Here is a 68878-nt window from a genome sequence, read left to right as displayed (position 1 = left end):
GCACATCGCGCATACCTTCCTTATAAGGCGACTTCCACCTCTCGTGCCACCACCACAATGGCCTCTACCTCGTCACATGCCTATGGACTCCGATGCTACAAGTCCAAGCAACAAGGCCACCCTCCACGGGAATGCCCCAATCTCCTATGTGAGGTGTGCAAGGCCAAGGGTCACGTGGCATGGCAATGCACAACGCCAAGTGCCAAGACGCTCTACTTCGACAAGCTACAAGCACAAGTCCCCAAGATGCCTATTGCGCCAACACTTCAAGATGAAGATCGCCAAGGTGAACTCAAGGGTGACATTGAGCCGAGCCTAGCTCTCATCAACACTACGGCGCCACCGCTTGAGGATGACTTGGGAGGCAATGGAGTTGAGCATGGTGAGCATGGGATTCTCCCTTCACCTATGGAGGCGCATGGAGTTGAGATGGTTGAGCATGGGAACTTCCCTTCAACCAAGGAGGCGCATGGAGATGAGAAAGTCGAGCCTACTCCTATATGCTTGATCGATGAGTTGGTACCAATCCCATGTGAGCATGAGAGCCACTTAGCCCACTTGAGTGAGAGTGATAGTGAGTTGAGTGACTTCCACCCCATATGTGAGTTTGAGTGCTTCCATTTGGAGGACATGAGTGATACACAAAGTGAGTTGAGAGAGGTAGATGATAGGTCCATGGAGGACATCGCATTTGCTAACACATTAACCTCTCCCTCGTTTGTGTCTTCTTTTGTTGCACTAGGTTCCACGGAGGACGAGTTCCCGCTCATGGAGACGATGTACATGGTGCATGAAGATGATGATATCTCACCATGCTTGCTTCAAGACGGACATGTCGACCACATGGATCCTCCTACCTCCAGAACACCTACCTCAAATGAGTCGCCCTACAAAGGTAACAACATAGGTGTTGATGATGCCATGATCCCACTAGTGGACATGATGACTTATGAGTGCATGCATGATCTTGATGATACATTTGCTACGTCACATGCTACTTTCATTTTCCCATGCGATACTTTGCTTGATAATATTGTTGATCATGTGGAAGTGAATGCTTGTGATACCATGACCATGCCATGCTATGAGAGTTTCAATTTTTCTACCATTGCTTGCAATATGTCGACCACTTGCTCTTTCCCATATATTGCTTGCAATGATAATGACAAGGATGACATTAGCTTCCGCATGCTTTGCCCAAAATGCTTACACCATTCCATGATCCTTGCATCCAAGATTGTGAACAATTTCTCTTTCTTATGCTTGGTATGCAAGAATGCTTATTTCATTGTTCACGAGATGGCCCCCATAGCCTTCTCACCTTTTGATGATCATGAGTTACCACATGCCATGAATGCACCTTCTTGCCATATGCACCATCGCCATGCATTTCATACTATCTTGATTGACACTAATGGTGATGTGCACAAGACATGGAACATCATGATGGATGATGTGTTCCTCTACCATGCACACACGCTTTTTGTTTTCTCTTTTGTGTGTATAGGTACCCGAATGACAACTTCCACCGCCACGGAGCATGAGCTCACGAAACGCGCAATTGAGAGCTACCCCAACAAGGACCTAAACCGCGGGAATCACACCAAAGGGTATGTTCCCACAAGCCTTCACCCTCATGTGTTTCCGACTTGCCTTGTCGAGTTTCCGGTTTGGTCCAATTCCTCGTCACCTCTTTTGCTTCTTATGCAACATATCTTGACACATCTTGTTGGCACAATGGTTGTTCTTTGTCTTGATGCTTTCATCATACACTCCGAGAATCTCAAGGACCATGTCATACATGTGAGAGACACCTTATGCATCTTGTGCCACATGTCACTCATAAAGTTGCTCTTCTTTGGATTACTCACTTCATCTTTGGCAATTGAAATGGATGCTTTGACACTTGAGGATACCCATACTTGGCTCACGCCAACCATACTTTCCCAAGCTAGAAGTTTCTATCTCTTTGCCATTGCACATAACAATTTTGCCCAAAATTTTGCCGCCAATACTTGCCTTTTGATTGTTCCATTTGTGTGGGACAATGCTACACATCACATTTTTGACACTTTACAAACCAAACTTTTACATGCACAAACTTTTGCCCCAACAAATTTTGGATACATCGACACTCTTTTGGTTTCCATTTTTGCCAAATGCCTCTTGGAGAAACGACTTGATGCTACGTATTTGCTTGAGAGCCTCTTGTTCGCCGACCACCAAATTGGCATCCACAAGCTTTCCATTTGCAAGTTTTTTATCCCCAAGCTCTTCTTCCACCGCGACCTTTTCCCTCCACAACTTCATGGGAGAACCGTCATGGACTACAACAAGGACGCCCGCACCACGACGAACATCCCTACGGATACAAGGGCAACTATCATTTGGGACCTCTCGCCACATCATGGAGATGAGGAGGAACAAGAGTCGAGGACGACTCTTCCCCAAGGGGGGGGAGATGATGCGGGGTGGCTTTCGGACACCACCGCCTCAAGACCGTCAAGTGCAGCCCCGCCTATCGTCGACGCTACACCATGGTCAAGGAGTCCCACAAGTGGACCAACAACACAAACCCCCGCCATATATGTCAAGGTGAACTCCTTCCTCTCGACACTCGACCTCGTTAATACCTTGGATGGAATGCTACCTCATGTCAGTGTGTTACATGTCATTAGGTACAAGAGTCATCGAGGAACCGGAGGGAAGGAACTCCCATGGCGCAAGGAAGAAGGAAGAAGAGAAGGAGGAAGAGGGAGGAGGAGGCCCAGCCGGCCCAGAGGCCGGTCCGACCGGGCCCCAGACCGACCTGCCCGGTTGGCGGCCGGTCGACAGGCCCCACAACCGGACCGTCCGGTCCCAGGTCCGGTCTGACCGGACCCAGACCGGATCCGACGGGAATTACCCACCAAACTGCCTAAGTTACCCCCTTATGTACCTTTTCGCCATGTGTCGTCTTGGATGCCTATATATAGACCCAAGACACCCCCTTACCTCTTTAGACAAGATTTAGGCTTAGAGATGACTTTGAGCTTTGTCTCCCTAGGGTTTCATCCCCTTTGTATCCAAGGCAACCCTTGATGGATGTATGGATTTGTGAGTGTGAGATTCTAGTGCTACCCACTCTCTCTCCCACTCCTTGATTCATCTCCCTCACCGATCTCTCACTCCGGGATTCTACCCCGCGTCTCTCCCGGGTTGATTCTATTGGCGTGGTCCATCGAGCCACGAGGGTAAGTATCGATTGTATCGGGTTGGTGTGCGTGCGTGAGTTCCTCGTGTTCTTCGTGTTCATCGTGTTCTTCGCGCTCTCCCTCTCTTTCCCTTTGGATTTCGGGTCAACCGCAAGATCGGGCCACACACGGGGTCTTAGACCTCATCACTTTCAGTGCATTATTATTTATGATCTTTTGTTTGAGTTACTTCTCATGTTATAACATAGTTTCTAAGTTCTATTGAATTATATCTATGATGTCTATGTTTAGAGTACTTTTATCCCAGCTCACAATGCTTTTACAATAACTTGATCAAGATTTTGTTAGCCTCATGTCACCTCAAAAATTATCTTTGTTATCACTTACCTACTCGAGGACGAGCAGGAGTTAAGCTTGGGGATGCTGATACATTGCAAATGTATCTATAATTTTTGATGTTCCATGTTTGTTTTACACCAATTTATATATGTTTTGTTTACACTTCGTGGCACTTTTATGCGTTTCCCAGCACTAACCTATTAACAAGATGCCACAGTGCCAGTTCCCTGTTTTCTGCTGTTTTGTATTTCAAAAAAATTGTACAGGAAATATTCTCGAAATTGAACGAAACAAAAGCCCTCACAATTATGTTGTAATTATGCTTAATGCGATATTCTATTGCTTGCAATTTAATACTGGAAGGGGTTCGGATGATAACCTGAAGGTGGATTATTAGTCATAGACGCAGTTGGATTACGGTCTATGTATTATGTTGTAATGCCCAATTAAATACTATAGTAACCTTTATCTTATCATAGCATGCATTGTCATGCCCTCACAATTATCAGTTGCCCAACTGTAATTTGTTCACCCAACACAGGTTATTTGGAGAGTTACCACTAGTGTAGATAGCTGGAAACACCAATCCTTGTGTCATCATGATTTCTCTACAGTCAACTATGCACTGTAATATTTTTTGGTGCCATCTCCTCTGTGCTACTGCTACTATTGCCATTGCTCTCATATTACTGCTGCTTTCACATCACCCCTGTTACTAGTGCTTTTCTAGGTGCAGCTGAATTGACAACTCCGCTGTTAAGATTTATAAGTATTCTTTGTCTTCCATTGTGTTGAATCAATAAATTTGAGTTTTACTTCACTCGAAGACTGTTGCGATCCCCTATACGTGTGGGTTATCAGGCAACACGCTAACTAACCCCTTACTCCTAGGTCGCAAATTTGATCAAATTTGCATTAGTTATATGTTATAAAAATTATATCATTAGAAAGTTTAGATGTTCTATTTTCTAACGATATAATTTTTGCATTATATAATTTAAATTATATAGGTCAAATTGGTGACCTAGGGATACGGGGACGACTAGTAAACTGAGACGGAGGGAGTTCTTATTATGGGTAATGATTCCTCTTATAAACCATCATTTTGGTAGGAATTAGTTAAGGTTTGCAATGAATAGCTTTGATAGTGAATCAAAGAAACACAAATCTTAATATAGGACAATTAATGCAACAAATATTATAAATCCAATTTCTAGCACTACAATAAAAGTTCTGATACTCAATGTCCAATTTTCATCGGGTATGGCCCCTTTTTCGTCACCTATGGGCCTAACCCGACGATATGGGTTCTGTGGTCCAAACTGCGTCAGGCAAAGGCCTACTACGATTTTTTCGGTGTGTCGCGTTTGGGCGCCCTTCGGCCACGGAAAATCGGACCGTTGCAGAAGTGTTTCCGGGAGGCCATTGACTACTGACGTCAATGCAAACTGACATGTGGTAGGCGCCGTTAACTGTCAGTTAACGTCATTAACCGGTTGAAACCCCGTGGTAGATGGTAGTCCCACACAAGACCTGCCACGCCTTAAGTGGGCCGGCCCATTTAGTTTGCGGGCCGAGCCAGCTGACTTAGTTTGACCGGTCAACTATATAACTGGGCTGGTCTATTAGGTACGTGGGCCGAGCCTAACCTCTGAGGTTAACTGGTCAAAACTTAAATGGGCCGACCCACAAAGCACGTGGGCCGGGCCGAATGCCTTTGTTTGATAGGTCAAAGGGTAGCTGAACGGGCCCACTAAAAAGGTGGATCGGGCCGAATATCTTCGATTGACTGGTCAACATGATAAATGACTATCTCACGACGTTCTGAACCCAGCTCACGTACCGCATTAATGGGCGAACAACCCAACCCTTGGAACCACCTACAGCAGGCATCTTATAGTGCGAAGGAGAGGTCGAAGGGGTGGCCGAGGTGGCCAGAGCACCCCTTGGCGCGGCCAAGGCCTGGCCCGCGCCAAAGGTGGGTGTGGGCCCCTCGTGGCCCCCCTCTGTCTCATCTTCTGGCTCCGGGAGTCTTCAGGTGAAATATTGGTTTTTCTATATTTTCCGGAAATTTCCCCGAAAGTTGGATTTATGCACAAAAACAAGACACCAGAGCAATTCTGCTGAAAACAGCGTTAGTCCGTGTTAGTTGTATTCAAAACACGCAAGATAGAGGGAAAACAACAGCAAAGGTGTTCGGGAAAGTAAATACGTTTTGGACGTATAAACTCCCCCAAGTTTAGCTTGTTGCTTGTCCTCAAGAAATTCAGTGACAACTGAGTGCAATAAAAGAAACTTTCATGAACCTATTTGCTTCATATGATGTATATATTCTCACTACATGATCAAATGCTCAGGCAATTCATAATAAGAAGCATGCAACTAAGGATACTCAATAGTTATGCAAGTCATGAAAGGATACCAACACAATAATAAGCAACATGAAACATAAGTATTTGCAAGATTTTAATGTTCATAATATGATATGATAAAGTGGTATCTCGCTTGTCCTATTTTTGGAGCAAAACATAAATGTCAGGGCGCCTCTTAAGTTCAAGAGAAGACTAGAAGTAAAACTATCGAAAGATTCAAGCATAACAGTTATACCACAATTAATCTTATTCCGGGACAAGCACATTAAACTAAGAATGACAGCTATGCTTTCAAGAAAATGCTTTAAGAATGGATGGTGACTCAACATAAAAGTATAAGATTGGCCCTGCACAGAGGGAAGTAAGACTGCTCATGTGCTAGAGCTTTTTATTTTGAATGCAATAGGAATGTTAAAAATATATTTTTTGAGAAATGCAACTCATGTCGATGGTAGTGATGAATAATATGGCTCATGCATAACACTTCCTATAAGTTGCTCGCCTCATGCATAATATACTAATAGTGCTCACACCTTGCCTAATTAGCTTGGATTTCCATGGATTTTCATCGCATACATATGTTTCAACCAAGTGTCATAAAGGGGTACCTCCTTGTCTCCTGTACAAAGGTCCTAGGACATGAATCTCATTTGCTTTCTCAATTTTGATAAATCTCAACTTTTTGGACATCCATACCCAGAAGACAAGGACAACAGATATTTGGACTTTTGTCCAGCTGAAACTTCCACCATGTGAACATGGCTTTAGTTGGCGGCCCATTGTTCCTCTCTAACAATATGCATACTCCAATGTTTGCAACTCATGGTAAATCTCCCTTACTTCAAACAAGATGAGCATGCATAGCAATTCACACGATATTCAACAAAGGCAAGTTGATGGTGTTCCCCATGATAGCATGGTTAGCACGCAACAAGCAATTTATAAGAACTAAAATGCGTGAGACATAATACTCACCACAATAGTTTTTAGACTACTTTCCCATGAGCTATAAATTACACAAAACAAGTGATAATAATTTTGAAGGTTTAAAAGTAGCACATAAGCAATTCACTTTGGAGTGGCAGCAAAATACCACATATAGGTATGTATGGTGGACACAATTGGCTCTTTGGTTTTATGCACGAGTAGAGCTCATACTCGGTACAAGTGAAGGCTGGGAAGCGACAATCAAGAAAGCAGTAGCTGTCATAATCGTGCTTGCGACGGATAAAATTAACGGAAGCATAAAAGTGATAAAAGAACTCCGAGTCAAGATAAATCATCGAGGCTTAAATGACTTTTGTTTTAGTCTTATGCATGCTTGAGCATGTTTCAAGTCGTTTCAAATGAAACATTCAGAGGAGGATACCACAATGACATACCGTCATATGAATAGAGAAATGCAAACGAACATCTATATGACATGTTACCTACTATTAGTAAATTGGAACTAATCATGAGAGAGCATAAACTACTGAGAATCATCAAGTAGCATACACCTTACACAAACAAACTAAGCATGTTCACATAAATGAGTATATGTACAAAAATGAAAACAAACAGAGTTCATACCAGCCTCTCATCACAACTCGAATTGTCATGACCACCATTATTGCTCTTCACTTGTGTGGACTGAATAATATAAAATGATAAGCAAGATCCAATGAATGGAAGAACGTTGAACCCTGCAGCAACTTTATAAAACCAAAGAAGAACAACAAATATTTTTGGGTTTTCGATTTTTAATCAACACACAAAGCAAAATCATTTTGGATTTTCGCATAGCAACCCATAATGAGAATATGATTCAAACTAAGAAGAAAATGGAGAGAAACAACAGAAATATTTTTGGCCTTTTCGTGTTTTGGAAAGTAGAAACAAAATCAAGAACAACAAAAAGAGAGAAAACTAAAATAAACACGCAAATGCGACAAGTGGCAGAAATCTGCCAACCCAGAACAGCAGGCAAAGATCGATTTTTATGAAAATGTTATGTATCTCATATTGAAAGGTTCTCAACTAATGAAAGTTATATAAAAACCTGGGGCATATTCTCAAAAGTTGGCAGCTCAAAATTTCATTCTGGCTATTTATACGAATTTTTATGGTGACAACACAGAATCTGTTTTTAGACAGAAACTCCCCAAATTCTTACCTCCTTCCGATTAGAGGCTATCCTTGGTATAAATCGAAACAAATAATCTAAGGAGAGATTATTACATTACTAACAACTCCCAAGATTCAAATAAAGAGAAATTACTGAAACGAAACTAACAAGAACAAAAGGAAAGCGAAACATGGATATTCAAAGTTCCGACAGAATATGATATGTAGATGAGTGAGATGTCGGTATACCTCCCCCCAAGCTTAAGCTTTTGTCCTAAGTGGAGATCAACCCCATGGTGACCAAGCATCAACAGAAATGTTCCTTCCGTAATACGACGAAGAGGCACCTTCGTCCTGGTATGAACTCGAGGACGGTTCGGTGTAGTGCGCGGTGTAGTCCTCAGGGGCCACCTCCTTCTCCTGCTGCTGCTGATGCCCAATGAATCCAAGAAGTCAAAGCTACTCGTCCAACTCCTCCTTTGAGCGCAACCACGGCTACCTATGAATACTAAACAAAACAGATTGTGATAGGGGGTGTATTTTTCGGGAGAGAGAGTCTAATGGCAGAGGAGGGAGCAAGTGGAGGGATAGGGGGCCCCACACCTGCCCTTGGCGCGGCCAGGGGCCAGCCATGCCACCACATGGTGTGGTTGGCTGATGGGTCCCCTTGGGCTGCCCTAGGTGCCTCTCTGCTCCTTTTCATGCGTAAAAATTTTCTATACATTTTCTGGAATTTTTCGAGAAACATTATTTTTGGGCAATTTTCAGAATTTGAATTATGATTCTATCGCAGGAAAACAATTATGGAATGATGAAAAACAAAATCAAAACTAAACTTACAGCAACTCTAAGACCTTCTAATACAAAGTCAATCAATAGTACATCAGTGAAAACATAGTTTCATTCATTCGAAATTATTTTGCTAACAAGGTTGATCAAGTCTTGTTATCAAAACAATTTTATATGAAGCAAAACCTTGTATTTCACACAATGATTATGTTACCTCAACCTCGACGGGAATAGTTCCAATCATGACAATATTATTCTTCTCCTTTGGCTTGGGCAAAGGCAAATTAAATTTCCCAATTTGGATGGTATCAACATTAATAATAGAGTTTAGACCATAATTCACATCAATCTTCTAGGGAAAATAAACCGTATGTCAATTGTCATCGACATTGAAAGTTACTTTTCCTTGATTGCAATCAATAACAGCCCCTGCAGTGTTAAGAAAAGGTCTCCCAAGAAAAATAGACATATTATCATCCTCCGACATTTCCAACACAACAAAGTCAGTTAATATCATACAATGATGAGAAACTTGAATAGGAACATCCTCACATATACCAACAGGAGTAGTAGTAGACTTATCAGCCATTTGCAAAGATATATCAGTTGGTATTAACTTTTCTAGATCAAGTCTTCTATAGAGAGAAAAGGGCATAACACTAACTCCTGCTCCCAAATCACATAAAGAAGATCTAACATAATTATTTTTGATGGAGCATGGAATGGTGGGTATACCTGGATCGCCAAGCTTCTTTGGAACCTTACCATTAAAAGAGTAATTAGCGAGCATAGTGTAAATTTTCTCATTTGGAATCTTCCTCTTATTAGAGACAATATCTTTCATGCACTTTGAATAAGGAGGAAATTTAATAGCATCAGTCAAAGGAATTTGCAAAAACAAAGGTTTCATCCATTCACAGAACTTATTATAATGTTCTTCCTCCTTTGATTTATGTTTCTTATCAGGAAAAATGCATTGGTTTTTGCACCCAAGGTTCTCTTTCACTACCATGTTTAGTAGCAATGAAATCTTCCTTAGTGTATTTTGTATTCTTAGTATGCTTTTCAGGTTCTTCAATTTCTTCTTTATCAGAAGCATCATTTTTATCATTACCACTTTCAGTTTCAGCATCAGAGATAGATAGACTATTAGGATCTTTAGCAGGTTCAGAGGATTCTACAACAGTTTTATGTTTCTTCTTCTTTTTCTTAGACTTAGTCCTAGTATCATTAGCTTCTTGAGAATCTTGTTCAATTCTCTTTGGATGTCCTTCAGGATATAGATGATCCTGAGTAGAAACACCACTTCTAGTTCTTATTTTATAAGCATGTTTTCCTTGGAAGCATTAACTAGCAAATATTTTTGCACCTTAATGAGCTGATAAATTTGAGTTTGAACCGTATGGAAATGTTTAACAAGCAATTTAACATCATTAGAGGTTCTTTCCACAATATCATGCAAATTATTGATAGCTCTAGAATTTTTCATTAGGTGATGTTCCACTCTCTTATTAAAATTATCTTGCTTAAAAATATAATTATCAAATTCATCTAAGCATTGATCAGGAGGTTTAGAGTAGGGAATATCTCTATTATCAAAGCGTTGGAGAGAGTGTACCTCAATAGTGGAAGAACGAGGGATTGGCTTACATAATTCTTCTATAGGTGGTAGATTCTTCACATCTTCAGATTTAATACCCTTCTCCTTAAGAGATTTCTTGGCTTCCCTCATCACTTCATCATTTAATTCAATCATTCCCCTTTTATTTGGTGTTGGTGTCGGCTCCGGTGTAGTCCAATCATCATAATTTTTGCTTATTTTAGACAATAATCCCTCAGCTTTAGCAGGGGTTCTTTTCCTGAAAAACACAACCAGCACAACTATCCAGGTATGTCCTAGATTCAATGGTTAGTCCATTATAAAACATATCAAAGAGTTTATTTTTAGCTAATGGATGTTTCGGTAGTGCTCTGATTAAAGAACAAAATCGTGCCCAAGATTCAGGCAATTTCTCTCCTTCTACCTGCACAAAGTCAAAAAAAATTCTGCAAAGCAGCATGTTGAGCACTAGCAGGGAAATATTTCTGAAAAAGGCATTAACCAAACCAATAGGACTATCAATAGATCCTGGAGACAAATTATCATACCAAATTTTAGTTGCTCCTTTCAGAGAGAAAGGGAAAATTTTAGTGACAAAGTACGTGCGTATCTTAATATCATCGGAGAATAAATTGCTCAAAGTAGAGAGTTCATTCATATGTTTCATAGCACTTTCATTTTCAGTACCACAGAAAGGTTTTTTCTCAACAATAGATGTGTAAGATAAATCCAGAGAGAAATCATAATCCTTATCTCTAATATTTATAGGAGATGTGGCAAATTTAGCATCAAGAGACAACTTATATCTAACAACTCGTCTTGCAAGAAGACTTCTCATAGCACTTGCATCTCTAGTAGCATGACATTCTTCAATGAAGTCGTCATCAAGTTCTATATAAGTTTCATCAAGATCATCGCTAGGATTCCCCCTAGCTTGAGGTGAACTAACATGTGTAATAGTATTTCTAACATTTTCAATTGGTTTAGCTCTAGAAATTGTAGGAAAGGACCTAACGAACCACTCTTATCAAGCACAGTAGAATCATCATCAAAATCATCAGGAGATTATCAGATTCAGCAGAAGTAGTAGTAACATGTGGTGGAATAAGAAGCTTACTCATAACAGATGGTGAATCAAGAGCGACAGAGGTGTTAAGAGTTGTACCTCTTCTTGTAGTCGATGGCAATATAGGGAACTTTGATTCAGGAGCTTTTCCCATAATAAATAAATTGCAACGAACAATATCACCTTCAAGTGGGCTTGTAAATAAAGCTATGGTCCCCGGCAACGGCGCCAGAAAATAGTCTTGATGACCCACAAGTATAGGGGATCGCAACAGTCTTCGAGGGAAGTAAAACCCAAATTTATTAATTCGACACAAGGGGAGCCAAAGAATATTTATAAGCTCAAGAAGTGAGTTTTCAATTCACATGCACCTGAAAATAGACTTGCTCGCAACAGTTTATTAGTAGTAACAGTTTTATGGCAGTAGGAGTAGTGAAGTAACATCAGTAGCAAAATAAAAACAGCAATAGTGATGATTGCAGTAGACAACATGATTAAAATATTGTAGGCACAAGGATGGATGAACGGGCGTTGCATGAATGAGAGAGTCCATGTAATAGAAATACATAGGCATTGGAAGTAATAATGATAAAAGCATCCCAGCATAATATATCCATAGGCGTGTGTTCCTATTTAGTCGTGCGTGCTCGCATTGAGAAACTTGCATGACATCTTTTGTCCTACCAGCCCGTTGCAGCGGGGCCTCTAGGGAAACTACTGGTTAATTAAGGTACTCCTTTTAATAGAGTATCGGAGAAAAGCATTAACACTCCGTGAACACACGTGATCCTAACATCATAGCCATCCCCTCCGGTTATCCCAATTCTTGGTCACTTTGGGGCCTCGGGTTCCGGACAACAATATGTGTATACAACTTGCAGATATGATCAAAAACAATAATTATCCTCATTAATCAATAACATGTTCAGATCTGAGATCATGGCACTCGGGCCCAAAGTGACAAGCATTAAGCATAGCAAGTTGCAACAATGTCAAAAATACTAACAACGGATACTAGGCACTATGCCCATAACAATCTTATAGCTATTGCATAGCCAATCTCATACAATCCCTACCATCCCCTACTGCCTACATCGGGGAATTACTCACACACTGATGGGGAAATCATGGTTGGTTGATGGAGAGGCGTCGGTGATGGCGATGGCGATGATCTTCTCCAAATCCCCGTCCCGGCAGGGTGCCAGAACGGAGTTTCTGGTCCCCGGATTGGGGTTTCTGGAACTCTTTCTGGAAAAACATCAACCCCCCCCCCCCCCCTCGGTTTTCAGGTCCTGGGGCATCTTATAGTGCGAAGGAGAGGTCGACGGGGTGGCCGAGGCGGCCAGACCACCCCTTCGCGTGGCCAAGGCCTGGCCCGTGCCAAGGGTGGGTGTGGGCCCCTCGTGGCGCCCCTCCGTCTCGTCTTCTGGCTCCAGGAGTCTTCAGGTGAAATATTTGTTTTTCTATATTTTTAAAGAACTTTCCGAAAGTTGGATTTCTGCACAAAAACAAGACACCAGAGCAATTCTGCTGAAAGCAACGTTAGTCCGTGTTAGTTGTATTCAAAATACACAATATAGAGGGCAAACAACAGAAAAAGTGTTCGGGAAAGTAGGTACATTTTGGACGTATCAGCTGACCAGTGGGACCAGGGGTAATTTAGACATTTCACTTCTGAATTAAACCTTTTCATTTTGGAAAATTGCTAATAAATCCAAATGAACTCCAAAAATTCAAAAAAAATGAATAATATATTAAAATATTTCTTAATCAAAATAAAATAAAATAAAATAAACAATATAAATTTTGGTGAAAGAAATTTTAAAATGAATTCTAAGTTGGAATTTAAATTTGAAATATTTCCTTGAACATAAAAATCAAGGAAATTTCAAATTCCTTTAAATATTTGTTAAAACAAATATTTTCAAAAAGATAAATTCTATTATTTCAAGTCTTTCTCTTTTGAGGAAAATCCTTATTGAAATATTAATTAAATCATCATAAATTATTATTTAGATGAATTAATATTCTAATAAAGCTTTAATATTCAAATCTTAAGAAATTATGTTAATACTCCGGGGAAAGGGATTTAACCAAATGGAATCCACCATGCATACATCATTTGAATTTTATAACATTGTCCTTATCAAACAATGATGCTTCTTTTTAGAACCCGAGGTTCAGGTTCCATCCAAACCCTCGAACTGCACTGTCTCGCAGTCTCTAGGCAAGTTCACTCTTGCTCATGCCATATTGATTATTTTCTATCAATTTCTCGGAAAGCAATATACTTATCACTCCTGCATTGAAAATGAAATGTTACTTTTCTAATTATGAATATGACTATGTGGTGGGCAATGGAACCATGGTATGTGTTGATGGTAGAGATTCCATTGCAAGAGTTCTACTCATCTAGGACTAATCACCAATGTCGTCTAGTGATTCTAGCGTCGTACATATCGCGTTAACCATAAGTTCTATAATAGATCTAGGGAAGTCAGTTGTATCTTTTCCCTTCTGCATATCAACAGACTTGATAGATCCTGATTGTGTGTTGCGAGAACACTCAGTAGTTTGGGATGGACTTAATCTCCCCATCCATGTGGATGAAGGGCGCTCTATCATCTATGATGGATTGTCCATGACAAATCGTGGTTAAATTCGTATGCTCGGGTAATGTCTACCGGGGATGTGGGTATGGACAAAAGAGTGGGTATGCAGGGTCACGGAGAAGGCAGTGATTGGTTTGGTTCTTATACTGGGCCTCACACCAAGGAAGTGTGGGCGTGAAAGTACGCCCGGGCAACAAGGATAAGTTCTCTTATGGGAAAAGTAACGCACCTCACAGAGTGTATCAAATTGTGGCTTGTCACTTCCTGTTCCGAGAAGGGAACTACGAACACGACATGAAAGGAACTCCATGAAGTTCTGGTCAACCTATGAAGACTGGCAGACATAGTTTTCATAATAAAATAAATCTTTGAAGAAATGTTTGTGAAACATGCATTGACCTGAGATTTTCTGATCAATGGTCGTAGTTAGTGCATCAAACGCCTTTTCTTTTGAACTTGCTGAGTACCTATGTACTCACTTTATTTCTAAACCCTTGCTAGACTGTGATACCAAAGAGGAGGCCTACACTAGAGCACCAGAAGGAGAATATGAGTTGGTCTACGAGGAGCCTGACTTGTCCGGGGAGTTGAAGGCGTGGACTATGAGATAGTCTATGAAACTGATGACGTGGAGGCGGAGGAATAGAGACATGTCGTAGGCATAGTAGAGCCGAGCACCGTAGTGACTTACCTAAATAAGTTGTTGAGCTCTCATCTTGCCTACTTAGTGGTTCAAGTTGTAATGCTACCTTAAGTAAGTGATGTTCTTAGGGTGTTCTCATCGGACCTTTGAGAATACCAAGTGGTTGAGAACTTTGTTATGTAATAATAATGTGAAGTGCTTATGACCTGCAATGTTTCTGTTGTACCACTCTCAGGGATGTGGTATTTGTGAAGAAGCCCCTTCATCAGTATCATATCAACGACTTGTATACTATAAAATGCAGTGGTATGTTGGGTCACCGCATTCATGGTCGGGCTGGGTGGTGGTGGGAACCCAAGATCTCGATTTGGGGCTCTCCCGTGCCGCCTCCCCGGTCATCTACACTGCGTGGTTGGGCCAGATCCGGTGGGGATCGACCCTGCTCTGCCATCACCATTCTCATTGCTGGTCTAGCCTTTGGGCCACTGGTTGGGTTTGGTGCGGCAGCTTGCGGGTTGCCAGAGGATGCTGTGGGGGTTGCTCGCGTGGTTTGAATAAATGCGGCGGTCATAGGGTTCCTCTCGCGCCAAGACGAAGATCTACTTGATGCTCGTCCTTCTGGATTTAGCTGGAGTGATGAGTTTCGGAAGGCTCCGCCGGCAAATGTAACAGTGCACCTTATGCGTGGAGTTTGCTGGATCGGGTGGTATTCGGTCGTGCGCACCCATGCTTTTATTCCGACCGTTTGGTTTTGGAGGGAGCGGCGCGAAGCTCTGTTCCGTGTTGCCATCAGATGACATTCTGGTCCATGGTGAAATCAGAGGCGAAGAATATCATGAAGGCCAAATTGGAGGACTAGCGATGGAGGTTCGAGTATGTGTGTTGTTGAGGGACTTGCTTGGTATTCTGGGTTTCACGGCAGCAATATGAATGTGGGGGTGACATCATAGGTGAAATTCAGAGTCTCACCTTTCAGGGTGAAAATCTAAAGTCTGGTCTTAATTGGTTGTGTCTGGCAATGGCCTTGTTGAAGGCATTGTTTTGAGAGCGAAGACTATCTTCAGGGTGAAAGGCTAAGATCTTTTGATCGGGCGACGACGGCGTTTGTGCACTGTTTTCTTCTTGAAGGTGTCGCTTTTGGAGAGCCTGGAATTCAGGTGTTGTCTTGGTGGTGGATGTGTTGTTGCTACTACGGTTGAAATACTTTAGCGGGACTTATCTTTTCTTAGTTTTCTTTTTCTTTTTTTGTTGTGTGCATCCGTAGTACCATTAGGGTATTGCGTTTGCAGAGTCTCGGTGTAATTGGTATCTTTCGATATGAACATATTCCTTTTATCGAAAAAAATAGAAGCTAATTAAGAAATTTACCGAAGGTACACATCTTTGAAATGAGCAATTTAATTTGGTTAAGACAAAATGTGCAACCGGAAATCAACTAAACCAAATAATGTTTACTCAACATGTATTACATGCATAAGGCATCACCCAGAAGCCTGACACATAAATAGCCACATTATTATTAGATGCATCTTTCCCCATGATCACACAACTTTCTAAGAGTAAACCACACAAATCAATTAAGCTATACGTTGGAGAGAGAGAGACGTTTTCAAAACCCATTGTTCATACACGTTCCAAATGCAGCAAATGTTCTGGGAGAAGAGAGATCTAGACTAGACGAGAGCAGAGGGACAGGGTGTGCAAAGCTCTCATCGATCAGGGTTGATGAATCGAGATCATGCGGCTGGCAGTGGGCGGCTCACTGTACAGCACCAGCAAAAGCGAGGCGCCCCCCGACTATATATAAACCCCCGTGGCCGATGCCAAAGCACACAAGAAGCAGTTGCATCTCTCGCAGAGCTTAGCCACTGAGCCTTGTGTCACGTAGACAGGGAGTAGGAAAGGGGGTTTTGGCCTAGGCTGAGATCTTCTCTCTCTCTCCCTCCTCTTCCTGCACACCCTCCTCTCTCTAGTTGACATCAGTACCGGAGTCGCCGTCGAGATGACTGGAGGTCTGGCGATCACCCTCGCCGGCGTCGCAGGTAATTAGTGGAGAAATAATGCACAGTTTATGTTTGATTAGCACGCACACACCTTTGGCGTTTCCATGGATAAAGCTCACGCATGCTTGATGATCATATATATACATTGATCACAAGTCATCGCAGCGTCGTGTAGGTAGGTTAACGCATATGCATAGAGCAGGGGAGAAGCTCCAATTCTGGCACGGGCACATCCTTGGTTTCCTACCAATACGCAAACACTTCACACGGACACGGATTTATTGCTAGCGCAACTAACTGGCTAAATCTCCATTAATCCATTCCTAGCTTCTTACCAACAGCTCACCATGATTCACTCTTTCTATCTGTCTATATCTTTCCCTGTCTTGAAATTCCTTTTCTTGAAGTAGCGATTGGTTGGGCGGTGAGGGATGCGTGTTCACCCCCAGCAACTTCCTAGCTTGCCATTAGTTGTACCAGCACTCAAATAAAAATTACATACTACTGCACTCTATTACCGATACAATTAAAGAATGCCACTGACAGATGCTAACGGCGTCGGTTTTCCTCTTTTCCTTTGCAGGCAACATCATCTCCTTCATGGTGTTCCTGGCACCACTGTAAGTCGCCATCTCTTATCGCAGTAATGATCTTTTCACCGAGCAACGGCGCCGCCATTGACCTGACCTGACTGTTTCTCGATTTACTGCAGGGCGACGTTCAGGCAGGTGTTCACGAAGAAGACGACTGGCGGGTTCAGCTCGGTGCCGTACGTGGTGGCGCTCTTCAGCTGCGTGCTGTGGATCTTCTACGCGCTCATCAAGACCAACTCCCGCCTGCTGCTCACCATCAACGCCTTCGGCTGCGGCATCGAGTTCATCTACATCGCCGCCTACCTCGTCTACGCGCCGCGCCGCGCCAGGCTCAGGACGCTCGCCTACTTCTTCCTCCTCGACGTCGCCGCCTTCGGCCTCGTCGTCGCCCTCACGCTCAAGGCCGTCGGGCCGGCGCAGCGCGTCAAGTTCCTCGGCAGCGTCTGCCTCGCATTCTCCATGGCCGTCTTCGTCGCGCCACTCTCCGTCATCGTAAGTAGCGCTCTCTCCCTTCGATCTGCTCTTCGTTCAATTACGTCTTGGGCCACGCATGACATGGCATATATCCATGGATCGGTGGGTGCAGTTCAAGGTGATCAAGACCAAGAGCGTGGAGTTCCTGCCTGTCGGCCTCTCCGGCTGCCTCGTCCTCAGCGCCGTCGCCTGGTTCTGCTACGGCCTCTTCACTCACGACCCATTCGTCATGGTACATAACTTCTACTTACCACCATTGCCACTACTCATAGCTTCGTCAATCTCATCATGAATTTTATGCGCGCGTGCATGCAGTACCCGAACGTGGGAGGCCTATTCTTCAGCTGCGCCCAGATGGGCCTCTACTTCTGGTACCGCAACCCCAGCAACGCCGCAGTGCTGCCCACCACCACCGACGCCGGAGATGGCGGCGCCGCCGTGCACCAGGTGATCGAGCTGCCCGTGCACACCGTCGCCATCCTCTCCGTGGGCCCCGTCCCGGTCGTCGGCGTGCACAAGATCGAGGTCAGGGCGATCGAGCAGCACACCGACGCTGTCAACCCCAAGGCGGCGGAGATCGACAAGCCGGAGGTCATCGAGATCGTCGCCGCCCTGTGAGACGCACGTACTCCGACGACGCCAGTGACATGTTATGACATGCACAGATGGGGAAGAGTGATATGGAGTTTGGTTAATTTATTATCGTACTGCAGGGTGTGCTTGTGTGGCTTCATTAGTTAAGGATTATTAGTAGTATTGTGTGGTCGCTAGTTGATTGTCACGTTCAGGTGTGCTGCTGTCGCTCTTAGTAGTCTGCAGGTTTGGTGGTAATAATAAGACAGAGCTATGATCGATGCACTGACGCCATGTGTACTGCTCACGCTGATTGTAACATGGCAATATTAATTAATCAAGTCATTTAACTAGTTAGTTAGCTTAGATGTCTCTTACTACTTGCTGTGTTACCAGCTCAAACCAAACATCATTTCTTATATATGGTGTCTTTGCAGTACTGCTTTCCAAAATAACCAAAAAGTGCAGTGGTTGATCGAGCAAACACCACAGCTTGCACCATGCATACTACAGTCCGTACAATATTTAGTTCAGAACGCATCCATCAGGAAATCAATGCTTCAAAGTCCTTTACCTAGTTAGCTTAGATGTTCTCTTACTACTTGCTGCATTACCGGCTCAAACCAAACATCGTTTCTTATGGGGTCTTTGTTTGTAGTACTGCTTTCCAAAAGCGTCCAAAAGTGCAGTGGTTGATCGAGCAAACAATGTAATCTAGAACACCACAGCTGGCACGATGCATAGTGCTCCGTACAAGATTTGTCCATCAGGAATCAGCTACTTGTGTTGTCCAATATAGCCTCTACCTTGACGATGAAGAGAGCGTCAGCAGAGACAGGCGCTGCGCCATCAGCCATCATCAGGCCTGCCTCACATCACCATATTCTTCGACGAGCTTCGTCACAAGTACCATAAGTTCGACAAACGCGCTGAAAGATGCTCGCAGAAACCGGGCTTCTACTGCTTCAAAGTGCCTGCGAGTTCACAGATAGGAAGGTAAGGTTTAAATGGTTAGCTACGCCTCGTGGAGCAATGCAGATTAGGCAGTTCTTAGAAGTGTGGGTGTAGATTTACTGACACGAGAAGCTTGCCACCAGACACAGCCATCTCCCTCCTGACCTTATCGGGCTGCAACTGCAATACAAAGATATCAAAAAGAGTTTTTGACAAACATGCCATGAACAAAGAAACATGAGAATTTTATGAAGGGAGAGATCTTGTTGAGAGCTCAAATGCGACTTCTTCTTTACCTCATTGTCAACAGCTAGTGTTTTGTAGACAATGTAGGCATGTTCCTCGGATCCACAATCAACTTCATAATCACTGGCAAACAAAACGTCAAATACTGCAGTGTAAAATTCCTCCAGGAAAAATAAAACAACAGATGCAGACAGGCAGGAGGAGGACATTTGAACCGCAATACCGCAGATTACATTTGAATCACAACAATTATAATTTATCTGTTATATTATGTGCTGATGATACAGTACCGCTCGCATATTGTGTGTCAATTCTCAAAGGAGTAACACTGTGGAGGTAGCAGAGCACATGATCTGACAACGTAATATATATGAAGTTGATTGTCACTATTTCAAGGATTTCTTGGCAAGGTTGTGTTGGTCGAAATAAGCACAACAGAAAATATTAGCATCATCATTCAGGTATCCGTACCACTGCGTACAATTGCTTGTCCATTGTGGAGGGCTATTAGGATTGCAGTGGGTATTCAGACACAAGCTACTGTTGATCATACGTTTGGTAACTGGTCTAGTATGGTCCCTAAAGAGCTTAGATCAGCGGTATTAGTGGGAGCAGATGCTGCTTATAGAGCTATTTGGCTGTCGAGGAATGATGTCACATCCAATCGCAAAGTCATTAAACATCCTAATCAGATTTTATTTCGACACTTATATTGGTTGCAGCAATGGTGGCCCCAGAAATAGGGCCCAAGGGAACTGATGCCTTTTGGGAGCAAGATTCTGGGTAGTGGCTTCTGAATCTTCACGAGTTGGAATCTTCTCAGCATTTGGCTTTCATATATGATATGTCAACTCCCAGGCTCCCAGCTAACAAAACTATCACTGACTCAGGTGATTTAATTGCATAGACCACTGTGACATTTATGCTCAAAGTGCTCAACTTTCTAAAAGCACATGTTGTAAAACTAGGAAAACCAGATCAGGTGTGCGCCTCATGAATGCCTGTCTTTTGGTCAAATGGATCTGGAGGATCTACTCTGGGGAGCAAGGTCTTTGGGCGGATATCCTCAAGAGCAAGTACCTTAGGGATAAGGATCTCATGCTGGACGAGCATCGCCCTGGTTCCCAGTTCTGGAACTCCATTCAGAAACTTAAGCACTTGTTTCGCTTGGGAGCGAAGCATAGGGTGCTTGACGGCAAGACAACGAGTTTCTGGCGTGATTGGTGGCAGGGGTCGGGACCCCTATGCGACCGATTCCCTACGCTCTTCGCCGTTGCCATGGACCAAGATATCTCGGTTGCCGCTGCCCGCACAGGTACCTCGTGGCACCTCCCGCTCCGCCGTGAGCTTGGGCCGGGAGACCGGGGGGCCCTTGCCAATCTCCTTCGGGAGGTTCGGGTGCCACCTCCCTCCCCCTTCCGGATCAGGTTACGTGGGCCCTTGAACCTTCGGGGAGGTTCTCCGTGCGCTCGTTATACCTTAGACTTTGTCAGGGGACCCCCTCGAAGTTCTTTAGCGACCTCTGGAAACTCTCGATCCCCTCAAAGGTCCGGATTTTTCTTTGGCAACTCGCTAGAAAACGCCTCCCTTCTAATGAGAACATCCGGCGGCGTAGGGGGCCGTCCCTGGGTCTTTGTGCCCTTTGTGGGGAAGTTGAAGATAACAATCACATCTTTTTCGACTGTCCCTCGCTCGGTTCATGTGGAGTGCAGTTCGGGAACTGCTCGGCCACACTTGGAACCCGTCTTGTTTCGCGGATATCTTTAGGCTCCTCCATGCTCAGCGGGGTCAACCTAAGCGGGTCCTTGGGATGGCGTGCGCTGCCCTGTTGTGGACGCTTTGGAATATTAGGAACAAATTCTCGATTGACGGGGTCTTTCCCCGCCAACCTGCTGATGCCCTCTACAAAATGTCTATGTACTTGCAGGTGTGGAAGCTAGTGGCTAGGAAGAAGGACCGCGAAGCTGTGGAGTGGGCGGTCACCCGGATCCGCACTCTCCAGTCGACCATCAGGGACCGCGACAGCTAGATCCCTCTTTGGTGGCTTTGTATCTCCGGCGTCAGGCTTCGGTGGTGTTGGGGCACCCTCCGACCTTGTGTGTGTGTGTTTGTGCTTCAGTTTGGGGCGATCCTGCCCGGTTGATGTTTGTGTGTTGTAAGATTCTGTTGTTGTGGGCTATGTACTCTGCCGTTGTGGCTTTATTAATTTAAAGCCGGGCTCTGCTCGAGCCTTCCGTCTAAAAAAAAAGATCAGGTGTGCGTAATCTCAATTTACCGTGCTGTATTTTCTGCATATAACTATAACCAGCTATTATCCGGCAATGCATCAAACACCACGCGCGCAAGGTTAGTAGTAGTAGTAGTAAACTAGTAATATAGCAGCCAGGAGTCAGCAACAGCAAGATACGCAATTTACTGCATAAGAAGCTACGAAGCCCACAGAGCTGACTACGACCGTCTTCGCCACAGGTACGAGCCGACCAGGAGAAGTTCACCACTCACCAGGTGAAGTCCCACCCGGAAGAAGAGGTTATGCCCGCTGCATCAGCCATCGCGGCCGCGAGCTCCGTGCACCGGTCGCTGGTCATGGGTGAGTCTTGCGAGATTGATTAGGAGCCGGAGCCCGGAGGTCTCGGTCGCCGCGCCGGCGGGGTGTCCTGTCGCGACCGCCAAGCCGAAGTGCGGCCGACGGCTCTGTTCGATTTGGTCCTGGAACCGTATGCTGTGCTGTGCTCTGCATTTGGGTTGAAGACGCTGAATTGACGTTTGATCACCCTATGCCGTTGGATCAAACATTGTATGGCTAGGATTGAGGCTGCCGGGAGAAATGTGGGCATTTTCCGTCAAACTAAAAGGGCATCAAATCTCAGCAGAAATGAAAACCAGCAAGGCAATTATAGTGCAAAGCATCGAAAAATACTGTTGTAACTAAAAAAAAAAGGGGAGTTCGAAGTTTTTTTAGCAGTACTTGTGAACCCAAGGGCATTAGAGCATTTCCAGCCGCGCCCCCCAAAGCGGATCCTCAAGTGGCGTTGGATCGAGCATTTGGGAGACGTGTTTGATTCGTGTCGCGTGGGGACGTCGCTCCCCAGCCGCATTCACCTAACGTGCACCCATAAATAAAAGTGCATGAAAATAAAGGTTTTTATTCAAATTTGATTATATTTTACAAGTTTGAATGAAAACCTCTAGATTATCTAACCCTAGCCTACTGGCCGCCCGGTGGTGCGTTCGACGGCCCCGTCCCGTTGTCGCCTCCCCTCTGACGCAGCTCCTATGCCGCGCGCCGCCTCTCCGTACGGAGGGTGACGAGAAGACGTGGTGCTCCATCAGCGCGTCGTCGCCTGCCCTCCCCTGCTGCGCCGTCTGGAGGGAGAGTTCGACGGCGCGCCGAAGTTGCTCGTCTTCGCGGACACGGGCGTCGTCCTGCAGCTTCTTCTGCGGCTCGAACGACTCGACGAGCACTCGTTGCTGATCCACCGCCTCGTCCAGGTGCGGCCCATCATCGTCGAACCAGTTAAAGTCGTCGTCGTTGTCCTCCTCCTCCGCCGCCTCCGCCTCGTCGTCGTCGAGGTCCTCCTCCTCCATTTGCGCCGCCATAGCCGCCGACAACGCATCCGCTCGCGCCCCCAGGCCGCCTTCGCTGCCGCCAGCGCCGCCTCCCGCAGCTGACGCTCCTGCGCCGCCTCCCGCAGCTGACGCTCCTGCGCCTCCCGCTGCCGCTGCTCAATCACCTCCTGCCGCTCACGGTACTGGAGATCCCGCTCCATGTGCAGGCGCTCCCACTCTGCACATGCTACCACTCGTCCATCTCCTCACGCCCGGCGCCGCCGCGCCTCTTCCGTCGTGGTGGCGTCGAACACCGCTATAGTGTCCGCCAGCGCTGCCTCCTCCGACGTCTCGTTCTCCACAGCTTCCCGGTCGATGTCGAACTGCGGTGCTGGAGGTGGTGGAGGTGGTGGTGGAGACGGTGGTGGAGGGAACTGGTCGGCGCCGGCGCGGTTCATCGTTGCGCAGGTGGTGTGTGTGCGACGAGGGATGTGCTTGCGGTGGAGAAAGGGGTGCCGGCGGCTGTGGTGGCTACCATTAAGCGGGGGAGGCTTTTTATAGACGCCGGCGTCGCCAGAAGAGGCGGGAAGATAGCGCGGGAAGAGGCTAGTGTTGGAGATATGCCCAAGAGGCAATAATAAATGGTTATTATATATCTTTGTGTTTATGATAATGTTTATATATCATGCTATAATTGTATTAACCGAAACATTTATACATGTGTGATATATAGACAACAAAGAAGTCCCTAGGATGCCTCTTAAACTAGCTTGTTGATTAATGGATGATTAGTTTCATAATCATGAACATTGGATGTTATTAGTAACAAGGTTATATCATTATATGAATGATGTAATGGACACACCCAATTAAGCGTAGCATAAGATCTCGTCATTAAGTTATTTGCTATAAGCTTTCGATACATAGTTACCTAGTCCTTATGACCATGAGATCATGTAAATCACTTATACCGGAAAGGTACTTTGATTACATCAAACGCCACTTCGTAAATGGGTGGTTAAAAGGTGGGATTAAGTATCCGGAAAGTATGAGTTGAGGCATATGGATCAACAGTGGGATTTGTCCATCCCAATGACGGATAGATATACTCTGGGCCCTCTCGGTGGAATATCGTCTAAATGTCTTGCAAGCATATGAATAAGTTCATAAGAGACCACATACCACGGTACGAGTAAAGAGTACTTGTCAGAGACGAGGTTGAACAAGGTATAGAGTGATACCGAAGATCAAACCTCGGACAAGTAAAATATCGCGTGACAAAGGGAATTGGTATCGTATGTGAATGGTTCATTCGATCACTAAAGTCATCGTTGAATCTGTGGGAGCCATTATGGATCTCCAGTATCCCGCTATTGGTTATTGGTCGGAGTGAGTACTCAACCATGTCCGCATAGTTCACGAACCGTAGGGTGACACACTTAAAGTTGGATGTTGAAATGGTAGAACTTGAATATGGAATGGAGTTCGAATATTTGTTCGGAGTCCCGGATGAGATCCCGGACATCACGAGGAGTTCCGGAATGGTCCGGAGAATAAGATTCATATATAGGAAGTCATATTCCAAGTTTGGAAATGATCCGATGCATTTATGGCAGGTTCTAGAAGGTTCTAGAAAAATCCAGAAGAAATCACCATGGAAAGTAGAGTCCCGGAGGGACTCCACCTTGCATGACCAGCCAACCCTAAAGGGGAGGAGTCCAAGGTGGACTCCCCTAGGTTGGCCGGCCAACCCACCTAAAGGAAAGGTGGGAGTCCCACCTTGGGTAGGACTCCCTCCTTGAGTAGGTTTCCCACATATGGGAGGTTTTAGTGTTGGGGTCTTATTCGAAGACTTGGACTAGAACTCTTGGTGCTTCCACCTATATAATGAGGGGCATAGGAGAGGGGGCTGATCACTTCAAGCCTCAGCCTTGGCCGCACCCCTTAGAGGGCCGGCGCCCAACCCCCTCTCTCCCCAAACCCTAGCGGTCTCTCTCCTCCACCACATCCCGCACGCTTAAGCGAAGCTCCGGCGGATTTCTCCACCACCACCGACACCACGCCGTCGTGCTGTCGAATTCAAGAGGAGCTACTACTTCCGCTGCCCGCTGGAACGGGGAGGTGGACGTCGTCTTCATCAACAACCGAGCGTGTGACCGAGTACGGAGGTGCTGCCCGTTCGTGGCGCCGGAAGCGATCGTGATCAAGATCTTCTACGCGTTTTTGCAAGCGGCAAGTGAACATCTACCGCAGCAACAAGAGCCTCATCTTGTAGGCTTTGGAATCTCTTCAAGGGTAAGACTCGATACCCCCCCCCCCCCTCGTTGCTACCATCTTCTAGATTGCATCTTGGCTTGGATTGCGTGTTCGCGGTAGGAAAATTTTTGTTTTCTATGCAACGTTATCCTACAGTGGTATCGCAGCCGTGTCTATGCATAGATGGTTGCACGAGTAGAACACAATGGTTTTGTGGGCGTTGATGCTCTTGTTATCTTTAGTTTGAGTACTTTGCATCTTTGTGGCATAGTAGGATGAAGCGGCTCGGACTAACTTTACATGACCGCGTTCATGAGACTTGTTCCTCGTTCGACATGCAACTTGTATTGCATAAGAGGCTTTGCGGGTGTCTCGTCTCTCCTACTATAGTGAAGATTCAATTTACTCTTCTATTGACAACACTAGTATCACCGTTGTGGTTCATGTTCGTAGGTAGATTAGATCTTACTCGAAAACCCTAAACCACGTAAAATATGCAAACCAAATTAGAGACGTCTAACTTGTTTTTGCAGGGTTTGGTGATGTGATATGGCCATAATGTGATGATGAATATGTATGAGATGATCATTATTGTATTGTGGCAACCGGCAGGAGCCTTATGGTTGTCTTTAATTTCATGTTGAGTAGTATTTCAAAGTAGTTATAATAGTTGCTACATGAGGTGAACAACCATGAAGACGGCGCCATGAACCTTGACGCTACGCCGACGATGATGGAGATCATGCCCGTTGATGATGGAGATCATGTCCGTGCTTTAGAGATGAAGATCGAAGGCGCAAAGACAAAAGGGCCATATCATATCACATATGAACTGCATGTGATGTTAATCCTTTTATGCATCTTATTTTGCTTAGATCGCGACGGTAGCATTATAAGATGATCCCTCACATTAATATCAAGATAATAAAGTGTTCTCCCCTAGTATGCACCGTTGTACAGTTCAACGTTTCGAAGCATCTCGTGATGATCGGATGTGATAGACTCAACGTTCACATACAACGGGTGTAAGCCATGTTGCACACGCGGAATACTTGGGTTTGCTTGACGAGCCTAGCATGTACAGACATGGCCTCGGGACAACGGAAACCGAAAGGTTGAACACGAGTCATATGGATGATATGATCAACATTTTGATGTTCACTATTGAAGCTACATCATCTCACGTGATGATCGGTTTTGGTGTAGTGGATTTGGATCGTGTACCACTTAACAACTATGAGGGATGTTGTATTAAGTGGGAGTTCATTAGTAATTAGATTAAAACATGAACTAATTATCATAAACATAGTCTCGAGTAGTATTTTGAATTAATTTTGTAGTATTGGCATCCGTTTTCTACCATGCGCTAGTCTTGTAATTGAGATAGAAATACTGTTAAAATCTGACAAGAAACTTTACGGATTGGTACCGTATTGTTAAAGAATCAAGAATTGATTAAGTCCTATTGCAAACTTTTAGTAAACCTCACATTGTTGATTAAAAGAGCTATGGTTTCAATTAGTACCTAAAGTTATCTTGTCTCCGTGAAACTTGAAGTTCAAATCTGTTTGAAAAGTAAGGAGCTGAAAATTTAGTTTTCAGAAATAATCAAGGTATGAGATATATGTGATATCTAAGACCTTATTGCAAGATGATAGAATATAATTTGGTGAGACTACATGAACTCATAAGTTTTATGGGAATGTACGAAGGTTGAAGACGCAAGGCGTCACAATCATCCAACTATTGGGGCACTAACGATATTCGCATATCCATGAAGTGACCATCCTTAATATGCACCGTTGCTAAGACTCGTCGTTTCGAAGCATCACGTGATGATCGGGTGTGATAGATTCTACGTGTGCATACAACGGGTGCAAGCTAGATTTGCACATGCAAATACCAAGGTTAAAACTTTACGAGCCTAGCATGTACGTACATGGTCTCGGAAAGTCGTCATGATATGATGGATTAAATTATGAGTGAAATTGTTCATCATATTACAAGGTTACTAATAGTGAAATCCGGAACACTTGTCATATGATGATCAACTTCAAAATAAGAACCTCAAGGTTATTGGTATCAGACCAATAAACCTAGAAGTTATTAATGTTGAAGTGTTTTTCCGAATAATGAGGAAAGCTAAAAGAGAAACCGCAAAAGATGTTTTGGCGAAAAGAAAGAAAAGACTAGAAAGTCTAGCTCAGTGTATATAAATGATATACATGTTATGATTGTATTCCTAGTTAGGTCACACTATGAAATTCTTGGGTATTAGTACTATATTGGTTGGTATGAAGTGTCATACAAAAACAACGCAATACAAGAATTCAATGGCCTAAGTGACTCGACAAGGAATATGATAGGAATGCACGCTCTGGAACAAAAATAAAGTGTTATTATGTTCATCTTTGGCATTCTATCTAGCCCTTAGAATTTATAATAAAGAACTTAATAATTGTTATTTTGCTCCGGTCAAATGAAAACAATGAGTTGTTTAAATTATGACATTACTCCATGTACGATGGATAAGTTATTATAAATCTTAATGGTGAAACACACATACATAACACTGACGCTAAAATGCCATAAGGCAAATGATTTGAATTCCACTTATTTGTGGAACCTCCATTTAGGTCATGTTGGAAAGGAACGCATGAAGAAACTCCATGCAAATGGATTTTTGGAGTCATTTGATTTTTTGAATCGTTTGGCGCTTGCAAATCTTTTCTAAAAGAGAATGACTAAAATACCGTTCATAGGCCAAGTTTTGAACGGGCAACTAACTTAGTGGAAACATACATGATGATGTATATGGATCACTGGGCATAGTTGTGTGCAGGAGATTCTTATACTTCATGAAAACTTCAAACAATGAATTGAGTATATATATGTGGATATATTCGATAAGGAAGAAGTTTGAAACATTTGAATGGATTCAAATAAATTTCAGCATGAAGTAGAAATCATCGTAATAGAAAAGTCAAATATCTATGATTGGATCATAGTGGAAATATTTGAATTACTAGTTTTAGCGAACATCTAAGAGAGTTATGAAATTGTTCTACAACTCACATTTCTTGGAGTATCATAGTGATGATGAAGTATCCGAGAGATGTATCCAAACCTAGTTGGGTCAATGATGAGATAAAATATTAATGCCATTATATTTTTGTGAATTATGCTTTAGAGACTACCGCTTTACACCGAATAGAGCATCATCATGATCCGTTGAAATGACATCATACGAGTTATTACATGGGTATAAACCCTAATAGTCTTTTCTTAAATTTTGGTATGCATAGCATAAGTAAATAAGTTTACAACCAAAATCGGATGAATGTCTTTGTTGGTTATCTCAGAGAATTGATTGGGAATTCTTCCCACAATGGAGACAAAGACAAAAGTGTTTGTCAATGTTTCTTATTTCCAAGAAATTGTTTCTAGCGAAGTTTTTGAGTGGGAGGACAATAGAACTTGATAAGGTTTATGAACCTGAGCATATTGATCGAGTAGCGCAAGCATCGGAATTGGTTCCGGAAGCGGCCACGACGATCATGGCTCCTATGACTACAAAGTGTTTTAGCCATGGAGATCGAAGTACATATTGAACCTTGTAGGAATGGTTTACTTTGTGATCAAATAAATGATTTGTGGACAAAGAATTGATTTTGAACAATGATAAACCAACTACAAACAAAGAAGTTATGATGGGCCCTGACTCCGTTAAAATGGCTATACGCCATGAAATCCAAGATAGATAAATACTTTTTGAAAGTAAATGGATCTATAGAATTGATGGACTTGGATGAAATATCCTTGAAGAAGCTCGACTTGTCGAAAAGTTGTTTACGACAAAGTTCAAAGAGTTGACTACGATAAGATTAGATCTTTCGTATCAATGCTTATAGTCTATGAGGATTATTCTAGTAATCGCTACATATTTCTTTTATGAGATTTGCTAGTAAGATGGCAAAATACATTACTTAACAGAAGTGTGTAGTAAAGGTGTATACAAGATACAACCAAGAGTTTTGCTGGTCCGTGGAATACTAGATAGGTATACAAACTTCAATTGGATGAAGTGAGTATCACGGAGTTGGAATCTTCACCGGATGAAATAGTCAAAGAGTTTTTGATTTCATCAGAGACGATGAAGAGGCTTGCATTTGCAAGAAATTAAGTGGGAGCGCTGAGATATATTTATAATACTTTATGTAGATGACATATAGTTGGTTATAAATAATGTAATTATATACTTGATTAAAAGGTTTCATTGAGAAATTAACTTCAATGAAAGGATATAGACTAAAACATATCTAGTGTCAAGATCTATGAAGATAGATTGAAACACAAAATAAAGTTTAAGTCAAAGTACATAGAATGGATATTGAAATAGTTCAATATAGAAATATTAAGAAAATATTCTTATCATGTGAAGTTTTAACAAGAATTGAGTGTATCTGACACTCAATGAGTAAAAACACATGAGTGATTATAGATCACGAATAATATGTACACAATCAGATGTCCTGTGCTAGAAAGTGTTATGAGCATATACCAGAATGATTCATATGATGATCATTGGACGACAGTAAGAATATCCTTGAGTACTTAAGAACAACTAAGGATATATATATATAGTTTTGTATGGGGTAATGACAAACAAATCGCTGTAAAGTGTTGCACCGATATTAGTTTGATCACATATAAAAAAATAAAATTTAAATCTCAAATTAGGCTAAGTGTTATTTAAAAGGTAGCACAATGAGATAGAAGTTGTCTATGCTAGATTTAGAAGAATTCTAAATATTGTGACGGATTCTACAAAAGAGGCAGTAGTATGTCATTGTTTTGACAATGACATAGGATGTTAAGTCAAGAGATTCTTTGAGAACTTGGTGTAGTTCCGACAGTAGTCAGAACTTTGAAGCTATATTGTGTGTGACAATATTAGTGACATATTTTAGACCGCGGAATTAAGGTTCCACCGTAAGACCAAACATATTTAATGCCGACTCATTTGGAAATGAGTGATGCGTTGAGATGCAAATGAATTACAAAATACATACGTTTCCGAACATGTCGGATCCGTTGACTAAAAACTTCTCCCGTGAGCAAAACATGATAAAGCACCTGAAGGCCAAGGTGTTATATCTTTACATATGTAAACTAGATTATTGACTCTAGTGCAAGTGGGAGACTGTTGGAGATATGCCCAAGAGGCAATAATAAATGGTTATTATATATATTTGTGTTTATGATAATGTTTATATATCATGCTATAATTGTATTAACCGAAACATTAATACATGTGTGATATATAGACAACAAAGAAGTCCCTAGTATGCCTCTTAAACTAGCTTGTTGATTAATGGATGATTAGTTTCATAATCATGAACATTGGATGTTATTAATAACAAGGTTATATCATTATATGAATGATGTAATGGACACACCCAATTAAGCGTAGCATAAGATCTCGTCATTAAGTTATTTGCTATAAGCTTTCGATACATAGTTACCTAGTCCTTATGACCATGAGATCATGTAAATCACTTATACCGGAAAGGTACTTTGATTACATCAAACGCCACTGCGTAAATGGGTGGTTATAAAGGTGGGATTAAGTATCCGGAAAGTATGAGTTGAGGCATATGGATCAACAGTGGGATTTGTCCATCCCGATGACTGGATAGATATACTCCGGGCCCTCTCGGTGGAATGTCGTCTAAATGTCTTGCAAGCATATGAATAAGTTCATAAGAGACCACATACCACGGTACGAGTAAAGAGTACTTGTCAGGAGACGAGGTTGAACAAGGTATAGAGTGATACCGAAGATCAAACCTCGGACAAGTAAAATATCGCGTGACAAAGGGAATTGGTATCGTATGTGAATGGTTCATTCGATCACTAAAGTCATCGTTGAATATGTGGGAGCCATTATGGATCTCCGAATCCCGCTATTGGTTATTGGTCGGAGTGAGTACTCAACCATGTCCGCATAGTTCACGAACCGTAGGGTGACACACTTAAAGTTGGATGTTGAAATGGTAGAACTTGAATATGGAATGGAGTTCGAATATTTGTTCGGAGTCCCGGATGAGATCCCGGACATCACGAGGAGTTCCGAATGGTCCGAAGAATAAGATTCATATATAGGAAGTCATATTCCAAGTTTGGAAATGATCCGGTGCATTTATGGCAGGTTCTAGAAGGTTCTAGAAAAGTCCGGAAGAAATCACCATGGAAAGTAGAGTCCCGGAGGGACTCCACCTTGCATGACCAGCCAACCCTAAAGGGGAGGAGTCCAAGGTGGACTCCCCTAGGGTGGCCGGCCAACCCACCTCAAGGAAAGGTGGGAGTCCCACCTTGGGTAGGACTCCTCCTTGAGTAGGTTTCCCACATATGGAAGGTTTTAGTGTTGGGGTCTTATTCGAAGACTTGGACTAGAACTCTTGGTGCTTCCACCTATATAATGAGGGGCATAGGAGAGGGGGCTGATCACTTCAAGCCTCAGCCTTGGCCGCACCCCTTAGAGGGCCGGCGCCCAACCCCCTCTCTCCCCAAACCCTAGCGGTCTCTCTCCTCCAGCACATCCCGCACGCTTAAGCGAAGCTCCGCCGGATTTCTCCACCACCACCGACACCACGCCGTCGTGCTGTCGAATTCAAGAGGAGCTACTACTTCTGCTGCCCGCTGGAACGGGGAGGTGGACGTCATCTTCATCAACAACCGAACGTGTGACCGAGTACGGAGGTGCTGCCCGTTCGTGGTGCCGGAAGCGATCGTGATCAAGATCTTCTACGCGCTTTTGCAAGCGGCAAGTGAACGTCTACCGCAGCAACAAGAGCCTCATCTTGTAGGCTTTGGAATCTCTTCAAGGGTAAGACTCGATACCCCCCTCGTTGCTACCATCTTCTAGATTGCATCTTGGCTTGGATTGCGTGTTCGCGGTAGGAAATTTTTTGTTTTCTATGCAACGTTATCCTACAGCTAGAAGCGGCGGGAAGAAAGCGCGGGAAAGCCAGGTGGCGTGCGAACGCCGATGACGCATGGAGGCTGCGCAGTGCCGACGGGACGTCTCGCCTGCCCCTCCATCTCCATTAAGGCAAAGTTGCTTCGTTCGTGTGTCGCTGACGCATCGGTCCCGCCAGTACCCGCCTCGCATTTCTTTGTGTTCGACGTGCCCGGAGCATCCCCTATGGAGCGGGACGGGCTCGGGGCGCTGGACACCATATTAAGTCGCGCCGGGCGGAAAGGGCTTTTGGGGCGCGCGGCTGGGAACAAAATTTTATCCGGCGCATCTCAAATATCTTTAGGGACCGCTTTGGGGGACGCGGCTGGAGATGCTCTTATGTGACCAGCTATTGGGGTATCATTCGAGACACTATCTGACTGGAATTATGGATGGTTCCTATCACATGGAGTAGAAAAAGTACACGATCCATAATAAATGCCGGTATTTTAGTTTAATATAGTTTAAATTTGAACTAAAACCTTGAAACTTATTATAGATTGGAAGGAGTATTGAGATGTGTCAAAGCTAAAACTAATTCAAGTATGAAAAGGCTAGAAGGTTTGTAGCCACTGAATTGGATTTTAAGCACGCGTTGTGTTTCCATAATTTAGATGCACTTAACTGAAATGTAGCTACCAAAAAAGAGGGCCAAATGTACCTTCAGTAATCAGACGGTCAAAAGAAAGGAAGCTCCAACATTGTGCTCTCGGAAATATCAAGTTGTTTACTCTGGTTCTGCATAACGTAGAATGTTTTTTTTTTTGAGAAACACAGTACAAACGCAGGCGCTCACATACACGCGCATACACTCACCCCTATGAACACACACACGCACACCCTACCCCTATGAGCACCTCCAGAAGACTGAGCCGGTAGTTCCGCAAATACTCTAATATTTTATATTTTCATGTGTTCTCACATCTTTCGTACTTTCTTTTACCTGCTCATTAATTTGTGATTTCGTGACTATCATCTATTTGATGCAATAATCTAGTGCCACCAACATGTCAAAGTAGACAGGGCCGATCCCTAGGCCGGGCATAAAGATAACCGCTCTATGCCTTGATAAGAGGAGGGGACCAAGTTATAATAAGTTACGGGAGTGGATAAAAATCATATTTTTAAGTTTCAAAAAAATCTAAAAAAAAACAATTCAACGATGAAATCTACAAACGTGTAAAATCTTAATATGAAATTCATTATATTTTAGGCTACAAAAAAATGACAAATGTGTGGTTCTGAGTATAGTAAATAGTGCATATTTTAAAATTATAAATCTTGTCATATTTTTTATTTTGTGTATCCTATAAAATAAAGAATTTCACAATGAGATTTTACATATTTGTAGCATACATCATTGGCTACATCTAGAGTTTTTTCAGATTTTTTGGAACTTTAAATTATAACTTTTAATTTTTTTAATATAAAGAGCTACATGTAGCTCGGCCTCCAACTGCAGTTTTTTGTTATAATAATCACTATTACTATTATTTGTTACACCTAATAGACCATTCTTGAATGTATTAAAGTAAATAAGACTCTTAACTTTTAGTAGATCAAAGATCAGCACCCTGGATCGTGCACCACGCAAGGGCAAACAAATTAGATCAGTGATGGCATGTTAGTTCATATACTGAAATCTATGCTAACTTGGTTTTCATGTTCAACGTTGCGTGCAAGAATATAAGCAATTGAATTATATGTCTACAAATGTAGTTGAACCCATATGTTCATTGGTGATAACTATAAGAGCTATTAAAATGAAATTGACACTCACGTGTTATCAACTTTTTAATGAGCCAATTGTAATTTAAAAGACACATTATATCCATAAACTAAGAGTAAAGAATCATGCCAATGCTTTAATTTATTCTCTAGAAGTTCCAAGAATATGGTTACCTAGTCATATACTAGACACCACTATTAATATGTTTTGTTAGGTCGTACTCTTTATAGTTTTTTAACACAAATATCTATGTACTACATATTTTATGCAATTGTTGAAACATAATTCAATTAGGAACCTTTGTTATAAATATAATTTAAATTTACCACAAGCAAACTTATTTGAACTTATCCACTATAACTGTATAACAAGGAATATTACCACTTGTTTTACACGCTATAGCAGATAGATGCAATCCTCCAAATTAGCTATATCGCGGCAATTGTAAATGGATTCCATTATATAGCCTGATACTTAGAGCATTGAAGATAACTAAGATTTAGCAACATTTATATATCTTTAACTATTCCGAGTAAATAGTAGAAAAAATATACTTGTTAGAATGTAACACGTAGTTGCTAAAAAAGTATATAAGTTTAGTACAAATTATAAGTATTGTTGTTTCAAAATAAATTGGTGTGTAGTGTATCCTCGGCGGGATTGACGATGTTAGTGAAGTTGGTTTCGAGATCAATAATGTGCACGTCATCCATCTCCCTGAGTAGCTTCTTCAGCTCGTTGTTGTGGTTCTTCGCGTAGTGGTTGCCTCTATGGTTGCACCTTGTGTAGCTGCTCGTCCTGGTCTTCTCCGTGAGCATGTACGCGGGAGCTGCGAGCATCAAACGACACGCAATAATCAAGTAAGCAGCGATTAGGATCTGTACTTCTTAGAGATTGAATGCATCACAGTAGTTGGAGAACTATCTAGACATAAGAATTATGTAGAGGTCCATACAAAACTAGACATAAGAACTTACCGACGAGATCGGATTCAACCATGTAGTTGGAGAACTATCCGGTGGTTTGCGGCATCAATTGGTGAAGGAGTCATAAGGGAAGAATCATTTGCCCGGCTACGAGGGTGTTGTTGTTGTCGCCAAAGTAGTTAGCCGAAGACAAAGGTATGGTTTTAAATTTACGAAGTCATGTGTTCATTATTATGGATTTAGTATACAATATAGAACACTGCTGAAGAAACATTTCAATACCATAAGAGGTTTTGTGTCTTCGATAACAACACTAGCAACTTGTAATGTGCCCTAAGTGTTATAGGGAAGATTTGCTACTAGGCACGAGATCATGTGAGACCCCTAAAAAATGGAAAGGCGAAGATGAAGATCTACATCCCATGGTGGTGAAGCCGTAGGTGCGTTGTTGTCATAGGTTTGTAGGTGGTTGGAGAGAGCTCTCTGAAAATTGCTCGTTGCAATCTTGTTGCTTAGGGCGGAATGTCCGGGGTGTGAGTCTGGAATCTCCGACCCTCGCACTCATAGACATCGGTGGTGTGCCCTGCCGGCGGCGGAGGGAGGGGTGGGGGCGGGCTACAAGGGGAAACCCTAGGTCCCCTTCTCCTCGCCTCTCGGCGGCCGGCAGTGGAGGGCTGGCGTTCGGCTGCGGCGGTGCCCAGGCGTGTGCGGTGTCTCCGGACTACGCGATCTGCTTGGTGTCTCCAGCGGCAACCATGGCCAGCCTGGGATGGTCGCCGGCGTGGGGGACCGACCTGAATAAAGGCGGCGGTCCTAGGGTATCTCTTGGGTGAAGATGAAGACCTGTCGGAGGCCTGGCCTTCATGATCTGGCCGGAGTGTTGAGTTCCGGAAGGCGCCGCCGGCGAGTGTAACAGTGCTTCTATTGCTTGGAGTTTGCTGGATCGGTGGTATTCGGTCGTGCGCACCCATGCTTTTATTCCGACCATTTGGTCTAGAGGGAGCGGCGCAAAGCTCTTTTCTGTATTGACACCAAGTGACAGCTAATCCATGGTGAAGTCAGAAGAAGAGAATGTCATGAAGGCCGGATTGGAGGACTAGCTAATGGAGGTTCAAGTCTTTACGCTGTTGAGGGGCTTGCTTGGTGTTCCGGACTTCGCAGCAGTGGTATGAAAATGGGGCGGCAACACATGTGAAGTTCGGAGTCTTAATTTTCTGGGTGAAAACCCAAGGTCTGGCCTAACTGGTTGTGCCTGGTAATCATTGTTTTGAGAGCGGAGACTATCTTCAGGGTGAAAACCTAAGATCTTTGATCGGGCGACGAAGACGCTGGTGCACTGTTCCCTTCTTGAAAGCGTCGCTTTTGAAAAGTCTGAATTTCAGGTGTTGTCTTGGTGGTGGTTATTACTGTTGCTAGGGCTATGATACTGTAGCGGGACTTTTATTTCTTAGTTTTCTTTTTTCTCTTTTTTGGTTGCGTGCATCCGTAATGTTTTAGGGCATTACGTTGTTGCAGAGGCTGGGTGTAATTGGTATCCTTTGATATTAATATATTCCCTTTATAAAAAAAAATAGACATCCTGGTGCTTGAATGCACTATGTGAAGATTCCAGGACAGAGATTCAGGCGGAGTCTCCGGACAGGCCGAAATCTCCAGTCCACCGGACAGGAATCTCTAGCCCCAACCTTGTCTAAACCGACCTTGTGCTCACCGAAGAAGGTGACGTATTTGTGGCGGTTGATGATCTTCGTGGCACCACACCTCTTCAAATGTAGATGTATTTTTTCTTGAGAACTTACTACGGGAAACAATCGCACGTGTCTCATGTCTTCACCTTGGTTTGGTTGCATCGCTCCCTTCATCCTAGCTCTATGTTTCTTGTTCCCTCGTGGTTATTTTGCTTGTTGTTATGGTACCTTCATAGTTTACCTTGTGCTTGCATCATATAGATTCACCCCTTGGTAAATTGCTCACCTTTAACTTATCGCATCATCCTTTTTTCTTTGACAATCAATACCACATATATTCATAGCAACAAATAGTACATGGTAGAGATACATGAACTGACTCCAACGATTACAAAATAAAGTCTAAAAGATAGTAACAAATCTTCGAGGTCTTCAATTTCTTTCTTCTTCCAGAACACAATCTTGTACTCTTCTGAAGGCAACCAAAGATAGATAACGAACCATAAACCTGTAGATACCGACGAAAGTTCTCCCATAATTTTTTGAGCCGTAATGCCAAGGCTGCGTGCACGCACACAACCATTAAAGCAGTCATACAACATCGGCAAGAGTACCAACACCAGTATATCAGGGAATAATAACCAACTAGCTTTGTCGTCGTCGATGGAGAGCCGAGAGTACGAATCACCATTCTCGAGGACGTAGCAGCTGGGACAAAAACTGCGAGGATAATCCTCCTCGCGACAACAACGACAAAAGATTCAAAATCGATCTAACGAAGCAAGATCCGAAGACCCATACCTAGAAAATTGTGATTGTTCAACACCACCATTGACGCTGGGAAGAAGATCTCGTCGCCGAACGAAAGACCGAAGATCACTTATTGCAGACGATGCCATCTCCATTGAGGGGAAACCAACAAGAAGACAGCTACCAAAATCCTAACATAATGTAATGAAAACAATACTTTTATTCGAAACTCCACGCATAGATTGGGTTCCCCACTCCTCCTGACGCCGACGAAGCCGACCGGAGGAGGGAGAACCAATCTATGGAGGAGGATGAACTGGAGGCGGCTAGGCGGCTAAGAGAAGAGACCACGGGAGGAAAAGAATTTGAACTTATCGCATCATCCTAATATAATTGAAAAAGACTAAAAATTAAGTACTCCTATTCATCCCCCTCTAGTCGCTCTTTTACCCATTCAATTGCGGTCAGCACAAATTGTTCATTTGTCCCCTAAAAGGTATTGCGTGCATAACGAACAAAATTATATACATCTGTTCAAAGTTACTAAAACGACAACTTCTTGATTCACACTTCATCAGAAAACACAGGCTCAAAATTATTCGGTGCCTTTTGAAACTTGACAGTTGGCAACAATACCTAGGTCCACGATGCGCTCAGGAAATTTCCCAGCAGAAAAACTCTCTTTGGCAAACTTGCCATAACGACAGTGAGACCAAGCGATGCTCATTCTGGAAAACAGGTTCATGTTTATGCTCATGTAAGGATTGTTTACAAGATTGTGCCATCTTAACGGCTACAGATGGCACTGTTTTCAGCGGCCACAGCGACATCAGGTGACCCGTATGAGCAGAACCACCATGACAAACATGCAGGTCATCATAAAGATGAGCAACCACTGGAAGCAGGTTGTCTTGGAGGCCAGGGAGTAGACCTCCGAGGCGCGTGCCGTCGCCCGACCAGTGCTCGCCAAGCTATGCTCCACGGCTCTCTCCGTGGAATCAAGGATCTGCATCAGCAGTACCCAGCAAGTGAGCATTCTCAGTACATCCATAATGATAGGAACTGAGGGAACTTCCTCCAGAGAAGAAACAATGCCAAGGCAACAGAAAAATCTACCTTCTCTGTATCTTTCACGGATTGGTTCATTAGCATACTACTTTCCTTCAGCTGCCGTGCTAAGTCGACCATTTCGTCTGTCAGATCTTCTTGCAGCTTCCTGTGCAATAAGGAGATTCAACACAGTAAGAGGACAGCCAGTATATTTATTAGTTTATCATGCACAACCTTTTTACTTTTCATGCTTCAGTCTTATAACATCCAAATAAAGTGGTACTAACCAAACATAGCACTGATGACAGCTTTCAACTTTTCATAACAGCAAAATCAGTGAGACCAGTCAAAGAATTGATTGGTAAACTGAATGCTTATGTGGATACGAATAATGAGAGCATTAAGCCAGAGACTTAGGTCCAAAAGACTTTGGGAGCATACCTATGCTTCTCAATGTGAGCCTGAGCTTCTGCATCCAATTTAATAGGTGCTCCAGTATCTATTTCTTTTCTCTCGTGACTGCTTGGTCCAACCTCTGCATGAGCCCTTTTTAATCGCAACATAGCTCATTAGTTGTAACTTTCAGGTAGAAAAAACAAACAAAAAGGGACCAAATTTAACTTACATTGATCTCCTTCGCAATCCTGATGATAAGGATATTGGACTTCCAACCTTTCCTCTTTCGTAAGAGTTTTCCTCTTCTCTGCTTTCATCAACCGGATTTTCATTTTCTGGCTGCATCAAACAAGACAGCGATTGAAGTGTATCCAGAAGCAAAGATTATAGAGTTACAGTGGTATGCGCCAATCCGAGAAATCAGTTCAAAAGAGTCTGAGGACATCATATGTTGTGGACTTGTGGTCGTGTTGAGTCGACGGTAGAGGAATTCAGCATATCAATATAAAATATAAACATGATAAATACATACCACTGGAGCAGCGAGCTGGACAGCTAGTGCTTCAATCTTTTCTGAATACTCACTGAGCTTGGCTTTTGAAACACTAAATCAAGAAAAAAGTTATGAATGAACATGTTGTTCTGATCATGGGAAAATACGTAAATAACAAAAGGTAACATGCTTTGCTCCACACAATACTATGGCCATTGAATCAGATATAGAGTTGCTGATAAAAAGGAAGGGGGTCAATCAGACATTCTCATCATCAAAATGCAGACCATCAAACGGAAGAAAAACATTAAAAATTATAGTCCAAACCTTCACATCAGATTTCTTTTGACAAGAACGAGAGTATCTTTACAGATAGAATATCCAGATTTTTGTGAACAGCTTACTACTAAATCAAAAGGAAGAGTATTCAGAATTGTGTCCCTTCATTGACTTGAGAATCACGGATCTTTTTTAGTAAAGAAAGGCTATGTATGCTTGGAATTCGTTCAGTGCAAAATCACAAAATTTTCAAATATGCAAGGTAAAAACTATACCGGTATCGGTCATGGATTTTTTTTTGCCCACTCCTCTAGCAAAAGTATGCAAAAGCATTCAGGTAGATCATGCTACCCCAATAAATAAATATTTGAAAATTGAAATGCTCAAACACACGATCAGTCAAAACAGGCTGCTGTATTTCAATAATTAGAGACCATTAATCATTTACCACTTCCAGACTTTACATTGATGCAAAATATAAAAAATTGGATGGTGATACTGATACAGATGCACTAGCATGATTTAAAAAATTGGTACCTTGGAAGGACACACTAAACTAACGAAATAGGAGCCAGATACGAGATTCACGTGTAGTTTGATATTAGGCTACAACTTTGATGGTTGAGATCTTGTAATATACCAGCTGTGTTTCTTTATAAAATTATATATCCACTGCAAACTTTAGCTGCAACACTGGTTGCAGGCTGTGTGCCACCATCAACATATTAATTCCCCAAAAGAACAAATACTATACCATCGAGAACATAGAAACCCACGAGTACCTTGATGTCCCTTCCGGTGTGATTTCTGCTCCAAGCTGCTCCAGCAGCTCCCTCGCTGTGGTTATGTACTGCACATTGGAGGCTATCAGTGCCAGTACATAATCCATACAAAATGCAAAGATTAAAGGGAATATTAGTTGGCAAGCAAGCATAATCCATCGCTGAGTTTTCTTTACATTTGTTTAATAACAACAAAAAGATCCACGCTGAATCTATATCTTCTCCTCCATCTAACTAAGTTACAGAGCAGTATCTGCTCAGACGATAAACAGAAACAGAGCATGAAGTAAATTTAATAAGATGGGTAGAGGTACACATACATGGACAAGCTTAGCCTGATTCTGCTGCCGAGGAGCCGCCTCAAGCAGCCTTCTCAAGTTCACCTCCACCTTGCTGTACACCATGATCAAACCGGCGAACACCTACCCAACCATCCAAAGAGGCACCCTGTGATTGACACCCAAACACAAAACATACAGATTTGAGGTTAAGATTTTTTTGTTTGGTCCCAAAATCAATAATCAGTTCCCACACATGAAGTATCATAACCAAGGTAAGAACAATAGGTGGTGGCGAACGGGTTTTCAGGCATTAATAATCTACGAACATTCCGATCCGGCATGGATTCCTTTGATACTTGCTCTCCCAACTGTCCTCCGCTCACCCATTTCAACATTCACTTGAGCATCGAATACGGTTAAATGGAAAAGGGTCCATTGGCAAAGCCAACGAAGCTGGCTTGGCAAGGGTATTCACATCCAGAGGCAAACGATTTTCCTTGAGTAAGAGAATTGTAGCTAGGGGAGGTTACTTTCAAATCCGTATCATGATTTCAATCCTATTTTCGCAAACATCATCAAGATTTAACCACACATTCTGCAAAATCACCCCCAAAAAAAAAACTAATGGAGCCGATGATACTTACTACGAGAAGAAGCGGAACGGAGGAGGCCGAGGAGGTTGCCGTCACAAGGAGAAGTGGCGGCAGCAGGGGGCGCGCCGGGTCGGGGAGGGGGGGGGGGCGGCAAGGAGCGGGCGGAGCAGGTGCCCCGGGCAGGGGGAGTGGTCGCCGGTGAGCCGGCGTGGAGCCCCGGAGGAATATGGCAGTCGCCAGATGCAAATGGCCCAGTCCTGCTATACACACGACAGGTTGTGTCCGATACTGGTACGATCCTCCTATGAATCTTCTCGTGCGAGGCAAACCAGTTTGGGTTTGGGCTGGGCTGAGACTTTGCTAGGCCCGCCTGCAGAGGAAAGTAAATCCTTTTTGTTCGTTGTTGACCTCGGATGGCAGTTGGTGGAGCGCAAAGGGAAACACATCGCCTTGGCCCAAATCCCAGCCCAACTAACGGGAGACCAAAAACGGAGACGGAAAATGCCACTATCCAGTTCCGTCGCCTCAGAGAAAGCAACCAGCCTGTGCATCGCCGTCAACCGCCGCAGCTCCGCCTCCCTGGCCGCATCCAACGGGTGGCGCATCCGCGTCTCTGCCTCGACGTCCTCCAACGGTTCCGGCGCCGGCGAGTCGAACCTGTCTTGCCACCGCTCTTGCTCATGACGGCCGCGACCTCAAAGAGGATGCCGTTTTCCTATGTTTCTCGTCTCCCGTTAGTTGGGCTAGGCTTTGGCTAAGGCGCTGCGTTTTCCTTGTGCTCGACCAATTAACATCGGATGTCAATCGAACGAACAAAAAAGATTTACTTAGCTCTACAGTTTTCTTCTGTACGTCAGAGGATCTCGTTCTCGTTGCACTGGGCAAGGGGCGTAGGAATTAATTAGTGTTGTGCTTTCGCTGTGGAGGTGTCGTACAGAAATCGGATCTAACTTGTCGCGTGTGAAGCAATTTCGGTACCGAATCTCTGGACCCGGCTACGCGAGGTTTGGCTCGCACTTTTTTTTTTTTGAGGGATTGGCCGCCTTTATTCAGACTTCAGCAGAACTCGGGATACAAACGGCAGCCAGGAGCGCTAACAGGGGTAACAACCAAACATGGCGGCCTTGCTCATTGAGCACACTACTTCTATGAGCTTCTCGGTTGGAGCTCATTGTTGCTGCTGTGACATTTTGACAGCCACTAGCCACCCTTAATTAGCCTCATTGCCAACGCCTCATGGCATGCCAGCGCTTCCAGGGTTTCAGCTCAGTTCTCCCCGAGAGAACCACCGTGGAAGCACCAAGGTAAGCTCCTCTATCATCACGAGAAGCTAACCCTAAACCCTAACCCTAACCGTGGCATCGACATTTGTTTTTAGGACTCCCTGCGGTGGCGGTATCAATGCCGGCGAGCTGCTAGTTGTTTTCACGACGTCAGCTGATTCCGTGAGGTCAGCTACGAACTTCTCCACAAAAATATGAGCATTAGGATTGAATTATGATGCTAATTTGAAAGATAATCCACAGTTACATGGTTCTCTATTATGGGATTTCTTGTACTCCCTTGTATCCAATAATAAATGTCAGAGCTTTAGTTCGATTTAGACACTCTAGGAGGAATTTTTATTTTGCAAATATGAAAAAGCATTGTCTTATGATTTATTAATATAAAAGAAGGTTTATATGCAAGTCCAAGAGGACTAACACCGCGTCATACAATTCGACCCAAAGAAACTAGCCTAGGAAGCGCAATTGAACATAGAAAGGAAAATAAATAAAAAAGGGGGCAGAGATTTGGGCGACAATTTCAGGCTCACATATAACTGCAGCGTTCAACATTGAACATAGAAAGGAAAATTGAAAAAAGGGGCTTCGCATCCAAGAAGCAGTAGATCGAGCTCAATCTCAGGCTCAGAGGGCGGCCCTGGGCCTCGCCTTCGCGGCGGCTTCCTCCTCCTCCTCCCTGTCGAGGGCGGCGAGGAGGTCTTGGGCGTGGCGCAGCCCGGCAGCGATTTCAGGGATGAACATATCCCGGGTGTAGGCGTTGAGCCGTTGGAGGTCCATCCCCTCGGTGAGCTTATTCTCCTCGGCGTGATCCTTGGCCCACTCCTCCAGCTCCGTCCGGAGGTCGATGCCGGCGACGCCCTCCATGGGCGCCACGATGTGCCCGAGGATGTCGGGTGTGAGCTCCATCCGCGCCGCGAACGACTCGAGCTCCGCCGCGCTCAGCGGCGGATACACGCGTAGCTCCTCGTCCATCGATCCCAACCCGCCGCCGCTGCTCAGTGGTCGGCTCGGTTCGATTCAGTTTGATTCAACGCCAATAACTCCGGGACGAGCACGATTTATTATCCGGTGTGGTGCGACGGGTCCGGCTCGGGCTCGGACTATGCAGCTAGCTTTGCGTACTTGCTGATATGGACTTACACAAGCCTGTCGAGCGCTTTAGATTTTTCACATACACAGTATACACACCATATGACCATACGCAGTCTCGGAAACAGCGTTTCAACATGCTGGAACAGGCTTGGAAGTTAGATTATGCATTTGGTTCAGCTAGCTTTTACAATCAGATGCTAGTTCAGTACACCGGCAACAAATGCAGAGCTGAGATACGCAGCCAAGCAAATAAATTGTGCATTTGAAATATTTAGCTGAACACAAACTTCATATGCACCGGTAGCCAAGAATTGGATCAAGTTGATACTCTAAGCAAATGTTGAGTTTGTATTTAAGTCCATGCCTACATAACTGAGCTGAATTCTCTTCTCCATTCTCTGATCCCGTGATTGCTCCACGGCATGTGTCAACATCCGGATTTTTAAGTCCGGATGCCTATTATGTCATACATCGCAATCCCAGGAATATTGTTGTTGCGAGGCATAATAGTTAAGTATCAAAGTCATCATTCATTACAAACCATAGTGTCTTACAATTGGAATCACATGATCCATATTACATGAATAGTTGATCTATTGATCAACGAACAAACACAAGTTCATAGCGGAAGCGTAAGATACAAGGACTCTCTAGTCCACAGGTCAACGCTTGACGTTGAAAGACTCCTAGTTGTCGTAGGCATCCTGCTGGTCATCTCCTTATTCATCTTCATACTCTGGCCATTTGAATAGCCAGGGACAAAGCCGTGAGTACTTCAAGTACTCGCAAACTAATACTAGTGTAAGTGCTAGACATTTCTAGTAATGGTGCTAAGCTCTAGTTTATTTGCATAAAGCCAATTTTAGTTCACAAGTATTTGAGAAAAGCTTATTCATGTGCTAGACTAACTCAAGTGGGAACATTAGTGTCATTCCCACAACATTGTTGTGATTCAAAATCAAGTCACCAATTCACCATTCATTTCAACATCATTTTCAGGAATTTGACATCGAAAACTGTATGGCCTTTCCAACCGTCCGTAACCGTGGACACGGCTATTCGAATAGATTTACACTCTGCAGAGGTTGCACACTTGTGCCACAACATTTGATTTCATCCGTCGGGATTACCCCGAATCATCGTAACACAGTACGCGGATCATCAACCATAACCTTTCACTTACAAATCCTAGTATGAGCACCTCTCCCCATGAGCTTGGCCTCCCAGGTGAAGACCAACTCGTCAACCTGGGAACTGCACAGGGCTTGGCCGTACAATTCACCTCAATTCACATCATTTCACAACAACGGAGGCAGCCGCGACATAACCCCTATGATGTGTGTTCAGAGGGAACCCATACTAAGATGCATAAATTTCCAGTTAAGCCCTACCCATAATCAGGTATTGTGGGGGTACTCAATATTGGAAAGGTATCGCATTCAAACCAATATCAGTTTTATCAAAAATCACCATCTTCTCTTGGTCATATTCACCTTCAAAAATCATTCAATGAAATGATTCATCATTCCAAGGTTTCAAATCCATTTCAAAGTCACATGTTCCCATCTAGAGTAGTCAAGTTTTAGTATTTAGCACTAGCACTAATTATGAGGGGTGCTAATCTTGCTTGGCTAGCTTGAGACTAAAATAACTACTCTAGTAACCTTCTTAACTTTGACCAAAGTTAACTATAAAAGTAACTCTTGAAAATCAACAAGTAAACTTGTATGGTAAAAACTTGGGATAGGCTTATGGTAAGAAAAGGTAAGACTAATGGTGACTTGCCCCAAAGGGCTTTGCACTTTGCAAGAATATTAGCATGCCTTGGTAGTTCTCAAAGTTCTCCTCCTCCTCCTCTTGGTAGCAACCTTCTTCCTCAGGATATTCTCCGGTGCTAGCGTCTAGATTTGAATACGAGGTATAATCACTCAACAAATTTATTGGCTATTCCAAACATCACATATATTCACATAAACTACTCTAAGCACACAATTAATATAATTAGGGTGCATTGATTGTGTTGCTTGAGGGAAAATCATTCCCTCTCATTACATATGTAAATGATAGTTTCCATAGGGTTCTTGAGAAATAATTTCCTCTCATTGAAATCTTCTTAAGATTTAATTTCTCAAACAATCATGCATGAATTTATATTGACCTAAGTCAACCATTCATTATCATCATTTGAGAAAATGATTTAAATGAGGTAGACCACCTCATACCATTTAATAATTCTACAAATGATTTAAATCTCCAAGTATTTCATATAAGAGTGTTTGACCAGGGGTGCAAACATCACATGAATTCACTTGGGACAAGATTTAAATGAAGTAAAATACTTCATATGATTTGCATAATAGTTTTGGACAATATCACTTAAATAAACTAGCCATATTGTCCATAAATTAAACTAGGGCATGATCATGCAAAGTGACCACACCATTTTATTGCAGAAACAATTAGTGTAAGTCAAATGTGAGCTATTGGAGTTGGAATTAACTAAATATCTATTTTGGTTGATTTTTAATAATTATTTGAATAGGAAAAAGTCCCTGCCTTCTTCTTTTTATCATTTTATTTCTACAACAGATCTTGAGGTAGGACCAGTGGCATGTTGTAGAACTTTTCAATAGCTTTCCAACCATATACAATTTGCTAAATTTGGCCAACAGATTCTATGGATTTTCAAAGTTGGAGCCAGTATTGAAATTTGATTTGAATTGATTAAATAGAATTTGAATTTAACGGGCTGGCGGGAAACGAAACTGGGCCGAATCAGTTTGAAAAAGAGAGAAACGGCCCAGCAACGCAGCTCGTGCGAGTGGGCCACCTGATAGAGTGGGGGCCACTCGTCAGTGACTCTTCAAAGCCGAAACGGTATGGATTAACCAGAGGCGTTGGATTAGAGCTGGATCGGACGAACGACAGTCGTCGTCTTCTCCGGCGAGAGGGGATTACTGGCGTGGCGAGCCTAGGGGGTCGGAGGGCTAACCGTAGGTCCTACAAGTGGCGGCGGTGGTCGAGGCGAGGTTGTCGATGAAGGGGAAGATGCTGGTAGCAGTGGCGCCGCTCGAGGAGGCTCCAGTCGACGGCGATTTCACCAGAGCTTCCGCGGCTCCGATCGCTCGATTGGGCTTGCTCCGGCGACGATTTGGTGAATGGAGTGGTGGTGGAGAGTCAGTGATGGGAGGAGAGGAAGGTGTGGTGCTCAGATTGCTCAGGGGAAGCCTCTATTTATAGAGACGCAGGTGTGCTGCGGGGCAGAGTCGAGGGCGACATGCTCGCGGCGATTCCGGCGAGTGTTGGGGCTAGGCGAGGGTGCAGCAGTGTTCTCCTCGTCCAGGCGAAGCTAGAGGTGGCGACAGCTTGGTCGGGCGGCGTCTGGAGAGCTCGCTTTGCTTCCATGTATGGCGGCGGCGTCTACAGGATTTTCTTCGTCGTCTCCGGCGGCGGCGGTCCAGGGTTGGGTCGAGCGCATGTCTGGCGGGTCTGAGGTGTCACGGCGATGCTCAACTTGTTGCTAGCGGGGCCAGAGCGAGAGGGAGATGGTGGGGTGGCGCGTGGCCAGTGCTGCCCGCTGCGTGCACACGCGCGACACGAGCGACATACTGGGAGGGTCTGGGCGCGCGTTCTCCGGCGTTGCTACTGCGTCTACGTCGACATGGCCGTTGCTAGGTGAGGTAGAGGAGCGAGGTGGCGAGCTAGGGCAAGGTGGCCAGGGTGGTGAGTGAAGGGGAGAAGAAGGAGAGGAACATGGCCGGCATGGTGGCGACATGACCATGTCTTGGTCTCCCTAGGGTTGCTCTTAGGGGTGTTGTGCTGCATTGAGTGAGAGAGGGAGCCAGGGGACCAGGTTGAGTGAAATGGGGCAGGTTAGGGTGAGTATATCACTATTTAGAATAGTGTTGCATTTATTCCATATTTGGAATTTGCAAAAAATGTTCAAATTCATTTGAGTTCAAAAGGTTGCAAGATTTGAAAAGTGTGTGTTTGGTTGAGTGGTAAATGACCAGAGAGAATGAGGTGTGGTGGTGGAATTTCCAAAATCAAAGAATTGCAAAATTTTCTAAGTGTTAGATTGTTCCACATAACAAAAAGTTCCAACTTTACATGAGCATAGAATTTTATAGAAAGTGAATTTGGCATGGTGGTCTTTACCAAAGTTGTTCACCTTGATGTGATCTTGGATGAGGTGCAAAGAGTTGAGCAAGTTTAGTTTGAAAATTTTGAATTGCAAGGGCTCAAAGTAGGGATCATACTATAATTGGCAGATTTGACCATTATCATATGTGATCCCATTTTGAGTTTGAATTTCATTTGATTTGTGTTTCTTTGATTCCAAAAGTTGTAATAAGTGTTTAGTAACATTATTCAACTAATGGTGAAGACCAAAATGTTCTAGGGTAAAAATTTATAAAAATGGCATAAGCCATATGTGAGGGTTTTTAGGGTTTTTCTCTTATTTGATTTCTTTCTCCTTTTGATTTATTTGGTTTGTGATCTTCACTTGATCACATTAGGGTTTTAGGGTTTAGCACATACACATAATAACAATCATCATGGCATATCACTCAAATGCACAAGTCCTATGCATGGCACTATATGCAATTTAAAAGTTTTTGTTGGTTTGAACTTTTGCTCTCTCGGAATTCTTCTAACTTTCTTTTTATTGAAATTTGGGATGTTACAAACCCTTCCCCCTTACAAAAGATCTCGTCCCGAGATCTAAAAGAAAGTTAGGTACTAAAGAGATCTGGGTACTCCTTCTTCATGAAGTCTTCTCGTTCCTAGGTGGCTTCATCTTCGGTATGATTGCTCCACTGAATCTTCAGAAACTTGATGCTTCGGGTGCGGGTGGTCCGGTAAGCTTCCTCCAGGATGCGAATCGGCACTTCGCGGTACGTCAGGTCCTTGTTGATATCCACCGATCGGTGATCGATGTTCTTGAACACTCCGGTCTTCTCAGGGACTTCAAGGCACTTCCGGAGAAGTGAGATATGAAACACGTCGTGCACAGCCGACATCTCTTCGGGTAACTCCAGTTGATAAGATACTTCGCCTCGGCGACTCAGAACTTTGAAGGGTACGACATATCGGGGTGCGAGCTTTCCTTTTAGCTGAAATCTCTGCATTCCTTTCAAGGGGGATACCTTGAGATAGACGAAGTCTCCGATCTCGAAGGTCATCTCCCGGCGTCTCTTGTCGGCGTAGCTCTTCTGTCTTGATTGCGCCGTCTTGAGGTACTCGCGGATCTTGTGTACTTTCTCTTCGGCTTCACGAAGAACATCTGGGCCAAAGACTTGGCTTTCTCCGACTTCTGACCAGTTTAGGGGGGTATGGCATTTCCTTCCGTACAAGGCTTCAAAGGGGGCCATCTGTAGGCTGGCTTGATAGCTGTTGTTGTAAGAGAATTCTGCGTAAGGTAAGCAGTCTTCCCACTTGGATCCATACTCCAAGACACATGCTCTCAAGCATGTCCTCCGATATCTCGGTTGACTCTCTCGATCCGTCCATCGGTCTGAGGGTGATAGGCGGTGCTGAAATTCAGACAGGTTCCTAGTCCTTCGTGTACTTTCTGCCAGAATCTTCAGGTGAATTGTGATCGTCTATCTGACACTATCGACTTCGGGGTTCCGTGCAGGGCGACTATTCTGGAGATGTACAGTTCAGCTAACTTTGGGCCTTGGTATGTGGTCTTGACGGCGATGAAATGGGCTACCTTGGTCAGTCTATCGACAACTACCCATATTGAATCATTGCCTTTGCTGGATTTGGGCAAACCTGTGATAAAGTCCATTCCTACGGAGTCCCACTTCCATTCTGGAATCTGTAACGGCTGTAGCAGTCCTGCGGGTCGCTGATGTTCTGCCTTGACTCTCTGACAGATGTCACACTTGGCGATGTAGCTGCAGATTTCTCTCTTCATTCCATGCCACCAGAATTGCTCCTTCAGGTCTTGATACATCTTGGTACCTCCGGGGTGGATTGAATAAAGGGTGTCATGGGCTTCTTGCTGGATGACTTGCTTCAAGTCTGAGTCCGATGGTACACAGAGGCGTTCTTTGTACCAAAGAACTCCGGCTTCATCTATGGTGAATCCAGGGGCTTTTCCTGCGGCTATCTGTTTCTTGATCCCGTCGATGCTAGCGTTTCCCTTCTGGGCTTCCTTGATCTGGCTAACCAAGGTGGGTTGCAGTTCTATGCTGGCTAGGAATCCTTCACTAACAAGTTCTAGGCGAAACTGTTCAAACTCTTGATACAGGCTGGGCTGCTCGATTGCGATCATGGAGTTCAACTGACACGACAGTCGACTCAAAGCATCCGCTACCACATTGGCCTTGCCGGGGTGGTAGTGAATCTCCATGTCGTAATCCTTGATCAATTCGATCCATCGGCGTTGTCTCATGTTCAGCTCCTTCTGGGTGAAGATATATTTCAGGCTCTTGTGGTCGGAGTAGATCTCGCATCGATTACCCATGAGGTAATGACGCCAAAATTTCAAGGCTAGGACAACGGCTGCAAGCTCGAGGTCATGGGTTGGGTAGTTCTGCTCATGTTGCTTCAGCTGTCTATACAGGTAAGATATGACTTTGCCTTCTTGCATAAGCACACATCCAAGACCAATCTTGGAGGCGTCGCAATTAATACGCGTACAGCACGCGTCCGTTGGGAACCCCAAGAGGAAGGTGTGATGCGTACAGCGGCAAGTTTTCCCTCAGTAAGAAACCAAGGTTTATCGAACCAGTAGGAGCCAAGAAGCACGTTGAAGGTTGATGGCGGCGAGATGTAGTGCGGTGCAACACCAGGGATTCCGGCGCCAACGTGGAACCCGCACAACACAACCAAAGTACTTTGCCCCAACGAAACAGGTGAGGTTGTCAATCTCACCGGCTTGTCTGTAACAAAGGATTAGATGTATAGTGTGGATGATGATTGTTTGCGAGAGAACAGTAGAACAAGTATTGCAAGTAGATTGTATTCGATGTAAAAGAATGGACCGGGTCCACAGTTCACTAGTGGTGTCTCTCCCATAAGATAAATAGCATGTTGGGTGAACAAATTACGGTTGGGCAATTGACAAATAGAGAGGGCATGACAATGCACATACATGATATGATGAATATTGTGAGATTTAATTGGGCATTACGACAAAGTACATAGACCGCTATCCAACATGCATCTATGCCTAAAAAGTCCACCTTCGGGTTATCATCCGAACCCCTTCCAGCATTAAGTTGCAAACAACGGACAATTGCATTAAGTATGGTGCGTAATGTAATCAATAACTACATCCTCGGACATAGCATCAATGTTTTATCCCTAGTGGCAACAACGACATCCATAACCTTAGAGGTTTCGTCACACCCCAGCATTCACGGAGACATGAACCCACTATCGAGCATAAATACTCCCTCTTGGAGTTAAGAGTAAAAACTTGGCCAGAGCCTCTACTAATAACGGAGAGCATGCAAGATCATAAACAACACATAGATTGATAATCAACATAACATAGTATTCTCTATCCATCGGATCCCAACAAACACAACATATAGCATTACAGATAGATGACCTTGATCATGTTAGGCAGCTCACAAGATCTGACAATGAAGCATAATGAGGAGAAGACAACCATCTAGCTACTGCTATGGACCCATAGTCCAGGGGTGAACTACTCACTCATCACTCCGGAGGCGACCATGGCGGTGTAGAGTCCCCCGGGAGATGAATCCCCTCTCCGGCAGGGTGCCGGAGGCGATCTCCTGAATCCCCCGAGATGGGATTGGCGGCGGCGGCGTCTCAGGAAGGTTTTCCGTATCGTGGCTCTCGGTACTGGGGGTTTCGCGACGAAGACTATATGTAGGCGGAAGGGCAGGTCAGGGGGCCACACGAGGGGCCCAGACGACAGGCCGGCGCGGCCAGGGCTTGGGCCGCGCCGCCCTGGTGTCTGGCCACCTCGTGGCCCCCACTTCGTCTCCTCTTCGGTCTTCTGGAAGCTTCGTGTGAAAATAGGCCCCTGGGCGTTGATTTCGTCCAATTCCGAGAATATTTCCTTACTAGGATTTCTGAAACCAAAAACAGCAGAAAACAACGAATCGGCTCTTCGGCATCTCGTTAATAGGTTAGTGCCGGAAAATGCATAAATATGACATAAAGTATGCATAAAACATGTAGATATCATCAATAATGTGGCATGGAACATAAGAAATTATCGATACGTCGGAGACGTATCAGCATCCCCAAGCTTAGTTTCGCTCGTCCCGAGCAGTAAACGATAACAAAGATAATTTCGGAGTGACATGCCATCATAACCTTGATCATACTATTGTAAGCATATGTAATGAATGCAGCGATCCAAACAATGTAAATGACATGAGTAAACAAATGAATCATATAGCAAAGACTTTTCATGAATAGTACTTCAAGACAAGCATCAATAAGTCTTGCATAAGAGTTAACTCATAAAGCAATAATTCATAGTAGAAGCATTGAAGCAACACAAAGGAAGATTAAGTCTCAACGGTTGCTTTCAACTTGTAACATGTATATCTCATGGATATTGTCAATGTAAAGTAATATAACAAGTGCAATATGCAAGTATGTAGGAATCAATGCACAGTTCACACAAGTGTTTGCTTCTTGAGGTGGAGAGAGATAGGTGAACTGACTCAACAATAAAAGTAAAAGAAAGGTCCTTCAAAGAGGAAAGCATCGATTGTTATATTTGTGCTAGAGCTTTGATTTTGAAAACAAGAAACAATTTTTGTCAACGGTAGTAATAAAGCATAGGTGTCATGTAAATTATATCTTACAAGTTGCAAGCCTCATGCATAGTACACTAATAGTGCCCGCACCTTGTCCTAATTAGCTCGGATTACCTGGATTATCATCGCAATGCACATGTTTTAACCAAGTGTCACAAAGGGGTACCTCTATGCCGCCTGTACAAAGGTCTAAGGAGAAAGCTCGCATCGGATTTCTCGCTATTGATTATTCTCAACTTAGACATACATACCGGGATAACATAGACAACAGATAATGGACTCCTCTTATATGCATAAGCATGTAGCAACAATTAATTTTCTCACATGAGATTGAGGATATTTGTCCAAAACTGAAACTTCCACCATGGATCATGGCTTTAGTTAGCGGCCCAATGTTCTTCTCTAACATTATGCAATGCTCTAACCATTTTGGTGGTAAATCTCCCTTACTTCGGACAAGACGAACATGCATAGCAACTCACATGATATTCAACAAAGAGTAGTTGATGGCGTCCCCGGGAACATGGTTATCGCACAACAAGCAACTTAATAAGAGATAAAGTGCATAAGTACATATTCAATACCACAATAGTTTTTAGGCTATTTGTCCCATGAGCTATATATTGTAAAGGTAGAGGATAGAAATTTTAAAGGTAGCACTCAAGCAATTTACTTTGGAATGGCGGAGAAATACCATGTAGTAGGTAGGTATGGTGGACACAAATGGCATAGTGGTTGGCTCAAGGATTTGGATGCATGAGAAGTATTCCCTCTCGATACAAGGTTTAGGCTAGCAAGGTTTATTTGAAACAAACACAAGGATGAACCGGTGCAGCAAAACTCACATAAAAGACATATCGTAAACATTATAAGACTCTACACCGTCTTCCTTGTTGTTCAAACTCAATACTAGAAATTATCTAGACCTTAGAGAGACCAATTATGCAAACCAAATTTTAGCATGCTCTATGTATTTCTTCATTAATGGGTGCAAAGTATATGATGCAAGAGCTTAAACATGAGCACAACAATTGCCAAGTATCACATTATCCAAGACATTATAGCAATTACTACATGTATCATTTTCCAATTCCAACCATATAACAATTTAACGAAGAAGAAACTTTCGCCATGAATACTATGAGTAAATCCTAAGGACATATTTGTCCATATGCAACAGCGGAGCGTGTCTCTCTCCCACACAAAGAATGCTAGGATCCATTTTATTCAAACAAAACAAAAACAAAAACAAACCGACGCTCCAAGCAAAGTACATAAGATGTGACGGAATAAAAATATAGTTTCAGGGGAGGAACCTGATAATGTTGTTGATGAAGAAGGGGATGCCTTGGGAATCCTCAAGCTTAGACGCTTGAGTCTTCTTGATATATGCAGGGGTGAACCACCGGGGCATCCCCAAGCTTAGAGCTTTCACTCTCCTTGATCATGTTGTATCATCTCCCTCTCTTGATCCTTGAAAACTTCCTCCACACCAAACTCAAAACAACTCATTAGAGGGTTAGTGCACAATTAAAATATACATGTTCAGAGGTGACATAATCATTCTTAACACTTCGGACATTGCACAAAGCTACCTGAAAGTCAATGGAATAGAAAAATCCATCAAGCATAGCAAAACAGGCAATACGAAATAAAAGGCGAGAATCTGTCAAAACGAACAGTTCGTAAAGACGAATTTTATTGAGGCACCATACTTGCTCAAATGAAAATGCTCAAATTTAATGAAAGTTGCGTACATATCTGAGGATCACTCACGTAAATTGACATAATTTTCTGAGTTACCTACAGAGAACTAGACCCAGATTCATGACAGCAAGAAATCTGCTTCTGCGCAGTAATCCAAATATAGTATGAAACTTACTATCAAAGACTTTACTTGGCACAACAATGCAACAAAACTAAGATAAGGAGAGGTTGCTACAGTAGTAACAACTTCCAAGACTCAAATCTAAAAAAAAAAGTACTGTAGTAAAATCATGGGTTGTCTCCCATAAGCGCTTTTCTTTAACGCCTTTCAGCTAGGCGCAGAAAGTGTGTATCAAGTATTATCAAGAGACGAAGCATCAACATCATAATTTGTTCTAATGATAGAATCAAAAGGTAACTTAATTCTCTTTCTAGGGAAGTGTTCCATACCTTTCTTGAGAGGAAATTGATATTTAATATTACCTTCCTTCATATCAATAATAGCACCAACAGTTCGAAGAAAAGGTCTTCCCAATATATTGGGACAAGATGCATTGCATTCAATATCCAAGACAACAAAATCAACGGGGACAAGGTTATTTTTAATCGTAATGCGAACATTATCAACCCTCCCCAAAGGTTTCTTTGTAGAATTATCAGCAAGCTTAACATCCAAATAACAATTTTTCAATGGTGGCAAGTCAAGCATATTATAGATTTTCTTAGGCATAACAGAAATACTTGCACCAAGATCACATAAAGCATTACAATCGAAGTCATTGACCTTCATCTTAATGATGGGCTCCCAACCATCCTCTAACTTCCTAGGAATAGAAGCTTCCCGATTTAATTTCTCTTCTCTAGCTTTTATGAGAGCATTTGTAATATGTTTTGTAAAGGCCAAATTTATAGCACTAGCATTAGGACTCTTAGCAAGTTTTTGCAAGAACTTTATAACTTCAGAGATGTGACAATCATCAAAATCTAAACCATTATGATCTAAAGCAATGGGATCATTATCCCCAACATTAGAAAAAAATTTAGCAGTTTTATCACAGGCAGTTTCAGCAGTTTTAGCAGTTTCAGGCAATTTTCCACGCTTTGCATTAGAAGTAGAAACATTGCCAACACTAATTATTTTACCATTGATAGTAGGAGGTGCAGCAACATGTGGAGCATTAGCATTACTAGTGGTGGTAATAGTCCAAACTTTAGCTATATTATCTTCTTTAGCATTTTCTTCTTTTTCGCACCTAGCACGCAATTCGGCCATCAATCTTATATTCTCATTAATTCTAACTTGGATGGCGTTTGCTGTAGCAAATGACTTAATTTCATTATTTTCATTAGGCATAACTTTAGATTTCAAAAGATCAACATCAGCAGCAAGACTATCGACTTTAGAAGCAAGTATATCAATTTTCCCAAGCTTTTCCTCAACAGATTTGTTAAAAGCAGTTTGTGTACTAATAAATTCTTTAAGCATGGCTTCAAGTCCAGGGGGTGTATTCCTATTATTGTTCTAAGAATTCCCATAAGAATTACCATAACCGTTACCATTATTATAAGGATATGGCCTATAGTTGTTACTAGAATTGTTCCGATAAGCATTGTTGTTGAAATTATTATTTTTAAGGGATTTCTATTTTCGTGCCCTCGGGTCCTTAGTTGTACTCAGTTTTCCCCAGCTCCTTAGTTTTTCCTCAGTTTTCCCCAAGCCCTTGTCTGAACCCGCAGAAGGAGCTCGGACGGAAGGAATCCGTTAAGTTGACCGTTCCGTGCTGACGAGTGGGGTCGTGTCGTTTGTGGGGTCGTGTCGTGTGGGACCGCGTCGTGTGGGGCTGGTAGGAAGGGACCGCGTGGGACGAGGACGAGACCATGTTTGTGGGGCCGTAGCGTGTGGAGCCGTGTGGGTCCGGGACGGGAGCACGAGTGGTTTCTGTCTCTTTCGCCCAGATTAGCAGTTTTTAATGTACCTTTTTCCTCTCTCTCGCTCGATCTCATTCATATTTGATAGCCCAAATTGGTAGCAAATCTAGAGCAGCTTGTCCTTCTGTTTTTTAACGCCATTCATTTCTTTATGCCTTCGTTTTTACCCAATCAGGTAGGAAATCTAGGGCACAAATCCGGAGAGAAAATATAGGATAAGTCGCATACGGCAACCAACATAGCATAGATATATTCGGGACAGATCCAAAAGTAGTACCAATAGATCCAACATAAGCTACATTTTACATGAATTTAAGCTGCTCTACGAGATAGAGCGGTCACATACGGAGAGTGCGAGTAGGCACGTTCAACGCCTCCGGGTAGCGCGTGTGACTCGCTTGGAGGTTGCGCGAGTGAATCCCAAGTGCTTTGTGTTTGTCCTTGTACGCATGCACGTTCACGGTCCTTCCAACTCTAGCGCCACATCCGCCAATGGATTCAGCATGGTTCACCGGGGAGTTGAAGTCGGTGGCGCGGAGCTTCCTGTTGCGAAGGGGCACTTGTAAATGCCTCGAGCAAAGGGGCCATCGTAATGGCCGGACTGCAGCCTCTCGAGGACGTGACGAGTCTTGGTGTGGAAGGACTCGTCGTCGCTGTCGACGTCGGCTGCTTCCGCACTGTCACGTAGCACCAAAGATCGTGCAAAAAAATGGAGTCAATTGCAACAATGATGGAACAGAGAGTGAACAAAAAATCATGCATGATAATATGGGCTCGAAAAAAGAGGTAGACTCGGTTACATTGGACACACTTATATCCGAGGATTTGAGTCAGCAAACCAAAGATCATGCACAACAAATTTGTACACACCAATTGTTTATCGACCAAACCCTGAATCAATTAATGCCCAAATATTCATCATCATCGGCACAAATCTTAAACAAAAGCAAATCACAAACACTAATAACGCAAGATCTAACACAAAAGGATCGAACTAGGAACAGGACGAACGAGTAATAACGCAAGATCTAACACAAAAGGATTGAACTAGGAACGGACGAACCGTAATAACGCTAGATCTAACACAAAATGATTGAAATGAGATAAGAACAAGGGAACAAAGGGTTACCTCCGGCTCGTTGTCGACGATGTCGGTGTCGTAGGGGTTCTCCGGCGCGTCGTATTGCACTGGTTCGTACGGGTCCCAAGCGACGGGGGACTGGACGGTGGCGGCGGCCGATGCGCCGGCTGCTACGTTGGAAGCAGCGACAGGGGCCTGGACGGGGGCGGCGGCCGATCTACCGGCTGCTACGTTGGAAGCAGGGACGGGGGCTCGGACGGGGGCGGCGGCCGATCCGCCGGCCGCTACGTTGGAAGCGGCGATAGGGGCACGGACGGGGGCGGCGGCCGATGCGCCGGCTGCTACGTTGGAAGCAGCGACGGGGGCCCGGACGGGCGGCGGCCGATGTGCCGACAATGGGCATCTCATTCTTCTCCATCGCCGGCGGTTTTCTTCGGGGTTTTTTCTTCGGTTGTGGAGAAGATGATGGGACGGGAGAGGCGGTTGCAGTGAGCCAGTGAGAACGTGCGTCGAGGGAGAGAAAGAGGGGCTCTATAAAGACGAAGGTGGCGTGTATCGCAACACGCGTCCGCTATGCACGGCTGCAGCGTGCACCGCTACACGAGTCTAACCCCGGGACGTTTGGTGTACTCGGTTATAACCTCGGGCCTTATACAGAAATTTTATGCGTACTCGGTTTTCCCCTCGAGGACTTAGACCGAGCAAGTGCAATATACTCAGTTTTACCCTCAAGTAGCTGGTCAACGAGAGAGTCAACAAATGAGATTAACATAGCTAATTGAGTCATTTCATGCGCAAAAAAATCCAAAAAAATAAAAACATAGTGGCAACTACTCATGGAGTCTTCCTACGCAACTCTGCCACCTAGAAAACCTTAACAAACATATATAAATCAAGTTTTACCACAAATTGCCACTTCTCGGAATCACTAGTGTAGCTATGAAGATGATTGGTTTTCCACCCAAACCCCTTTGCAAAACATCTTTCCCAAAACATAGTTTGTCTAAATGATGCCATAATTGTCACACTCATGTATATTTGAATTGCAAATAATTTGATGTAGCCCAATATGAATTATATTGTACAAAACACACATTTTTCATTTTGTAATTCTTTTGTTTGAATCCCTTAGTCTATTTACTATTTATGTGCCCTTGGATTCTTAGTACTACTCAGTTTTTCCCTCAAGAATCTTGTCACAAATGCTACGAGAAGCCCAAACTTATCCCGATTGGTTGAGCCGTTGTCACACGGATCGACTCCACGAACCGTTGATCCACTGATCTAACGGGCAGTATACCCCTATCCGTCTCTTCGTGGCAACCTCTCTCTCTCTCTCTCTCTCTCTCTCTTCGTGGCCACCCCTCTCTCTCTCTGTCGGTGGAGAATGCCCACCCCTCTATTTATGTGCAATAACGAGTTTGCCACTTAATATAGTTTGGGATATAGTATTGGTATAAACATGAGGCATACATATTTGCGGATTTCGGTGATTGCATTATTTGTGACCCCTCTAACAATTATCAACTATCTTTAGCTGTCCTTTTCTTTTAGGGAATATAGTTTGGGATATAGTATTGGTATTTTGAAACGGCCTAAAAGTGGTATAATTTTGTTATAAACATGAGGCGTACATATTTGCGGATTACGGTGATTGCATTATTTGTCACCCCTCTAACAATTATCAACTATCTTTAGCTGTCCTTTTCTTTTAGGGAATATAGTTTGGGATATTGTATTGGTATTTTGAAGGGACCCTATTTTGAAAGGGATCCCATTTTGAAATGGCCTAAAAGTGGTATAATTTTGTTATAAACATGAGGCATACATATTTGCGGATTTCGGTGATTGCATTATTTGTCACCCCTCTAACAATTATCAACTATCTTTAGATGTCCTTTTCTTTTAGGGAATATAGTTTGGGATATGGTATTGGTATTTTGAAACGGCCTAAAAGTGGTATAATTTTGGTATAAACACGAGGCATACATATTTGCGGATTTCGGTGATTGCATTATTTGTCACCCCTCTAACAATTATCAACTATCTTTAGCTTTCCTTTTCTTTTAGGGAATATAGTTGGTAATTTCGGTGAATGCACACACTAACTTTGAAAACAACTACAAGTACATGTAACTGAATAATGGATTTGTAAGGTATCCCTTGTAACAACTTCTAGCGCCTGGTGAGCAATGATAAGAATCCGATCGTAATTATACAACAAAAAAAACAGCCATCGGGTTAGCTTGCTTCTTCAACTCGATCGACTGCCTTAGCTTGCTTGTTCATTTTCTTCAGTTCTCCCTTCACTTCCACCAGTTCTGCATTGGGAGCATTAGGCATAATCGGAACGGCTCCTCTCTCCGCCGCATTCTCTACGAGCAAGTCCCCCTCCCAAATTGCGCCCCCAATAGCGCCAATTGATTCCCGCAAGCGAAGCCTCCGAACGTACACATCGATCCACTCGAAATGCCCGCATTTCTTCAAGATACTGAAAACAACAACGTGAACCCTAAATCCCAAATTTGAGGGAATAACAAGAAAATCGAGAGAAAACGAGAGAAATTGGAGCGAGATCTAACCTTATCCCCCTCTCTATATGGCAAGCTCTCGCATGCAACGAACTCACGTCCACGGTTGCCGTTCTCGTCCGTCTTACGGATCGACCGCTTCGCAGGCTCTCGGCATGGGCGATCGGGGCATCTTGTCAAAGGCATGGGTCCATACTGCGGCCATGAAGAACGGGAGGTCGAAGAGAAACTAGACATCACCCGCCTGCTGGAGAAGGGCTGCCGCTGGCGGAGAAGAAGAACAATGGGGCGCGGGGAAAGAAAGGGGAAGCAATGGCACGGGCACGGGCGCGGGGCTGGCTCGGGCTCCCATTTTGCAACGGTCACCTGGGTAAGCTGTGGGTCCGGCGCACTTAACGTGGACAAGTTGTGGGTCCCACGATGATCTGGATAAGTGAAAACGTGTCCACTGCGGGGCACCAACAGCGGCCCCACTTGCCAGCACCAACCAACGTCAACTAACGGGATTCCTTCCGTCTGAGCTCCTTCTGCAGGTTTCAGACAAGGTTTTGGGGAAAACTGAGGAAAAACTAAGGGGCTGGGGAAAACTGAGCACAACTAAGGAGCCAGGGGCACGAAAATAGAAATCCCTATTTTTAATGAAGTTCACATCAACATGTTCTTCTTGGGCAACCAATGAAGCTAACGGAACATTATTAGGGTCAACATTTGTCCTACCATTCACAAGCATAGACATAATAGCATCAATCTTATCACTCAAGGAGGAGGTTTCTTCGACAGAATTTACCTTCTTACCTTGTGGAGCTCTTTCCGTGTGCCATTCAGAGTAATTAATCATCATATTATCAAGAAGCTTTGTTGCGTCGCCTAGAGTGATGGACATAAAAGTACCTCCAGCAGCTGAATCCAATAGGTTCCGCGAAGAAAAATTCAGTCCTGCATAAAAGGTTTGGATGATCATCCAAGTAGTCGATCCATGGGTTGGGCAATTTTTAACCAAAGATTTCATTCTTTCCCATGCTTGAGCAACATGCTCGGTATCCAATTGCTTAAAATTCATTATGCTACTTCTCAAAGATATAATTTTAGCGAGGAGGATAATATCTACCAATAAAAGCATCCTTGCATTTAGTCCATGAATCAATACTATTCTTAGGCGGAGATAGCAACCAATCTTTAGCTCTTCCTCTTAATGAGAAAGGAAACAATTTTAATTTTATAATGTCACCATCTACATCCTTATACTTTTGCATTTCACATAGTTCAACAAAATTATTAAGATGGGCAGCAGCATCATCAGAACTAACACCACAAAATTGCTCTCTCATAACAAGATTCAGAAAACCAGGTTTAATTTCAAAGAATTCTGCTGTAGTAGCAGGTGGAGCAATAGGTGTGCATAAGAAATCATTATTATTTGTGGTTGTGAAGTCACACAACTTAGTATTTTCAGGAGTACCCATTTTAGCAACGGTAAATAAAGCAAACTAGATAAAGTAAATGCAAGTAACTAATTTTTTTGTGTTTTGATATAATGCAGCAAACAAAGAAGTAAATAAAAGTAAAGCAAGACAAAAACAAAGTAAAGATATTGGAAGTGGAGACTCCCCTTGCAGCGTGTCTTGATCTCCCCGGCAACGGCGCCAGAAAAATCTTGATGTTGGCGCGCAGTTAACGTGCCCGTTGGGAACCCCAAGAGGAAGGTGTGATGCGTACAGCAGCAAGTTTTCCCTCAGTAAGAAACCAAGGTTTATCGAACCAGTAGGAGCCAAGAAGCACGTTGAAGGTTGATGGCGGCGGAGTGTAGTGCGGCGCAACACCAGGGATTCCGGCGCCAACGTGGAACCTGCACAACACAACCAAAGTACTTTGTCCCAACGTAACAGTGAGGTTGTCAATCTCACCGGCTTGCTGTAACAAAAGATTAGATGTATAGTGTGGATGATGATGTTTGCAGAAAACAGTAGAACGAGTATTGCAGTAGATTGTATTCGATGTAAAAGAATGGACCGGGGTCCACAGTTCACTAGTGGTGTCTCTCCGATAGGAATAAGCATGTTGGGTGAACAAATTACAGTTGGGCAATTGACAAATAAAGAGGGCATGACCATGCACATACATGTTATGATGAGTAGTGTGAGATTTAATTGGGCATTACGAAAAAGTACATAGACCGCTATCCAGCATGCACCTATGCCTAAAAAGTCCACCTTCAGGTTATCATCCGAACCCCTCCAGTATTAAGTTGCAAACAACAGACAATTGCATTAAGTATGGTGCGTAATGTAATCAATAAATATATCCTTAGACATAGCATTGATGTTTTATCCCTAGTGGCAACATCACATCCACAACCTTAGAACTTTCTGTCATTGTCCCAGATTTAATCGAGCATAAATACTCCCTCTTGGAGTTACAAGCAAAAACTTGGCCAGAGCCTCTACTAGCAACGGAGAGCATGCAAGATCATAAACAACACATAGATGATAGATTGATAATCAACATAACATAGCATTCACTATTCATCGGATCCCAACAAACGCAACATGTAGCATTACAGATAGATGATCTTGATCATGTTAGGCAGCTCACAAGATCTAACAATGATAGCACAATTAGGAGAAGATGACCATCTAGCTACTGCTATGGACCCATAGTCCAGGGGTGAACTACTCACACATCACTCCGGAGGCGACCATGGCGGTCAAGAGTCCTCCGGGAGACGATTCCCCTCTCCAGCAGGGTGCCGGAGGCGATCTCCTGAATCCCCCGAGATGGGATTGGCGGCGGCGGCGTCTCTGGAAGGTTTTCCGTATCGTGGCTCTCGGAACTGGAACTATTATCAACGAAGGCTTAAGTAGGCGGAAGGGTAGGTCAGGGGGCGCCACGAGGGGCCCACACAACAGGGCCGCGCGGCCAGGGCTTGGGCCGCGCCGCCCTGGCGTGTCGCCGCCTCGTCGCCCCACTTCGTATCTCCCCCGGTGTTCTGGAAGCTTCGTGGAAAAATAAGATCCTGGGCGTTGATTTCGTCCAATTCCGAGAATATTTCCTTACTAGGATTTACGAAGCCAAAAACAGCAGAAAACGAGCAAGCGGCTCTTCGGCATCTTGTTAATAGGTTAGTGCCGGAAAATGCATAAATATGACATAAAGTATGTATAAAACATGTGAGTATCATCAAAAAAGTAGCATGGAACATAAGAAATTATCGATACGTTGGAGACGTATCAGGCACTCCCATGGCATCACGCCTCACGAGATGCGCGAAGCACGAAGTGAGGATGCACACCACGTTCTCTCCACAGAGGCGCGCAAGTGCCTCCTGAAGGACACATGCGAGTCCGTCGAGCCAGTTGCTCTCACGGAAGGAGAAGAGGATCCTCTCCGAGGTGGGAGGCTCCATCTTGCCCCTCAAGTCGGCAGTGATCACCCACTGCAACTCTCCTTCGGGCGTGTCGTCCAACTGAATCCCGTGGAACTTGGGGTGTGGGCGCCCAAGGAAGTCCGAGACAGCGTTGAGGTCGTGCTCGAAGATCAAGCTCCCTCCATTCCCAAGCTGGTAAAACTTGGTGTTGATGGGTTCATTCGGCTCCATCTGAAAGAGAATTGGATGAGTAAGTTAGAGAGTGAACAAGTGTGGCAAAATTTTAAGTAGATTCAAGTAAGAAGGAACATGATTCATCAAATTTTGAAAAAGTCTCAAAGACAAGAGTGTAAGTAAATTTTCACAAATATTCTCTTCATTTGATTTCAAAGTTAAGTTTTTCAGAACGCCCATTCTAACTAAGGTCTTCTAAGGTCAAACAATGGCTCTGATACCAACTTGTCAACACCCGGATTTTTAAGTCCGGATGCCTATTATGTCATACATCGCATTCCCAGGAATATTGTTGTTGCGAGGCATAATAGTTAAGTATCACAGTCATCATTCATTACAAACCATAGTGTCTTACAATTGGAATCACATGATCCATATTACATGAATAGTTGATCTATTGATCAACGAACAAACACAAGTTCATAGCGGAAGCGTAAGATACAAGGACTCTCTAGTCCACAGGTCAACGCTTGACGTTGAAAGACTCCTAGTTGTCGTAGGCATCATGCTGGTCATCTCCTTGTTCATCTTCATACTCTGGCCATTTGAATAGCCAGGGACAAAGCCGTGAGTACTTCAAGTACTCGCAAACTAATACTAGTGTAAGTGCTAGACATTTCTAGTAATGGTTCTAAGCTCTAGTTTATTTGCATAAAGCCAATTTTAGTTCACAAGTATTTGAGAAAAGCTTATTCATGTGCTAGACTAACTCAAGTGGGAACATTAGTGTCATTCCCGCAACATTGTTGTGATTCAAAATCAAGTCACCAATTCACCATTCATTTCAACATCATTTTCAAGAATTTGACATCGGAAACTGTATGGCCTTTCCAACCGTCCGTAACCGTGGACACGGCTATTCGAATAGATTTACACTCTGCAGAGGTTGCACACTTGTGCCACAACATTTGATTTCATCCGTCGGGATTACCCCGAATCATCGTAACACGATGACGCGGATCATCAACCATAACCTTTCACTTACAAATCCTAGTATGAGCACCTCTCCCCATGAGCTTGGCCTCCCAGTGAAGACCAACTGTCAACCTGGGAACTGCACAGGGCTTGGCCGTACAATTCACCTCAATTCACATCATTTCACAACAACGGAGGCAGCCTCGGCATAACCCCTATGATGTGTGTTCAGAGGGAACCCATACTAAGATGCATAAATTTCCAGTGAAGCCCTACCCATAATCAGGTATTGTGGGGGTACTCAATATTGGAAAGGTATCGCATTCAAACCAATATCAGTTTTATCAAAAATCACCATCTTCTCTTGGTCATATTCACCTTCAAAAATCATTCAACGAAATGATTCATCATTCAAAGGTTTCAAATCCATTTCAAAGTCACATGTTCCCATCTAGAGTAGTCAAGTTTTAGTATTTAGCACTAGCACTAATCATGAGGAGTTCTAATCTTGCTTGGCTAGCTTGAGACTAAAATAACTACTCTAGTAACCTTCTTAACTTTGACCAAAGTTAACTATAAAAGTAACTCTTGAAAATCAACAAGTAAACTTGTATGGTAAAAACTTGGGATAGGCTTATGGTAAGAAAAGGTAAGACTAATGGTGCCTTGCCCCAAAGGGCTTTGCACTTTGCAAGAATATTAGCTTGCCTTGGTAGTTCTCAAAGTTCTCCTCCTCCTCCTCTTGGTAGCAACCTTCTTCCTCCGGATATTCTCCGGTGCTAGCGTCTAGATTTGAATACGAAGTATAATCACTCAACAAATTTATTGGCTATTCCAAACATCACATATATTCACACAAACTACTCTAAGCACACAATTAATATAATTAGCGTGCATTGATTGTGTTGCTTGAGGGAAAATCATTCCCTCTCATTGCATATGTAAATGATAGTTTCCATAGGGTTCTTGAGAAATAATTTCCTCTCATTGAAATCTTCTTAAGATTTAATTTCTCAAACAATCATGCATGAATTTATATTGACCTAAGTCAACCATTCATTATCATCATTTGAGAAAATGATTTAAATGAGGTAGACCACCTCATACCATTTAATAATTCTACAAATGATTTAAATCTCCAAGTATTTCATATAAGAGTGTTTGACCAGGGGTGCAAACATCACATGAATTCACTTGGGACGAGATTTTAATGAAGTAAAATACTTCATATGATTTGCATAATAGTTTTTGACAATATCACTTAAATAAACTAGCCATATTGTCCATAAATTAAACTAGGGCATGATCATGCAAAGTGACCACACCATTTTATTGCAGAAACAATTAGTGTAAGTCAAATGTGAGCTATTGGAGTTGGAATTAACTAAATATCTATTTTGGTTGATTTTTAATAATTATTTGAATAGGAAAAAGTCTCTGCCTTCTTCTTTTTATCATTTTATTTCTACAACAGATCTTGAGGTGGTACCAGTGGCATGTTGTAGAACTTTTCAATAGCTTTCCAACCATATACAATTTGCTAAATTTGGCCAAGCCAAACAGATTCTATGGATTTTCAAATTTGGAGCCAGTATTGAAATTTGATTTGAATTGATTAAATAGAATTTGAATTTAACGGGCTGGCGGGAAACGAAACTGGGCCGAATCAGTTTGAAAAAGAGAGAAACGGCCCAGCAACGCAGCTCGTGCGAGTGGGCTGCCTGACAGAGTGGGGGCCACTCGTCAGCGACTCTTCAAAGCCGAAACGGTATGGATTAACCAGAGGCGTTGGATTAGAACTGGATCGGACGAACGACAGTCGTCGTCTTCTCCGGCGAGAGAGGGTTACTGGCACGGCGAGCCTAGGGGGTCGGAGGGCTAACCGTAGGTCCGGCGAGCGGCGGCGGTGGTCGAGGCGAGGTTGTCGATGAAGGGGAAGAAGCTGGTAGCAGTGGCGCCGCTCGAGGAGGCTCCAGTCGACGGCGATTTCACCAGAGCTTCCGCGGCTCCGATCGCTCGATTGGGCTTGCTCCGGCGACGATTTGGTGAATGGAGTGGTGGTGGAGAGTCAGGGATGGGAGGAGAGGAAGGTGTGGTGCTCAGATTGCTCAGGGGAAGCCTCTATTTAGAGAGACGCAGGTGTGCTACGGGGCAGAGTCGAGGGCGACATGCTCGCGGCGATTCCAGCGAGTGTTGGGGCTAGGCGACGGTGCAGCAGTGTTCTCCTCGTCCAGGCGAAGCTAGAGGTGGCGACAGGTTGGTCGGGCGGCGTCTGGAGAGCTCGCTTTGCTTCCATGTCTGGCGGCGGCGTCTACGGGATTTTCTTCGTCGTCTCCGGCGGCGGCGGTCCAGGGTCGGGTCGAGCGCGTGTCTGGCGGGTCTGAGGTGTCACGGCGATGCTCAACTCGTAGCTAGCGGGGCCAGAGCGAGAGGGAGATGGTGGGGTGGCGCGTGGCCAGTGCTGCCCGCTGCGTGCACACGCGCGTCACGAGCGGCATACTGGGAGGGTCTGGGCGCGCATTCTCCGGCGTTGCTACTGCGTCTATGTCGACATGGCCGTTGCTAGGTGAGGTAGAGGAGCGAGGTGGCGAGCTAGGGCAAGGTGGCCAGGGTGGTGAGTGAAGGGGAGAAGAAGGAGAGGAACATGACCGACATGGTGGCGACATGGCCATGTCTTGGTCTCCCTAGGGTTGCTCTTAGGGGTTCTGTGCTGCATTGAGTGAGAGAGGGAGCCAGGGGACCAGGTTGAGTGAAATGGGGCAGGTTAGGGTGAGTAGATCACTATTTAGAATAGTGTTGCATTTATTCCATATTTGGAATTTGCAAAATTTGTTCAAATTCATTTGAGTTCAAAAGGTTGCAAGATTTGAAAAGTGTGTGTTTGGTTGAGTGGTAAATGACCAGAGAGAATGAGGTGTGGTGGTGGAATTTCCAAAATCAAAGAATTGCAAAATTTGCTAAGTGTTAGATTGTTCCACATAACAAAAAGTTCCAACTTTACATTAGCATATAATTTTATACAAAGTGAATTTGGCATGGTGGTCTTTACCAAAGTTGTTCACCTTGATGTTCTCTTGGATGAGGTGCAAAGAGTTGAGCAAGTTTAGTTTGAAAATTTTGAATTGCAAGGGCTCAAAGTAGGGAGCAGACTATAATTGGCAGATTTGACCATTATCATATGTGATCCCATTTTGAGTTTGAATTTCATTTGATTTGTGTTTCTTTGATTCCAAAAGTTGTAATAAGTGTTTAGTAACATTATTCAACTAATGGTGAAGACCAAAATGGTCTAGGGTAAAAATTCATAAAAATGGCATAAGCCATATGTGAGGGTTTTTAGGGTTTTTCTCTTATTTGATTTCTTTCTCTTTTTGATTTATTTGGTTTGTGATCTTCACTTGATCACATTAGGGTTTTAGGGTTTAGCACATACACATAATAACAATCATCATGGCATATCACTCAAATGCACAAGTCCTATGCATGGCACTATATGCAATTTAAAAGTTTTTGTTGGTTTGAACTTTTGCTCTCTGGAATTCTTCTAACTTTCTTTTTATTGAAATTTGGGATGTTACAGCATGCCTGGCGCCCTGGCCATGGGCAGCCCGGTCCAAAAAACTTGGGCCTGGGCCTAAAAATGTTGACCCGACACTCGGGCTGGGTCGGGCCTAGGTAGCCCGAAAAGTCCATTTAACACTACGACCCAATGGGTATCATGGGTATTTGGTCGGGCCGTGCTTGGGCCTGATTTTTGAGCATCGGGCTTTCCTTGGCCCGGCCTGAGGCCCGGCCCGGCCTGACATATGGCCAGGTATACTCCACGGCAAGGGGGCCGGGTGGCGCATGCCTAGAAGGGAGGGTGATGGGCGGCTACGAGCAGGGTGCAGCCGTCCAGGGAGGCTACGAGCATGGTGTAGCCGGTCACGTGTATAACTAAAAGAATGTACATACTACCTAGAAACTAATATATATGCTACTAAATTACTCTTATATATTTCATGTTATATTTATATACTCTCTGTATGATAGATAACTCCGCTTATGTTGTCACAACATAGCCGGTCCCAAGCCCGGGTAAAGAAGGAGGGTTGTGATAGGCTTGGCGAGCCACGTAAAAAATCCAGCCACTCTTATGGAGATGAAACCCAAACTATTCTCGTTGGGGCGTATCCCTCTTAGCGACGCGCCATATCGGATCCCGGGTGTGGTGTCAAATGGGCAAGGGAGCAAAGATTGGGTCGTCGCATCCTTAGTGGCGCGCTACATCGGCGTCCGGGTGTAGTGAAAAATGAGCAAGGGTCTTCGCATTTGACTCGACGAGTGCGAAGGGTAAGGAAGCTAGCCGAGACTAGGAGGTTTCGTTTAGGTAGCTGGAACGCAGGGTCCCTGACAGGTAAGCTTCGGGAGCTAGCTGATACAGCGGTGAGGAGAGGTGTTGATATCCTTTCCGTCCAGGCGACCAAGTGGAGGGGACAGAAGGCGAAGGAAGTAGAGGATACCGGCTTCAAGCTGTGGTATACGAGAACGGCTCCAAACAGAAATGGACTAGGCATCTTGATCAATAAGAGCCTCAAATCTGGAGTTGTAGACGTCAAGAGATGTGGGGACCGAATTATC

At 43.7% G+C, this 68878-nt stretch overlaps 3 protein-coding genes across 5 annotated transcripts; 1 reads left to right on the top strand and 2 right to left on the bottom strand.

The window, feature by feature from the left end:
* Positions 1–16723: 16723 nt before the first annotated feature.
* On the top strand, positions 16724–18409 carry LOC124649721 (bidirectional sugar transporter SWEET11-like). The gene is made up of 5 exons (XM_047189307.1): positions 16724–16763; positions 17308–17344; positions 17437–17809; positions 17904–18023; positions 18107–18409. The coding sequence occupies exons 1-5, from the start codon at positions 16724–16726 to the stop codon at positions 18407–18409; spliced, it is 873 nt and encodes a 290-aa protein (XP_047045263.1).
* A 408-nt stretch (positions 18410–18817) lies between these two features.
* Positions 18818–22194, bottom strand: LOC124679052. Of its 2 annotated transcripts, none has more exons than XM_047214884.1 (4): positions 22067–22194; positions 19615–19687; positions 19443–19498; positions 18818–19338 (listed from the first exon to the last, which is right to left on the bottom strand). In XM_047214884.1, the coding sequence occupies exons 1-4, from the start codon at positions 22150–22152 to the stop codon at positions 19224–19226; spliced, it is 330 nt and encodes a 109-aa protein (XP_047070840.1). In that variant the 5' UTR covers positions 22153–22194; the 3' UTR covers positions 18818–19223. The 2 variants fall into 2 exon arrangements, with proteins under 2 accessions (XP_047070840.1, XP_047070846.1); XM_047214890.1 differs by having other exon boundaries at positions 19443–19492.
* Positions 22195–38181: 15987 nt separating this feature from the next.
* LOC124679038 lies at positions 38182–41507 on the bottom strand. Of its 2 annotated transcripts, none has more exons than XM_047214865.1 (8): positions 41409–41507; positions 40804–40930; positions 40484–40551; positions 39462–39534; positions 39159–39268; positions 38975–39079; positions 38600–38699; positions 38182–38489 (listed from the first exon to the last, which is right to left on the bottom strand). In XM_047214865.1, exons 2-8 carry the CDS (start codon positions 40885–40887, stop codon positions 38313–38315), a joined length of 717 nt encoding a protein of 238 aa, XP_047070821.1. In that variant the 5' UTR covers positions 40888–40930; positions 41409–41507; the 3' UTR covers positions 38182–38312. The 2 variants fall into 2 exon arrangements, with proteins under 2 accessions (XP_047070821.1, XP_047070829.1); XM_047214873.1 differs by having other exon boundaries at positions 40804–40905; positions 41409–41474.
* Between the last annotated feature and the right edge of the window lie 27371 nt (positions 41508–68878).

The sequence above is a fragment of the Lolium rigidum genome, chromosome 1 (genome assembly GCF_022539505.1).
Source record: "Lolium rigidum isolate FL_2022 chromosome 1, APGP_CSIRO_Lrig_0.1, whole genome shotgun sequence".
NCBI classification, from domain to species: domain Eukaryota; kingdom Viridiplantae; phylum Streptophyta; class Magnoliopsida; order Poales; family Poaceae; genus Lolium; species Lolium rigidum.
The sequence above is the reverse complement of the archived record's forward strand: the minus strand, read 5'-3'. Positions and strand labels throughout refer to the sequence as shown.

Coding starts and splice junctions, on each gene's coding strand:
- LOC124679052 (XM_047214884.1), bottom strand. CDS start 22,152: ATGACCAGCGACCGGTGCACGGAGCTCGCGGCCGCGATGGCTGATGCA. Junction 19,688..22,066: donor TCCGGGTGGGACTTCACCTG/GTGAGTGGTGAA, acceptor TTTGTTTGCCAG/TGATTATGAAGTTGATTGTG. Junction 19,499..19,614: donor CACTAGCTGTTGACAATGAG/GTAAAGAAGAAG, acceptor TTTGTATTGCAG/TTGCAGCCCGATAAGGTCAG.
- LOC124649721 (XM_047189307.1), top strand. CDS start 16,724: ATGACTGGAGGTCTGGCGATCACCCTCGCCGGCGTCGCAG. Junction 17,345..17,436: donor ATGGTGTTCCTGGCACCACT/GTAAGTCGCCAT, acceptor GATTTACTGCAG/GGCGACGTTCAGGCAGGTGT. Junction 17,810..17,903: donor TCGCGCCACTCTCCGTCATC/GTAAGTAGCGCT, acceptor CGGTGGGTGCAG/TTCAAGGTGATCAAGACCAA.
- LOC124679038 (XM_047214865.1), bottom strand. CDS start 40,887: ATGGTGTACAGCAAGGTGGAGGTGAACTTGAGAAGGCTGCTTGAGGCG. Junction 39,269..39,461: donor TCCAGCTCGCTGCTCCAGTG/GTATGTATTTAT, acceptor TGTTTGATGCAG/CCAGAAAATGAAAATCCGGT. Junction 39,080..39,158: donor GGATTGCGAAGGAGATCAAT/GTAAGTTAAATT, acceptor GCGATTAAAAAG/GGCTCATGCAGAGGTTGGAC.